Source organism: Carettochelys insculpta, chromosome 32 (assembly GCF_033958435.1).
Source record: "Carettochelys insculpta isolate YL-2023 chromosome 32, ASM3395843v1, whole genome shotgun sequence".
Lineage (NCBI taxonomy): Eukaryota > Metazoa > Chordata > Testudines > Carettochelyidae > Carettochelys > Carettochelys insculpta.
This window is the reverse complement of record NC_134168.1, coordinates 7,945,610-8,017,698: the sequence shown is the minus strand read 5'-3', so window position 1 is coordinate 8,017,698 and position 72,089 is coordinate 7,945,610. Positions and strand designations below refer to the sequence as shown.

The 72,089-nt window shown below is 46.5% G+C and overlaps 1 protein-coding gene across 1 annotated transcript; it reads left to right on the top strand.

Moving 5' to 3' along the window:
- Positions 1-47,574: 47,574 nt before the first annotated feature.
- On the top strand, positions 47,575-56,860 carry LOC142004897 (olfactory receptor 10A4-like). Its single transcript, XM_074982576.1, has 3 exons — positions 47,575-48,403; positions 56,306-56,496; positions 56,843-56,860. Exons 1-3 carry the CDS (start codon positions 47,575-47,577, stop codon positions 56,858-56,860), a joined length of 1,038 nt encoding a protein of 345 aa, XP_074838677.1.
- The last annotated feature ends 15,229 nt before the right edge of the window (positions 56,861-72,089 follow it).

The following is a 72,089-nucleotide window of genomic DNA, read 5'->3' as shown; positions in this document are numbered from 1 at the left end:
TGTTGAAAAGACTCACCAATGTCAATGTATGCTCCCCATATTAGCTCTTTAGAGAGAAAGAAAAATTCCCACCTCTTCTCCAGTTCTCCGTATTTGGATAATATCATTTTGTTTTGTTTGATATTGTTCTCTGCATGCACATTTCATGTGAAACCACCAGATTTCTCTGGGCTTGTTTGATTTAAGTTTTTTTCCCCTGTGTGATTCCTTTCGGGTGTAGTTACGCTACAGAGATGTGTTACCAAGTTAGGAGGAATAGCAACTGCTGTGGAGGATAGGGGCAAGCTTCCAAATGATCTGGACAAATTGGAGAAATGGTCTCAGGTTAGCAGGATGAATTTGAATCAAAACAAATGGAAATAATGATAAGAATTAGCGCTTGGCTATTTCGAAACACATCATTTACACGCTTACAGCCTGTTTTGAAATAGACCTGTTGGACACACTCTGGCTTAGTTCAAAATAGGCTCTATTGCTTGTCAGCACAGCCCCTATTTGGAAACGCCTATTTCAACAAATGAACCATGCATGATGGAATGAGGTTTAGCTATCTGACAATCAGCCAAAGTTGACTGCAATATTATTTTGAAAGAGCAGTTGCATTGTTTAGATTCTAGCAATTTTTTTTTAACTAACTTTGCTGTGTAGACCTAACCTGTGGGTATATATCTCCAGAAGGATGAGCTCTTGGTAAGTGCCCAATGGAAGATTGGAAGCTGGGACGATAGTGTGTGCTGCTGAAAAGACTCACGAATGTCAATGTAAGTTATCAAAATTATCTCTTAAGGGAGAGAGAAAAATTCCTCTCTCTCCTCCCATTCTCTGTATTTGGAGAATAGCATTTTTTTGGTTTGACATTGTCCTCTGCATGCACGTTTCCTAGTGAAATCACTAGATTTCTCTGGGCTTGTTGAACTTTTGTCTTTTTTTTCCTCTGCGATTCCTTTTGGCTCCAGTTATGCTACTGAAGTCTGTTCCCAAGCTAGGAGGGGTTGCAACTGCTATGCAGGAGAGGGGCAAGCTTCCAAATGATCTGGACAAATTGGAGAAATGGTCTCAGGCAAACAAGATGAAATTTAATAAAAAGAGATGCAAAGCGCTCCACTTAGGAAGGAACAATCGGTTTCACATGTACAGAATGGGGAGAGACTTTCTAGGAAGGAGTATGGCAGAAAGGGATCTAGCGGTTCTAGTGGACAAGAAGCTAAGTATGAGTCAATAGTGTGATGCTCTTGCAAAAAAAGCAGATGTGATTCTGGGATGTATGAACAGGTGTCTTGTGAGAAAGACACGAGGAGTCATTCTTCTGCTCTACTGTGCACTGGTTAGGCCTCAGTTGGAGTATTGTGCTCAGTTGCGGGCACCGCTTTTTAAGCAAGGTGTGGAGAAGTTGGAAAGGGTTCAGAAAACAGCAACAAGAATGATCGAAGGTCTAGCGAATGTGACCTATGAAGGAAGTCTGGAAGAATTGGGCTTGTTGAGTTTGGAAAAGAGAAGATTGAGGGGGGGGACATGACTGTGGTTTTCAGGTATGTAAAAGGGTTTCATAAGGAGGAGGGAGAAAACTTGTTCTTCTTGTCCTCTGAGGATAGAACAAGAAGCAATGTTGCTGTGTAGACCTAACCTGTGGGTATATATCTCCAGAAGGATGAACTCTTGGTAACTTCCCAACAGCAGATTGGAACCTAGGATACCTTGAAGCATTGTACAGGCACTTCTTGAGTCTGAGCGCAACACCACCTGTCTGTCACTTCAGGCTGTGGTTCTGACTCATCCTTTCTTGCCATAAGTGCTCTAGGTGCCACTGTATGGGATAGTGGACAACAGCTTGAGGTGCCTGGCTTACACCTCGAGTATGCAAGGGTCTCAGGTATCAGCAGATCTCCCCTTCAGGATGTGGAAGTCCTGACGCACTGGGTAAAACCAATCTCTTCTCTTGATTATTCCACTGCCTGCTAAGTAGCTATTACCTAGTTAATGCCTTGGTTCTTAGAAAAACGTATTAAAGTTTCTACAGCTCTTGCTACTCCAACACTTCACTGTCACACCAGTTCTTCTGAAGTTCCTCACCAAGAGATAAGCCTGCCCTAAAAGAGTTGTGGAAAAAGGGTTTTACATTTTAGGATCTCCCTTCCTGTAAATATCTTTGTTCCCACAATATAGAAAACAAACATGGAAATGGTGCAAAGGAGTAAAAGTACTTTTTTCCCCACTCGTGGATCTGTTAAGATTTGCAGCAGCTAAGGAAGTGACAATAGGTCTTTTGTGTTTATGTTGTGAGAAATCAAACCATGCTTGACATGGCTAGGACAAAGGCAGAATTGGAATTTGTTTGAGAATCATAGAACACTAGGACCGGAAGGGGCCTCGAGAGGCCATCGAGTCCAGTCCCCTGCCCCGACGGCAGGACCGACCACTATCTAGACCATCCCTGACAAACATCTATCTAATCTGTTCTTAAATATCTCCAGCGAGGGAGATTCCACAACCTCCCTTGGCAACTTATTCCAGTGTTTGACCACCCTGGCAGTTAGGAACATTTTCCTAATGTCCAAGCTAAACTTCCCTTGCTGCAGCTTAAGTCCATTGCCTCTTGTTCTCCTCTCAGAGGCCAAGAACCATTGTCTCCTGAGAGGCCAAGAAGAATTGTTCTCTAATACTAGGAAAGGACATTTCCAGCAAACCAGGGGTCCCGGTCTCCTATTGTTTTCCACAATCATTGTGTTTCTCATTCTCCAAAGGCTTTCAAATGTTGGTCTCAGAAGCATCAGTTGCCTTGTGTGAGCAGCCCACGCTTACGTGAGTGGTAACAGAGATAGGAATCCTTGCATCAGTGTAACTATTCTGGTGATTAAGACATGAGCGAGATGAGAATTTGCGCCACCTTGATAAAATATATCTGGTGAACACAACTGTGGATGAATTGAAATAAAGGAAAGCATGCCAATAAGAGAGAAAAGCTTTCTCCATTCTTTGATTAAGATTCATATCTGTTATATGCCTCAGATTGAATCTCTTCCTTTGTCATCACTACAGATGGGCTATTCTGGGATAGACCGTGGAAGGAACCAGACCATCTCTGATGTGTTCATCCTGGTGGGGTTTTCATCCCTTGGCAAGCTGCAAATCCTTCTGTTTGTGGTGCTTCTGGTCATTTACCTGGTGACTGTGATAGGGAACCTGTTCATTATCCTTGTTATAAAGATCAGCCCCTCCCTCCACACTCCCATGTATTTCTTCCTCGTGAACATGTCTGTCTCGGAATTGTGCTACACCAACAGTGTGGTCCCTCAGCTTCTGGTTCACCTGCTGGTGGAGGAAAAGACCATCTCTGTTACAGGCTGTGCAGTCCAGATGGTTGTAGTCGCCAGCACGAGTGTCTTAGAATTCTGCCTGCTCGTAGCCATGGCCTACGACCGCTATGCGGCCATATGTCACCCCCTCCACTACACAACCATCATGAGTAAGCAGCTGTGTGCAAGGCTGGCAGGTGCTCTGTGGTTCAGCGTTGTCTCGGTGAAAGTTGCTGAGGTCTCATGGATCATCAGCCTGCCCTTCTGTGTGTCCAACCGTATCGATAACTTTCTCTGTGATCTCCCACCAATGCTGAAGATGGCCTGCACCAACACATCCATCGAGAAGATTTTGATGTTGAGTAGATCCTTGGTATTCCTCATCAGCACTTTCTTCCTGATAGTCCTGTCCTACGTCCGCATTATCTACACCATCCTCAAGCTGCCATCGGTGGAGGGAATGCGTAAAGCCTTCTCCACCTGCTCCTCCCACCTCATCCTGGTGTGTTTCTTCTATGGAACAGTCTCATTCATCTACGTGTTGCCCAATTCTAGCTCCACCTGGGAGAGTGGTCTTATCATTTACCTCATATGCACAATTCTGATACCATTGCTGAATCCCATTCTATACACTCTGAGGAACAAAGAGGTGATGGGAGCATTTAGAAAACTAGCAAAGGGCCTCTTTTCATGCAATTGGAAACGTTAGAAAATAGAAAGCAGTTTTATTGAAAACAGAGGGAATGATGGACTTTCATGTGCGTGTGTGTGTCTATATATATATATATATATATATATCTCAAGAGATATAATTATTTCCAATGACATTGTCTTTTGCCATTTAAATTTTGCCTTTTTAAAGGGCCTGATGTATTCCAAGGACGCGTGGAAAATGGGAATAAAAGCATTCTTTCCACTTCCCCGGCAATTTTTCATTATCTTCATCTTCATGAGCGTTCATCGGAACTTCTTGCCCTTGTTCAAAATTACATCTGTCTTAAATGTCGACATTTTGCGCAAGCGTTAGCAGAAAAAGAACCGCTTGACATTCACATCAAGAGAAGAAAGTGGGTCTGCTTAGACCATACTCTGAAAAACCCATCCTCCAGGATAAGATGGATGAGATCTGCTGAGATGGAAGGACAATAACTGGGGTTCTCCCGGAGTCAGCTGCAAGCTTTGGCCCAAAACAGATGGAAGTGGAAGAAACTCGTAGATGACCCATGCTTCACCCAGAGGAAAAGGGCATCAGTCAAGTATCCTTGTTTTGGATCTTGAACCTTAGAAATGTCAAAGCAAAATATAAAAATGAGGAATGAGAAGCTTTTCCTAAACCATTCAGCTCGGCTTGTGCAAGTGTAACAATTTTCACCAACATTTCAATACATGTGAAATTCCAGCCCACTCTACAGAAAAGAAAATTTAGGGTTCTCCTTGTCCTCCACTGACAGTCCAGTGCAGCAATTTATGTTTGGGCTTTGGATGTTTTGTTTTTGTTTTTTCCTCCTGTCTCTTGAATAAATTCCTACTTGTTGCCTCTAGCTTCAGTTTCAATAACATTCTTCAACACTTACAGATACCTTGCCGTGTAAAGGGCTGACAGATCACAGAATCATAGACACCTCGGGCTGTAAGGGACCTCAGGAGGTCATCAAGTCCATGCCCCTAGCTAAAGCAGGACTAAAGCATCTAAATCATCCCAGACAGGGCTCTGTCAAGCCAGGACTTAAGAAAACTCTACAGATAAAGATTCCACCACCTCTCTCGTGAACACATTCCTGTTCTTCACCACCCTTCTGGGGAAATAGTTTTGCCTAATATCCAACCTAGACTTCCCCCACTGGAACATGAGACCATGTTAGACTTCACCCTTCTCTTTTGTCAACTAAATAAGCCCAAGCTCAGCGTCTCCTCATAGGTTACGTGCTCTAGTCCCGTAATCGTTTTTATTTCCCACTTCTGGACGCTCTTCAATGGCATATCAGGTTAAAAAAAATATTGTTCCCCCTGGAAGGAATGAATCCCTCCCAGTGTATACAGATATGCTCCTCTTGTAAACAGCCCCACAGGGACAGCAAAGAGCCATCATTACAGATGAACCAGCACATAGAGCTGCCAAGAGCAGTGACTTCTTCCCTGGTGAGGGGTCGCTTTATGTCTGCAAGCCAAGAGGAGAGCTCGTCCTGCTGAGCCACCCTGCACAGAGCATGTGTGCTAAGCAGTGATTCTGATGGAGTAGGTCCTCAATTGAGTCCCCCACCTTGTTCCTTGTGGTCTGGGGAGGCATATAGTGCACTGCTGAGGCCCATGGTCCAGCCTCAATCCAGAGAGAGCAGTGTTCCCAAGGGAGACCCCAGCCAGCTCTGTGGGGCTGCGCCAGAGTATTGGGGTAAGCACTGACCCAGCGAGGAGACGGTCCCATAATCAGACCACCCAGCATGTCTGCTGTTGGGCAATAGCCCAGGGCCCGGCTGATTTAAAAGCGCATAGATCCATCAGCCAGGATGTTACGGAGTGTGGGGTCCCCAGCTCCTGCACGTAACCACAGTCAGATGTGATTCTCACTCAGCAGGGAGAACAGGAGGATTATCAATCAACAGGACCACAAAGTAGAACAGACTTGTCAGTACAGAAACCACTCTCGCACCAAGCCCAAAGCTGGTGGTCTGCTCCATCCCATGTATAGTTCTAGAATCTTTGGTCTGGAAGGGACCTCAGGAGGTCATGGATTTCAGCCCATTGTCCACAGCAGGATCAAAACCGAAATCATCCCATCCAGGAATTGTTTCACACCGGGGCTTAAAAACCTCTCAGCATGGAGATTCCACCTTTTCTCTAGGTAACGCATTTGTCATTCTCCTGCTGAAATCGTTTTTCCTCATATCCAATCTCCACCTCTTGCTCAGTAACTTCAGACCACTGCTCCTTGTTCTGCCATTTGTCACTACAGAGAACAGCCCCTCTCCATTCTCTTTACAGCCCCCACTTCAGGAAGTTGAAGGCTGTTCTCATATTGCCCCTCACATTTCTCTTCTTCCAACTAAATAAGCCCAAATCCCTCAGCCTCTCCTCGGAGGTCATGTGCTCCAGCCCCTTAATCAAGTTGGTTCTCCTCCACTAAACCCTCTCCAATGCAGCTCCATGTTTTATCCATTGAGGGGTAAAGAACTGGCTACAATACTCCTGCAGTGGCCTCATCACAATCTTTCAACGGCTGAAGACACATTTCACAGGACAGATGTCTTGACTTCCATGACATTTTGCACGTGCACACGTATCTGTGGTAGAACACCAAAGTGCTCATCGTGGAGTCACTGGTGAAAAAGCCATAAAGGATCATTTCGATCATCCACTCTGACACTGCAGGGAAGAGAATTTCTCCTGGCGGTTCCTCTCTCAGAGAACCCCTGTACCTGTTTTACATGATATCTTTACGTACAAGCCATAGACTCATAGAATCCTAAAACAAGAACTGGAAGGGACTTTGAGATGTCATCGAGTCCGGTCCTCTGCCCTTTGGCCAGGACCAGACACCATCGAGATCATCCCCAGTAGGTGTCTGTCTATATTCTTCAATATCTCCAGTGATGGAGATTCCACAAAGTCCCTTGGCAATTTACTCCAGTGTTTCTCCATCCTGACAGTTGGGAAGTGTTTCCTGAAGTCCAGCCGAAACCTCTCTTGCTGCAGTTTAAGCCCTTTGCTTCTTGTCCTCAGTACTGATCCTTTTACACCCATGGAGTTAATACGATTTACACAATGGAAGGAACCGGCCTCTGTTCTCTTTTCTTTGTTGACACAAAGCAACATCTTTCAGAAATTGCTGTGACAGAGGCAGGAACGAATTGGATTGTTTGCTAATATTGAAGGAAGAATAACATCGTGCAGTGCAGAAAAGGCCAAAATCCCCCCTTTAATTCAACTTCCTTGGGGCTTCTCTGTCCGAAAAAGGTTTCATTCGTGTGTAGGTTCCACAGCAGCCATTGACTCGTGTGGTTTAGCTGCGGTGGAAATCCGGGCACTGGTGTAACTATTCTTGTGATTAACATACGAATGAGAGTAGAAGGTGGCCTCATTTGTGAAATTGTATTTCGGTTCTTTCCTGCTGTGACATCCGCAACCCCAGACTCTCAACTGACCTGCTCCCGGTGCCTTCAGTTTGGTACAGGTCACCCCGTATCCTGAGCTACCCCAACTCCCTGCTTTGACTTCTGCACCCCCATTCTCTGCCTGAGTCACCACACACAACGAGCCCTCCCCTTGACTTCTTCCCTCACTGCATCACCCTCTGTCTCCTGTCCTGGCCCCCTAAACCTCCCACCCACCTGCTTTCACTCCTCCATCACCCACCTCTTCCCCTCTGCCTTCCCACACCCCAATGCTCAAGTGCCCCCTACCTTCAGCCACCCACCTCCACCCCAAACTTACCTATCTTACACAGATGATGAGGAACCCCCAAGTCTGGATAAGATCATACAAGAGTATCTTGAACACACTGCCCTTACCTTCACCCTTGGACTGCCTCAAGATGACCTAGAAGAATGGGCTAAACCTACCACACCATTCCTTCTCAACACTCCTTTCAGACCAACAAGACAGAAGACACACAGAGGAGTAAATGCACTTTCTCTCTGGAGGTGACACAACCGAGACAGTGAAAAACTCACTGATAAATTGGTTTTTTGTTTTTTTTTTTTGCAAAATGCCTAATCCAAAAGGACCACTCTTAATCCAACTCCATCCCATTTTCAAAGAACGGCCCAATCAAGGGTTGTTGGAAATGCAACCCAGAGACAGCATCGACTGGCAACACAGAGAAAAGTGGCTCTTCCGTCAGATGAAAAAGTAGGAGCCAGAGAACGTCGTCCTCATAGGGAGGGAAGAAGACAATCACCAGCTCAACCCAGGGACAGTGAGAAGCCTGGAGAAACTTGACTTCGAAAGGACAGAACAAGAATGTCAACCCCTTGAATACATGGACCAAATATCCATGACCCTGCTTCAAGCCCCAAGCAATGCTAGGACCATCCTCTATTATTTCTCTCTTACATTGCAGCAACCCCACTGCTGAGCTGGGTGCTGGGATCCATCCCCCTGAGACCATCCACAGAGCCCTCCAGCCTGTCCCTGTAGCTCAGCTGCCTAGTGCCACGAGGGGGCATTGCTGCAGTACTGATGAGGAGGAAGGTGCCCCACTGAGCGCCCCACCCCACTGCCTGTAGCACAGCCCCCCATTCGCCCTGCTGGAGTGATGGGGTCAGAGCTGCCTGAGAAATGAGAGAGCCCCCAGCTGAGCCCATAAACCACCTCCCTACAGCACATGGCCCCTGGAAAGTGACCCGACTCCCTGCAGTGCATGGCCCCTGACTCCCCTCTGCTTTCCTACAGTGTTTATTGCAATGCCCCGGGGAGCTCGTCCTGAGCCTGGTCCTGCTGCAAACTGACTGGAGCCAAAGGGAACCATGCCACCGACTGCTGTGGGCTTTGGGTCTGGGCCTCCAAGAGGGAAATGAGCCCTCTGGTCTGGGCAGGGGTTCTGGGAGTGAGAACTCCTGGGATCCGTTCCCAGCTTTGGCAGGGAAGTGGGGAGTAATGGTGACAGGAGAGTGGGAGTCAGAGCTCCTGGCTTGTCATTGTGTGCCTGAGACATGAGTGGGCCCAGAGTCTGAGCATCAGGGACCTGGGGTCATGAGCTCCAGGGGTTATTCCTGCCTGGGCCACTGAGTCATTGTGTTGTGTTGTCTGGGACAGATCATTCCTCCTTCCAGACAAAACCAGTCTCTCACTATTTAGCACAGACAGTGAATCCCATTATAAGTTTCATGTAGAAACACAGGATGATGAACATAGAACTGCCCCTGAAATGATTGACCTAATGACTTGTGTTGCAGTGTGAAGCAGTGTTGTTCTTCCCCTGAGCATTTGGACAAGAAATTTCCATCAGGGACATGCTCCCAGAAGCCAGCGAATGTGATAAAAAAACCCCTCTGTTTCCTTCCACAGCATCAGCGTCTGCAGCGAGGAGATGCAAACACACGTCCTTAACAAGGTAAGTGATAGAAGAATGACTCCAGCCCCCAGCCATTCTCCCACTACAGTCCATTAGCGTTGCATCCCATTCTGCAACTGGAGCTTAATCATGTCATTGGTTTCTTCATTTTCATTTTCTATACAGGGCCCGATAATATTAGTGCGGTCGAGTATGTGGATTTTCTTCGTCTTCATATCTATCTGTCTATCTATCTATCTATCTATCTAATAATGTCAAGTCACCTTGCAATCCATCTCTTAATATATCAGTTGATCTCTTCCTGTCTAAGTCTATCATTTTGAATTCATCAACAATCCTGGGTCACATCAACAGCTTGACTTCAGGGGTGTGATGCTGATTTACACCAAGTGGTCTTGTGTATTGTGTTGCTTCATGGTGACCTCGTGAGGTCTTTTCCAGCCCTAGGATTCTATGATTCCGTAATTCTCCACTCTCTTGTCTTCACTTCCGTCTGTTCTCCAACACGCATCGCTGTCCAAGAATATGAGTCGAAATGTTGTTTCTTCAAGTTGTTTGTGTACACAGATCTGAATCTGGTCTGCCTGTTGGGCTCAGTCTGATCTCATCTCGTACAATTGTCCAATCTGGAAACACAACCACAATAAATGCGCCGCACCTGGTGCCCAAGAATTTCGTGTCTTTTAGCTAAAATTCACTCAACCCTCTCTCCACCTAATACGTGTTTCTTTATTGCTTTCATGTTCTCCTCAATATGACATTGATTCTTTAGATGTCTTGAAGAGCTCAAAAAACACCACAGAGCTGCCAGTGAGAAGAAGCTATACACACCTCAGTGCTAAAGTGAGTAAATTAGTGCAGTTATTTGACAGTGGGCCAAACATCAGCCACCACACAAACACAACCAAATCAATAAAAATCCCTTCTCTCCAAATTATTTCCACTCTCCTGACTGTTTCCTGGAGAAAACTCTGACATCGTATTTCTTATTAAGTCTTCTGAATTGGAATTGGGTCTTCAGCTATTTCTGCTTCTCACATGAAATCCTGGCCCAAAAAAGTAGAAGGGTATCAGAATTCGCCATGAGTTGGAAATTCCATTTCCCAGCCACCTCTGCATTTACTGCGCTGTTGAAAAGACTCACCAATGTCAATGTATGCTCCCCATATTAGCTCTTTAGAGACAAAGAAAAATTCCCACCTCTTCTCCAGTTCTCCGTATTTGGATAATATCATTTTGTTTTGTTTGATATTGTTCTCTGCATGCACATTTCATGTGAAACCACCAGATTTCTCTGGGCTTGTTTGATTTAAGTTTTTTTCCCCTGTGTGATTCCTTTCGGGTGTAGTTACGCTACAGAGATGTGTTACCAAGTTAGGAGGAATAGCAACTGCTGTGGAGGATAGGGGCAAGCTTCCAAATGATCTGGACAAATTGGAGAAATGGTCTCAGGTTAGCAAGATGAATTTGAATCAAAACAAATGGAAATAATGATAAGAATTAGCGCTTGGCTATTTCGAAACACATCATTTACACGCTTACAGCCTGTTTTGAAATAGACCTGTTGGACACACTCTGGCTTAGTTCAAAATAGGCTCTATTGCTTGTCAGCACAGCCCCTATTTGGAAACGCCTATTTCAACAAATGAACCATGCATGATGGAATGAGGTTTAGCTATCTGACAATCAGCCAAAGTTGACTGCAATTTTATTTTGAAAGAGCAGTTGCATTGTTTAGATTCTAGCAATTTTTTTTTAACTAACTTTGCTGTGTAGACCTAACCTGTGGGTATATATCTCCAGAAGGAGGAGCTCTTGGTAAGTGCCCAATGGAAGATTGGAAGCTGGGACGATAGTGTGTGCTGCTGAAAAGACTCACGAATGTCAATGTAAGTTATGAAAATTATCTCTTAAGGGAGAGAGAAAAATTCCTCTCTCTCCTCCCATTCTCTGTATTTGGAGAATAGCATTTTTTTGGTTTGACATTGTCCTCTGCATGCACGTTTCCTAGTGAAATCACTAGATTTCTCTGGGCTTGTTGAACTTTTGTCTTTTTTTTCCTCTGTGATTCCTTTTGGCTCCAGTTATGCTACTGAAGTCTGTTCCCAAGCTAGGAGGGGTTGCAACTGCTATGCAGGAGAGGGGCAAGCTTCCAAATGATCTGGACAAATTGGAGAAATGGTCTCAAGCAAACAAGATGAAATTTAATAAAAAGAGATGCAAAGCGCTCCACTTAGGAAGGAACAATCGGTTTCACATGTACAGAATGGGGAGAGACTTTCTAGGAAGGAGTATGGCAGAAAGGGATCTAGCGGTTCTAGTGGACAAGAAGCTAAGTATGAGTCAGTAGTGTGATGCTCTTTCAAAAAAAGCAGATGTGATTCTGGGATGTATGAACAGGTGTCTTGTGAGAAAGACACGAGGAGTCCTACTTCTGCTCTACTGTGCACTGGTTAGGCCTCAGTTGGAGTATTGTGCTCAGTTGCGGGCACCGCTTTTTAAGCAAGGTGTGGAGAAGTTGGAAAGGGTTCAGCAAACAGCAACAAGAATGATCGAAGGTCTAGCGAATGTGACCTATGAAGGAAGTCTGGAAGAATTGGGCTTGTTGAGTTTGGAAAAGAGAAGATTGAGGGGGGGGACATGACTGTGGTTTTCAGGTATGTAAAAGGGTGTCATAAGGAGGAGGGAGAAAACTTGTTCTTCTTGTCCTCTGAGGATAGAACAAGAAGCAATGTTGCTGTGTAGACCTAACCTGTGGGTATATATCTCCAGAAGGATGAACTCTTGGTAACTTCCCAACAGCAGATTGGAACCTAGGATACCTTGAAGCATTGTACAGGCACTTCTTGAGTCTGAGCGCAACACCACCTGTCTGTCACTTCAGGCTGCAGTTCTGACTCATCCTTTCTTGCCATAAGTGCTCTAGGTGCCACTGTATGGGATAGTGGACAACAGCTTGAGGTGCCTGGCTTACACCTCGAGTATGCAAGGGTCTCAGGTATCAGAAGATCTCCCCTTCAGGATGTGGAAGTCCTGACGCACTGGGTAAAACCAATCTCTTCTCTTGATTATTCCACTGCCTGCTAAGTAGCTATTACCTAGTTAATGCCTTGGTTCTTAGAAAAACGTATTAAAGTTTCTACAGCTCTTGCTACTCCAACACTTCACTGTCACACCAGTTCTTCTGAAGTTCCTCACCAAGAGATAAGCCTGCCCTAAAAGAGTTGTGGAAAAAGGGTTTTACATTTTAGGATCTCCCTTCCTGTAAAGATCTTTGTTCCCACAATATAGAAAACAAACATGGAAATGGTGCAAAGGAGTAAAAGTATTTTTTTCCCCACTCGTGGATCTGTTAAGATTTGCAGCAGCTAAGGAAGTGACAATAGGTCTTTTGTGTTTATGTTGTGAGAAATCAAACCATGCTTGACATGGCTAGGACAAAGGCAGAATTGGAATTTGGTTGAGAATCATAGAACACTAGGACCGGAAGGGGCCTCGAGAGGCCATCGAGTCCAGTCCCCTGCCCCGACGGCAGGACCGACCACTATCTAGACCATCCCTGACAAACATCTATCTAATCTGTTCTTAAATATCTCCAGCGAGGGAGATTCCACAACCTCCCTTGGCAACTTATTCCAGTGTTTGACCACCCTGGCAGTTAGGAACTTTTTCCTAATGTCCAAGCTAAACTTCCCTTGCTGCAGCTTAAGTCCATTGCCTCTTGTTCTCCTCTCAGAGGCCAAGAACCATTGTCTCCTGAGAGGCCAAGAAGAATTGTTCTCTAATACTAGGAAAGGACATTTCCAGCAAACCAGGGGTCCCAGTCTCCTATTGTTTTCCACAATCATTGTGTTTCTCATTCTCCAAAGGCTTTCAAATGTTGGTCTCAGAAGCATCAGTTGCCTTGTGTGAGCAGCCCACGCTTACGTGAGTGGTAACAGAGATAGGAATCCTTGCATCAGTGTAACTATTCTGGTGATTAAGACATGAGCGAGATGAGAATTTGCGCCACCTTGATAAAATATATCTGGTGAACACAACTGTGGATGAATTGAACTAAAGGAAAGCATGCCAATAAGAGAGAAAAGCTTTCTCCATTCTTTGATTAAGATTCATATATGTTATATGCCTCAGATTGAATCTCTTCCTTTGTCATCACTACAGATGGGCTATTCTGGGATAGACCGTGGAAGGAACCAGACCATCTCTGATGTGTTCATCCTGGTGGGGTTTTCATCCCTTGGCAAGCTGCAAATCCTTCTGTTTGTGGTGCTTCTGGTCATTTACCTGGTGACTGTGATAGGGAACCTGTTCATTATCCTTGTTATAAAGATCAGCCCCTCCCTCCACACTCCCATGTATTTCTTCCTCGTGAACATGTCTGTCTCGGAATTGTGCTACACCAACAGTGTGGTCCCTCAGCTTCTGGTTCACCTGCTGGTGGAGGAAAAGACCATCTCTGTTACAGGCTGTGCAGTCCAGATGGTTGTAGTCGCCAGCACGAGTGTCTTAGAATTCTGCCTGCTCGTAGCCATGGCCTACGACCGCTATGCGGCCATATGTCACCCCCTCCACTACACAACCATCATGAGTAAGCAGCTGTGTGCAAGGCTGGCAGGTGCTCTGTGGTTCAGCGTTGTCTCAGTGAAAGTTGCTGAGGTCTCATGGATCATCAGCCTGCCCTTCTGTGTGTCCAACCGTATCGATAACTTTCTCTGTGATCTCCCACCAATGCTGAAGATGGCCTGCACCAACACATCCATCGAGAAGATTTTGATGTTGAGTAGATCCTTGGTATTCCTCATCAGCACTTTCTTCCTGATAGTCCTGTCCTACGTCCGCATTATCTACACCATCCTCAAGCTGCCATCGGTGGAGGGAATGCGTAAAGCCTTCTCCACCTGCTCCTCCCACCTCATCCTGGTGTGTTTCTTCTACGGAACAGTCTCATTCATCTACGTGTTGCCCAATTCTAGCTCCACCTGGGAGAGTGGTCTTATCATTTACCTCATATGCACAATTCTGATACCATTGCTGAATCCCATTCTATACACTCTGAGGAACAAAGAGGTGATGGGAGCATTTAGAAAACTAGCAAAGGGCCTCTTTTCATGCAATTGGAAACGTTAGAAAATAGAAAGCAGTTTTATTGAAAACGGAGGGAATGATGGACTTTCATGTGTGTGTGTGTGTCTATATATATATATATATCTATATATCTCAAGAGATATAATTATTTCCAATGACATTGTCTTTTGCCATTTAAATTTTGCCTTTTTAAAGGGCCTGATGTATTCCAAGGACGCGTGGAAAATGGGAATAAAAGCATTCTTTCCACTTCCCCGGCAATTTTTCATTATCTTCATCTTCATGAGCGTTCATCGGAACTTCTTGCCCTTGTTCAAAATTACATCTGTCTTAAATGTCGACATTTTGCGCAAGCGTTAGCAGGAAAAGAACCGCTTGACATTCACATCAAGAGAAGAAAGTGGGGCTGCTTAGACCGTACTCTGAACAACCCATCCTCCAGGATAAGATGGATGAGATCTGCTGAGATGGAAGGACAATAACTGGGGTTCTCCCGGAGTCAGCTGCAAGCTTTGGCCCAAAACAGATGGAAGTGGAAGAAACTCGTAGATGACCCATGCTTCACCCAGAGTAAAAGGGCATCAGTCAAGTATCCTTGTTTTGGATCTTGAACCTTAGAAATGTCAAAGCAAAACATAAAAATGAGGAATGAGAAGCTTTTCCTAAACCATTCAGCTCGGCTTGAGCAAGTGTAACAATTTTCACCAACATTTCAATACATGTGAAATTCCAGCCCACTCTACAGAAAAGAAAATTTAGGGTTCTCCTTGTCCTCCACTGACAGTCCAGTGCAGCAATTTATGTTTGGGCTTTGGATGTTTTGTTTTTGTTTTTTCCTCCTGTCTCTTGAATAAATTCCTACTTGTTGCCTCTAGCTTCAGTTTCAATAACATTCTTCAACACTTACAGATACCTTGCCGTGTAAAGGGCTGACAGATCACAGAATCATAGACACCTCGGGCTGTAAGGGACCTCAGGAGGTCATCAAGTCCATGCCCCTAGCTAAAGCAGGACTAAACCATCTAAATCATCCCAGACAGGGCTCTGTCAAGCCAGGACTTAAGAAAACTCTACAGATAGAGATTCCACCACCTCTCTCGTGAACACATTCCTGTTCTTCACCACCCTTCCGGGGAAATAGTTTTGCCTAATATCCAACCTAGACTTCCCCCACTGGAACATGAGACCATGTTAGACTTCACCCTTCTCTTTTGTCAACTAAATAAGCCCAAGCTCAGCGTCTCCTCATAGGTCACGTGCTCTAGTCCCCTAATCCTTTTTATTTCCCACTTCTGGACGCTCTTCAATGGCATATCAGGTTAAAAAAAATATTGTTCCCCCTGGAAATAATGAATCCCTCCCAGTGTATACAGATATGCTCCTCTTGTAAACAGCCCCAGAGGGACAGCAAAGAGCCATCATTACAGATGAACCAGCACATAGAGCTGCCAAGAGCAGTGACTTCTTCCCTGGTGAGGGGTCGCTTTATGTCTGCAAGCCAAGAGGAGAGCTCGTCCTGCTGAGCCACCCTGCACAGAGCATGTGTGCTAAGCAGTGATTCTGATGGAGTAGGTCCTCAATTGAGTCCCCCACCTTGTTCCTTGTGGCCTGGGGAGGCATATAGTGCACTGCTGAGGCCCATGGTCCAGCCTCAATCCAGGGAGAGCAGTGTTCCCAAGGGAGACCCCAGCCAGCTCTGTGGGGCTGCGCCAGAGTATTGGGGTAAGCACTGACCCAGCGAGGAGACGGTCCCATAATCAGACCACCCAGCATGTCTGCTGTTGGGCAATAGCCCAGGGCCCGGCTGATTTAAAAGCGCATAGATCCATCAGCCAGGATGTTACGGAGTGTGGGGTCCCCAGCTCCTGCACGTAACCACAGTCAGATGTGATTCTCACTCAGCAGGGAGAACAGGAGGATTATCAATCAACAGGACCACAAAGTAGAACAGACTTGTCAGTACAGAAACCACTCTCGCACCAAGCCCAAAGCTGGTGGTCTGCTGCATCCCATGTATAGTTCTAGAATCTTTGGTCTGGAAGGGACCTCAGGAGGTCATGGATTCCAGCCCATTGTCCACAGCAGGATCAAAACCGAAATCATCCCATCCAGGAATTGTTTCACACCGGGGCTTAAAAACCTCTCAGCATGGAGATTCCACCATTTCTCTAGGTAACGCATTTGTCATTCTCCTGCTGAAATCGTTTTTCCTCATATCCAATCTCCACCTCTTGCTCAGTAACTTCAGACCACTGCTCCTTGTTCTGCCATTTGTCACTACAGAGAACAGCCCCTCTCCATTCTCTTTACAGCCCCCACTTCAGGAAGTTGAAGGCTGTTCTCATATTGCCCCTCACATTTCTCTTCTTCCAACTAAATAAGCCCAAATCCCTCAGCCTCTCCTCGGAGGTCATGTGCTCCAGCCCCGTAATCAAGTTGGTTCTCCTCCACTAAACCCTCTCCAATGCAGCTCCATGTTTTATCCATTGAGGGGTAAAGAACTGGCTACAATACTCCTGCAGTGGCCTCATCACAATCTTTCAACGGCTGAAGACACATTTCACAGGACAGATGTCTTGACTTCCATGACATTTTGCACGTGCACACGTATCTGTGGTAGAACACCAAAGTGCTCATCGTGGAGTCACTGGTGAAAAAGCCATAAAGGATCATTTGGATCATCCACTCTGACACTGCAGGGAAGAGAATTTCTCCTGGCGGTTCCTCTCTCAGAGAACCCCTGTACCTGTTTTACATGATATCTTTACGTACAAGCCATAGACTCATAGAATCCTAAAACAAGAACTGGAAGGGACTTTGAGATGTCATCGAGTCCGGTCCTCTGCCCTTTGGCCAGGACCAGACACCATCGAGATCATCCCCAGTAGGTGTCTGTCTATATTCTTCAATATCTCCAGTGATGGAGATTCCACAAAGTCCCTTGGCAATTTACTCCAGTGTTTCTCCATCCTGACAGTTGGGAAGTGTTTCCTGAAGTCCAGCCGAAACCTCTCTTGCTGCAGTTTAAGCCCTTTGCTTCTTGTCCTCAGTACTGATCCTTTTACACCCATGGAGTTAATATGATTTACACAATGGAAGGAACCGGCCTCTGTTCTCTTTTCTTTGTTGACACAAAGCAACATCTTTCAGAAATTGCTGTGACAGAGGCAGGAACGAATTGGATTGTTTGCTAATATTGAAGGAAGAATAACATCGTGCAGTGCAGAAAAGGCCAAAATCCCCCCTTTAATTCAACTTCCTTGGGGCTTCTCTGTCCGAAAAAGGTTTCATTCGTGTGTAGGTTCCACAGCAGCCATTGACTCGTGTGGTTTAGCTGCGGTGGAAATCCGGGCACTGGTGTAACTATTCTTGTGATTAACATACGAATGAGAGTAGAAGGTGGCCTCACTTGTGAAATTGTATTTTGGTTCTTTCCTGCTGTGACATCGGCAACCCCAGACTCTCAACTGACCTGCTCCCGGTGCCTTCAGTTTGGTACAGGTCACCCCGTATCCTGAGCTACCCCAACTCCCTGCTTTGACTTCTGCACCCCCATTCTCTGCCTGAGTCACCACACACAACGAGCCCTCCCCTTGACTTCTTCCCTCACTGCATCACCCTCTGTCTCCTGTCCTGGCCCCCTAAACCTCCCACCCGCCTGCTTTCACTCCTCCATCACCCACCTCTTCCCCTCTGCCTTCCCACACCCCAATGCTCAAGTGCCCCCTACCTTCAGCCACCCACCTCCACCCCAAACTTACCTATCTTACACAGATGATGAGGAACCCCCCAAGTCTGGATAAGATCATACAAGAGTATCTTGAACACACTGCCCTTACCTTCACCCTTGGACTGCCTCAAGATGACCTAGAAGAATGGGCTAAACCTACCACACCATTCCTTCTCAACACTCCTTTCAGACCAGCAAGACAGCAGACACACAGAGGAGGAAATGCACTTTCTCTCTGGAGGTGACACAACCGAGACAGTGAAAAACTCACTGATAGATTGGTTTTTTGTTTTTTTTTTTTGCAAAATGCCTAATCCAAAAGGACCACTCTTAATCCAACTCCATCCCATTTTCAAAGAACGGCCCAATCAAGGGTTGTTGGAAATGCAACCCAGAGACAGCATCGACTGGCAACACAGAGAAAAGTGGCTCTTCCGTCAGATGAAAAAGTAGGAGCCAGAGAACGTCGTCCTCATAGGGAGGGAAGAAGACAATCACCAGCTCAACCCAGGGACAGTGAGAAGCCTGGAGAAACTTGACTTCAAAAGGACAGAACAAGAATGTCAACCCCTTGAATACATGGACCAAATATCCATGACCCTGCTTCAAGCCCCAAGCAATGCTGGGACCATCCTCTATTATTTCTCTCTTACATTGCAGCAACCCCACTGCTGAGCTGGGTGCTGGGATCCATCCCCCTGAGACCATCCACAGAGCCCTCCAGCCTGTCCCTGTAGCTCAGCTGCCTAGTGCCACGAGGGGGCATTGCTGCAGTACTGATGAGGAGGAAGGTGCCCCACTGAGCGCCCCACCCCACTGCCTGTAGCACAGCCCCCCATTCGCCCTGCTGGAGTGATGGGGTCAGAGCTGCCTGAGAAATGAGAGAGCCCCCAGCTGAGCCCATAAACCACCTCCCTACAGCACATGGCCCCGGGAAAGTGACCCGACTCCCTGCAGTGCATGGCCCCTGACTCCCCTCTGCTTTCCTACAGTGTTTATTGCAATGCCCCGGGGAGCTCGTCCTGAGCCTGGTCCTGCTGCAAACTGACTGGAGCCAAAGGGAACCATGCCACCGACTGCTGTGGGCTTTGGGTCTGGGCCTCCAAGAGGGAAATGAGCCCTCTGGTCTGGGCAGGGGTTCTGGGAGTGAGAACTCCTGGGATCCGTTCCCAGCTTTGGCAGGGAAGTGGGGAGTAATGGTGACAGCAGAGTGGGAGTCAGAGCTCCTGGGTTGTCATTGTGTGCCTGAGACATGAGTGGGCCCAGAGTCTGAGCATCAGGGACCTGGGGTCATGAGCTCCAGGGGTTATTCCTGCCTGGGCCACTGAGTCATTGTGTTGTGTTGTCTGGGACAGATCATTCCTCCTTCCAGACAAAACCAGTCTCTCACTATTTAGCACAGACAGTGAATCCCATTATAAGTTTCATGTAGAAACACAGGATGATGAACATAGAACTGCCCCTGAAATGATTGACCTAATGACTTGTGTTGCAGTGTGAAGCAGTGTTGTTCTTCCCCTGAGCATTTGGACAAGAAATTTCCTTCAGGGACATGCTCCCAGAAGCCAGCGAATGTGATAAAAAAACCCCTCTGTTTCCTTCCACAGCATCAGCGTCTGCAGCGAGGAGATGCAAACACACGTCCTTAACAAGGTAAGTGATAGAAGAATGACTCCAGCCCCCAGCCATTCTCCCACTACAGTCCATTAGCGTTGCATCCCATTCTGCAACTGGAGCTTAATCATGTCATTGGTTTCTTCATTTTCATTTTCTATACAGGGCCCGATAATATTAGTGCGGTCGAGTATGTGGATTTTCTTCGTCTTCATATCTATCTATCTATCTATCTATCTATCTATCTAATAATGTCAAGTCACCTTGCAATCCATCTCTTAATATATCAGTTGATCTCTTCCTGTCTAAGTCTATCATTTTGAATTCATCAACAATCCTGGGTCACATCAACAGCTTGACTTCAGGGGTGTGATGCTGATTTACACCAAGTGGTCTTGTGTATTGTGTTGCTTCATGGTGACCTCGTGAGGTCTTTTCCAGCCCTAGGATTCTATGATTCCGTAATTCTCCACTCTCTTGTCTTCACTTCCGTCTGTTCTCCAACACGCATCGCTGTCCAAGAATATGAGTCGAAATGTTGTTTCTTCAAGTTGTTTGTGAACACAGATCTGAATCTGGTCTGCCTGTTGGGCTCAGTCTGATCTCATCTTGTACAATTGTCCAATCTGGAAACACAACCACAATAAATGCGCCGCACCTGGTGCCCAAGAATTTCGTGTCTTTTAGCTAAAATTCACTCAACCCTCTCTCCACCTAATACGTGTTTCTTTATTGCTTTCATGTTCTCCTCAATATGACATTGATTCTTTAGATGTCTTGAAGAGCTCAAAAAACACCACAGAGCTGCCAGTGAGAAGAAGCTATACACACCTCAGTGCTAAAGTGAGTAAATTAGTGCAGTTATTTGACAGTGGGCCAAACATCAGCCACCACACAAACACAACCAAATCAAGAAAAATCCCTTCTCTCCAAATTATTTCCACTCTCCTGACTGTTTCCTGGAGAAAACTCTGACATCGTATTTCTTATTAAGTCTTCTGAATTGGAATTGGGTCTTCAGCTATTTCTGCTTCTCACATGAAATCCTGGCACAAAAAAGTAGAAGGGTATCAGAATTCGCCATGAGTTGGAAATTCCATTTCCCAGCCACCTCTGCATTTACTGCGCTGTTGAAAAGACTCACCAATGTCAATGTATGCTCCCCATATTAGCTCTTTAGAGACAAAGAAAAATTCCCACCTCTTCTCCAGTTCTCCGTATTTGGATAATATCATTTTGTTTTGTTTGATATTGTTCTCTGCATGCACATTTCATGTGAAACCACCAGATTTCTCTGGGCTTGTTTGATTTAAGTTTTTTTCCCCTGTGTGATTCCTTTCGGGTGTAGTTACGCTACAGAGATGTGTTACCAAGTTAGGAGGAATAGCAACTGCTGTGGAGGATAGGGGCAAGCTTCCAAATGATCTGGACAAATTGGAGAAATGGTCTCAGGTTAGCAGGATGAATTTTAATCAAAACAAATGGAAATAATGATAAGAATTAGCGCTTGGCTATTTCGAAACACATCATTTACACGCTTACAGCCTGTTTTGAAATAGACCTGTTGGACACACTCTGGCTTAGTTCAAAATAGGCTCTATTGCTTGTCAGCACAGCCCCTATTTGGAAACGCCTATTTCAACAAATGAACCATGCATGATGGAATGAGGTTTAGCTATCTGACAATCAGCCAAAGTTGACTGCAATATTATTTTGAAAGAGCAGTTGCATTGTTTAGATTCTAGCAATTTTTTTTTAACTAACTTTGCTGTGTAGACCTAACCTGTGGGTATATATCTCCAGAAGGAGGAGCTCTTGGTAAGTGCCCAATGGAAGATTGGAAGCTGGGACGATAGTGTGTGCTGCTGAAAAGACTCATGAATGTCAATGTAAGTTATCAAAATTATCTCTTAAGGGAGAGAGAAAAATTCCTCTCTCTCCTCCCATTCTCTGTATTTGGAGAATAGCATTTTTTTGGTTTGACATTGTCCTCTGCATGCACGTTTCCTAGTGAAATCACTAGATTTCTCTGGGCTTGTTGAACTTTTGTCTTTTTTTTCCTCTGCGATTCCTTTTGGCTCCAGTTATGCTACTGAAGTCTGTTCCCAAGCTAGGAGGGGTTGCAACTGCTATGCAGGAGAGGGGCAAGCTTCCAAATGATCTGGACAAATTGGAGAAATGGTCTCAGGCAAACAAGATGAAATTTAATAAAAAGAGATGCAAAGCGCTCCACTTAGGAAGGAACAATCGGTTTCACATGTACAGAATGGGGAGAGACTTTCTAGGAAGGAGTATGGCAGAAAGGGATCTAGCGGTTCTAGTGGACAAGAAGCTAAGTATGAGTCAGTAGTGTGATGCTCTTGCAAAAAAAGCAGATGTGATTCTGGGATGTATGAACAGGTGTCTTGTGAGAAAGACACGAGGAGTCCTACTTCTGCTCTACTGTGCACTGGTTAGGCCTCAGTTGGAGTATTGTGCTCAGTTGCGGGCACCGCTTTTTTAGCAAGGTGTGGAGAAGTTGGAAAGGGTTCAGAAAACAGCAACAAGAATGATCGAAGGTCTAGCGAATGTGACCTATGAAGGAAGTCTGGAAGAATTGGGCTTGTTGAGTTTGGAAAAGAGAAGATTGAGGGGGGGGACATGACTGTGGTTTTCAGGTATGTAAAAGGGTGTCATAAGGAGGAGGGAGAAAACTTGTTCTTCTTGTCCTCTGAGGATAGAACAAGAAGCAATGTTGCTGTGTAGACCTAACCTGTGGGTATATATCTCCAGAAGGATGAACTCTTGGTAACTTCCCAACAGCAGATTGGAACCTAGGATACCTTGAAGCATTGTAGAGGCACTTCTTGAGTCTGAGCGCAACACCACCTGTCTGTCACTTCAGGCTGCAGTTCTGACTCATCCTTTCTTGCCATAAGTGCTCTAGGTGCCACTGTATGGGATAGTGGACAACAGCTTGAGGTGCCTGGCTTACACCTCGAGTATGCAAGGGTCTCAGGTATCAGAAGATCTCCCCTTCAGGATGTGGAAGTCCTGACGCACTGGGTAAAACCAATCTCTTCTCTTGATTATTCCACTGCCTGCTAAGTAGCTATTACCTAGTTAATGCCTTGGTTCTTAGAAAAATGTATTAAAGTTTCTACAGCTCTTGCTACTCCAACACTTCACTGTCACACCAGTTCTTCTGAAGTTCCTCACCAAGAGATAAGCCTGCCCTAAAAGAGTTGTGGAAAAAGGGTTTTACATTTTAGGATCTCCCTTCCTGTAAATATCTTTGTTCCCACAATATAGAAAACAAACATGGAAATGGTGCAAAGGAGTAAAAGTACTTTTTTCCCCACTCGTGGATCTGTTAAGATTTGCAGCAGCTAAGGAAGTGACAATAGGTCTTTTGTGTTTATGTTGTGAGAAATCAAACCATGCTTGACATGGCTAGGACAAAGGCAGAATTGGAATTTGTTTGAGAATCATAGAACACTAGGACCGGAAGGGGCCTCGAGAGGCCATCGAGTCCAGTCCCCTGCCCCGACGGCAGGACCGACCACTATCTAGACCATCCCTGACAAACATCTATCTAATCTGTTCTTAAATATCTCCAGCGAGGGAGATTCCACAACCTCCCTTGGCAACTTATTCCAGTGTTTGACCACCCTGGCAGTTAGGAACTTTTTCCTAATGTCCAAGCTAAACTTCCCTTGCTGCAGCTTAAGTCCATTGCCTCTTGTTCTCCTCTCAGAGGCCAAGAACCATTGTCTCCTGAGAGGCCAAGAAGAATTGTTCTCTAATACTAGGAAAGGACATTTCCAGCAAACCAGGGGTCCCAGTCTCCTATTGTTTTCCACAATCATTGTGTTTCTCATTCTCCAAAGGCTTTCAAATGTTGGTCTCAGAAGCATCAGTTGCCTTGTGTGAGCAGCCCACGCTTACGTGAGTGGTAACAGAGATAGGAATCCTTGCATCAGTGTAACTCTTCTGGTGATTAAGACATGAGCGAGATGAGAATTTGCGCCACCTTGATAAAATATATCTGGTGAACACAACTGTGGATGAATTGAACTAAAGGAAAGCATGCCAATAAGAGAGAAAAGCTTTCTCCATTCTTTGATTAAGATTCATATCTGTTATATGCCTCAGATTGAATCTCTTCCTTTGTCATCACTACAGATGGGCTATTCTGGGATAGACCGTGGAAGAAACCAGACCATCTCTGATGTGTTCATCCTGGTGGGGTTTTCATCCCTTGGCAAGCTGCAAATCCTTCTGTTTGTGGTGCTTCTGGTCATTTACCTGGTGACTGTGATAGGGAACCTGTTCATTATCCTTGTTATAAAGATCAGCCCCTCCCTCCACACTCCCATGTATTTCTTCCTCGTGAACATGTCTGTCTCGGAATTGTGCTACACCAACAGTGTGGTCCCTCAGCTTCTGGTTCACCTGCTGGTGGAGGAAAAGACCATCTCTGTTACAGGCTGTGCAGTCCAGATGGTTGTAGTCGCCAGCACGAGTGTCTTAGAATTCTGCCTGCTCGTAGCCATGGCCTACGACCGCTATGCGGCCATATGTCACCCCCTCCACTACACAACCATCATGAGTAAGCAGCTGTGTGCAAGGCTGGCAGGTGCTCTGTGGTTCAGCGTTGTCTCAGTGAAAGTTGCTGAGGTCTCATGGATCATCAGCCTGCCCTTCTGTGTGTCCAACCGTATCGATAACTTTCTGTGTGATCTCCCACCAATGCTGAAGATGGCCTGCACCAACACATCCATCGAGAAGATTTTGATGTTGAGTAGATCCTTGGTATTCCTCATCAGCACTTTCTTCCTGATAGTCCTGTCCTACGTCCGCATTATCTACACCATCCTCAAGCTGCCATCGGTGGAGGGAATGCGTAAAGCCTTCTCCACCTGCTCCTCCCACCTCATCCTGGTGTGTTTCTTCTATGGAACAGTCTCATTCATCTACGTGTTGCCCAATTCTAGCTCCACCTGGGAGAGTGGTCTTATCATTTACCTCATATGCACAATTCTGATACCATTGCTGAATCCCATTCTATACACTCTGAGGAACAAAGAGGTGATGGGAGCATTTAGAAAACTAGCAAAGGGCCTCTTTTCATGCAATTGGAAACGTTAGAAAATAGAAAGCAGTTTTATTGAAAACAGAGGGAATGATGGACTTTCATGTGCGTGTGTGTGTCTATATATATATATATATATATATATCTCAAGAGATATAATTATTTCCAATGACATTGTCTTTTGCCATTTAAATTTTGCCTTTTTAAAGGGCCTGATGTATTCCAAGGACGCGTGGAAAATGGGAATAAAAGCATTCTTTCCACTTCCCCGGCAATTTTTCATTATCTTCATCTTCATGAGCGTTCATCGGAACTTCTTGCCCTTGTTCAAAATTACATCTGCCTTAAATGTCGACATTTTGCGCAAGCGTTAGCAGGAAAAGAACCGCTTGACATTCAAATCAAGAGAAGAAAGTGGGGCTGCTTAGACCATACTCTGAAAAACCCATCCTCCAGGATAAGATGGATGAGATCTGCTGAGATGGAAGGACAATAACTGGGGTTCTCCCGGAGTCAGCTGCAAGCTTTGGCCCAAAACAGATGGAAGTGGAAGAAACTCGTAGATGACCCATGCTTCACCCAGAGTAAAAGGGCATCAGTCAAGTATCCTTGTTTTGGATCTTGAACCTTAGAAATGTCAAAGCAAAATATAAAAATGAGGAATGAGAAGCTTTTCCTAAACCATTCAGCTCGGCTTGTGCAAGTGTAACAATTTTCACCAACATTTCAATACATGTGAAATTCCAGCCCACTCTACAGAAAAGAAAATTTAGGGTTCTCCTTGTCCTCCACTGACAGTCCAGTGCAGCAATTTATGTTTGGGCTTTGGATGTTTTGTTTTTGTTTTTTCCTCCTGTCTCTTGAATAAATTCCTACTTGTTGCCTCTAGCTTCAGTTTCAATAACATTCTTCAACACTTACAGATACCTTGCCGTGTAAAGGGCTGAGAGATCACAGAATCATAGACACCTCGGGCTGTAAGGGACCTCAGGAGGTCATCAAGTCCATGCCCCTAGCTAAAGCAGGACTAAAGCATCTAAATCATCCCAGACAGGGCTCTGTCAAGCCAGGACTTAAGAAAACTCTACAGATAGAGATTCCACCACCTCTCTCGTGAACACATTCCTGTTCTTCACCACCCTTCTGGGGAAATAGTTTTGCCTAATATCCAACCTAGACTTCCCCCACTGGAACATGAGACCATGTTAGACTTCACCCTTCTCTTTTGTCAACTAAATAAGCCCAAGCTCAGCGTCTCCTCATAGGTCACGTGCTCTGGTCCCCTAATCGTTTTTATTTCCCACTTCTGGACGCTCTTCAATGGCATATTAGGTTAAAAAAAATATTGTTCCCCCTGGAAGGAATGAATCCCTCCCAGTGTATACAGATATGCTCCTCTTGTAAACAGCCCCACAGGGACAGCAAAGAGCCATCATTACAGATGAACCAGCACATAGAGCTGCCAAGAGCAGTGACTTCTTCCCTGGTGAGGGGTCGCTTTATGTCTGCAAGCCAAGAGGAGAGCTCGTCCTGCTGAGCCACCCTGCACAGAGCATGTGTGCTAAGCAGTGATTCTGATGGAGTAGGTCCTCAATTGAGTCCCCCACCTTGTTCCTTGTGGCCTGGGGGAGCATATAGTGCACTGCTGAGGCCCATGGTCCAGCCTCAATCCAGGGAGAGCAGTGTTCCCAAGGGAGACCCCAGCCAGCTCTGTGGGGCTGCGCCAGAGTATTGGGGTAAGCACTGACCCAGCGAGGAGACGGTCCCATAATCAGACCACCCAGCATGTCTGCTGTTGGGCAATAGCCCAGGGCCCGGCTGATTTAAAAGCGCATAGATCCATCAGCCAGGATGTTACGGAGTGTGGGGTCCCCAGCTCCTGCACGTAACCACAGTCAGATGTGATTCTCACTCAGCAGGGAGAACAGGAGGATTATCAATCAACAGGACCACAAAGTAGAACAGACTTGTCAGTAGAGAAACCACTCTCGCACCAAGCCCAAAGCTGGTGGTCTGCTCCATCCCATGTATAGTTCTAGAATCTTTGGTCTGGAAGGGACCTCAGGAGGTCATGGATTCCAGCCCATTGTCCACAGCAGGATCAAAACCGAAATCATCCCATCCAGGAATTGTTTCACACCGGGGCTTAAAAACCTCTCAGCATGGAGATTCCACCATTTCTCTAGGTAACGCATTTGTCATTCTCCTGCTGAAATCGTTTTTCCTCATATCCAATCTCCACCTCTTGCTCAGTAACTTCAGACCACTGCTCCTTGTTCTGCCATTTGTCACTACAGAGAACAGCCCCTCTCCATTCTCTTTACAGCCCCCACTTCAGGAAGTTGAAGGCTGTTCTCATATTGCCCCTCACATTTCTCTTCTTCCAACTAAATAAGCCCAAATCCCTCAGCCTCTCCTCGGAGGTCATGTGCTCCAGCCCCGTAATCAAGTTGGTTCTCCTCCACTAAACCCTCTCCAATGCAGCTCCATGTTTTATCCATTGAGGGGTAAAGAACTGGCTACAATACTCCTGCAGTGGCCTCATCACAGTCTTTCAACGGCTGAAGACACATTTCACAGGACAGATGTCTTGACTTCCATGACATTTTGCACGTGCACACGTATCTGTGGTAGAACACCAAAGTGCTCATCGTGGAGTCACTGGTGAAAAAGCCATAAAGGATCATTTCGATCATCCACTCTGACACTGCAGGGAAGAGAATTTCTCCTGGCGGTTCCTCTCTCAGAGAACCCCTGTACCTGTTTTACATGATATCTTTACGTACAAGCCATAGACTCATAGAATCCTAAAACAAGAACTGGAAGGGACTTTGAGATGTCATCGAGTCCGGTCCTCTGCCCTTTGGCCAGGACCAGACACCATCGAGATCATCCCCAGTAGGTGTCTGTCTATATTCTTCAATATCTCCAGTGATGGAGATTCCACAAAGTCCCTTGGCAATTTACTCCAGTGTTTCTCCATCCTGACAGTTGGGAAGTGTTTCCTGAAGTCCAGCCGAAACCTCTCTTGCTGCAGTTTAAGCCCTTTGCTTCTTGTCCTCAGTACTGATCCTTTTACACCCATGGAGTTAATATGATTTACACAATGGAAGGAACCGGCCTCTGTTCTCTTTTCTTTGTTGACACAAAGCAACATCTTTCAGAAATTGCTGTGACAGAGGCAGGAACGAATTGGATTGTTTGCTAATATTGAAGGAAGAATAACATCGTGCAGTGCAGAAAAGGCCAAAATCCCCCCTTTAATTCAACTTCCTTGGGGCTTCTCTGTCCGAAAAAGGTTTCATTCGTGTGTAGGTTCCACAGCAGCCATTGACTCGTGTGGTTTAGCTGCGGTGGAAATCCGGGCACTGGTGTAACTATTCTTGTGATTAACATACGAATGAGAGTAGAAGGTGGCCTCATTTGTGAAATTGTATTTCGGTTCTTTCCTGCTGTGACATCGGCAACCCCAGACTCTCAACTGACCTGCTCCCGGTGCCTTCAGTTTGGTACAGGTCACCCCGTATCCTGAGCTACCCCAACTCCCTGCTTTGACTTCTGCACCCCCATTCTCTGCCTGAGTCACCACACACAACGAGCCCTGCCCTTGACTTCTTCCCTCACTGCATCACCCTCTGTCTCCTGTCCTGGCCCCCTAAACCTCCCACCCACCTGCTTTCACTCCTCCATCACCCACCTCTTTCCCTCTGCCTTCCCACACCCCAATGCTCAAGTGCCCCCTACCTTCAGCCACCCACCTCCACCCCAAACTTACCTATCTTACACAGATGATGAGGAACCCCCAAGTCTGGATAAGATCATACAAGAGTATCTTGAACACACTGCCCTTACCTTCACCCTTGGACTGCCTCAAGATGACCTAGAAGAATGGGCTAAACCTACCACACCATTCCTTCTCAACACTCCTTTCAGACCAGCAAGACAGCAGACACACAGAGGAGGAAATGCACTTTCTCTCTGGAGGTGACACAACCGAGACAGTGAAAAACTCACTGATAAATTGGTTTTTTGTTTTTTTTTTTGCAAAATGCCTAATGCAAAAGGACCACTCTTAATCCAACTCCATCCCATTTTCAAAGAACGGCCCAATCAAGGGTTGTTGGAAATGCAACCCAGAGACAGCATCGACTGGCAACACAGAGAAAAGTGGCTCTTCCGTCAGATGAAAAAGTAAGAGCCAGAGAACGTCGTCCTCATAGGGAGGGAAGAAGACAATCACCAGCTCAGCCCAGACACAGTGAGAAGCCTGGAGAAACTTGACTTCGAAGGGACAGAACAAGAATGTCAACCCCTTGAATACATGGACCAAATATCCATGACCCTGCTTCAAGCCCCAAGCAATGCTGGGACCATCCTCTATTATTTCTCTCTTACATTGCAGCAACCCCACTGCTGAGCTGGGTGCTGGGATCCATCCCCCTGAGACCATCCACAGAGCCCTCCAGCCTGTCCCTGTAGCTCAGCTGCCTAGTGCCACGAGGGGGCATTGCTGCAGTACTGATGAGGAGGAAGGTGCCCCACTGAGCGCCCCACCCCACTGCCTGTAGCACAGTCCCCCATTAGCCCTGCTGGAGTGATGGGGTCAGAGCTGCCTGAGAAATGAGAGAGCCCCCAGCTGAGCCCATAAACCACCTCCCTACAGCACATGGCTCCGGGAAAGTGACCCGACTCCCTGCAGTGCATGGCCCCTGACTCCCCTCTGCTTTCCTACAGTGTTTATTGCAATGCCCCGGGGAGCTTGTCCTGAGCCTGGTCCTGCTGCAAACTGACTGGAGCCAAAGGGAACCATGCCACCGACTGCTGTGGGCTTTGGGTCTGGGCCTCCAAGAGGGAAATGAGCCCTCTGGTCTGGGCAGGGGTTCTGGGAGTGAGAACTCCTGGGATCCGTTCCCAGCTTTGGCAGATAAGTGGGGAGTAATGGTGACAGGAGAGTGGGAGTCAGAGCTCCTGGCTTGTCATTGTGTGCCTGAGACATGAGTGGGCCCAGAGTCTGAGCATCAGGGACCTGGGGTCATGAGCTCCAGGGGTTATTCCTGCCTGGGCCACTGAGTCATTGTGTTGTGTTGTCTGGGACAGATCATTCCTCCTTCCAGACAAAACCAGTCTCTCACTATTTAGCACAGACAGTGAATCCCATTATAAGTTTCATGTAGAAACACAGGATGATGAACATAGAACTGCCCCTGAAATGATTGACCTAATGACTTGTGTTGCAGTGTGAAGCAGTGTTGTTCTTCCCCTGAGCATTTGGACAAGAAATTTCCATCAGGGACATGCTCCCAGAAGCCAGCGAATGTGATAAAAAAACCCCTCTGTTTCCTTCCACAGCATCAGCGTCTGCAGCGAGGAGATGCAAACACACGTCCTTAACAAGGTAAGTGATAGAAGAATGACTCCAGCCCCCAGCCATTCTCCCACTACAGTCCATTAGCGTTGCATCCCATTCTGCAACTGGAGCTTAATCATGTCATTGGTTTCTTCATTTTCATTTTCTATACAGGGCCCGATAATATTAGTGCGGTCGAGTATGTGGATTTTCTTCGTCTTCATATCTATCTATCTATCTATCTATCTATCTATCTAATAATGTCAAGTCACCTTGCAATCCATCTCTTAATATATCAGTTGATCTCTTCCTGTCTAAGTCTATCATTTTGAATTCATCAACAATCCTGGGTCACATCAACAGCTTGACTTCAGGGGTGTGATGCTGATTTACACCAAGTGGTCTTGTGTATTGTGTTGCTTCATGGTGACCTCGTGAGGTCTTTTCCAGCCCTAGGATTCTATGATTCCGTAATTCTCCACTCTCTTGTCTTCACTTCCGTCTGTTCTCCAACACGCATCGCTGTCCAAGAATATGAGTCGAAATGTTGTTTCTTCAAGTTGTTTGTGAACACAGATCTGAATCTGGTCTGCCTGTTGGGCTCAGTCTGATCTCATCTCGTACAATTGTCCAATCTGGAAACACAACCACAATAAATGCGCCGCACCTGGTGCCCAAGAATTTCGTGTCTTTTAGCTAAAATTCACTCAACCCTCTCTCCACCTAATACGTGTTTCTTTATTGCTTTCATGTTCTCCTCAATATGACATTGATTCTTTAGATGTCTTGAAGAGCTCAAAAAACACCACAGAGCTGCCAGTGAGAAGAAGCTATACACACCTCAGTGCTAAAGTGAGTAAATTAGTGCAGTTATTTGACAGTGGGCCAAACATCAGCCACCACACAAACACAACCAAATCTATAAAAATCCCTTCTCTCCAAATTATTTCCACTCTCCTGACTGTTTCCTGGAGAAAACTCTGACATCGTATTTCTTATTAAGTCTTCTGAATTGGAATTGGGTCTTCAGCTATTTCTGCTTCTCACATGAAATCCTGGCACAAAAAAGTAGAAGGGTATCAGAATTCGCCATGAGTTGGAAATTCCATTTCCCAGCCACCTCTGCATTTACTGCGCTGTTGAAAAGACTCACCAATGTCAATGTATGCTCCCCATATTAGCTCTTTAGAGACAAAGAAAAATTCCCACCTCTTCTCCAGTTCTCCGTATTTGGATAATATCATTTTGTTTTGTTTGATATTGTTCTCTGCATGCACATTTCATGTGAAACCACCAGATTTCTCTGGGCTTGTTTGATTTAAGTTTTTTTCCCCTGTGTGATTCCTTTCGGGTGTAGTTACGCTACAGAGATGTGTTACCAAGTTAGGAGGAATAGCAACTGCTGTGGAGGATAGGGGCAAGCTTCCAAACGATCTGGACAAATTGGAGAAATGGTCTCAGGTTAGCAGGATGAATTTGAATCAAAACAAATGGAAATAATGATAAGAATTAGCGCTTGGCTATTTCGAAACACATCATTTACACGCTTACAGCCTGTTTTGAAATAGACCTGTTGGACACACTCTGGCTTACTTCAAAATAGGCTCTATTGCTTGTCAGCACAGCCCCTATTTGGAAACGCCTATTTCAACAAATGAACCATGCATGATGGAATGAGGTTTAGCTATCTGACAATCAGCCAAAGTTGACTGCAATATTATTTTGAAAGAGCAGTTGCATTGTTTAGATTCTAGCAATTTTTTTTTAACTAACTTTGCTGTGTAGACCTAACCTGTGGGTATATATCTCCAGAAGGATGAGCTCTTGGTAAGTGCCCAATGGAAGATTGGAAGCTGGGACGATAGTGTGTGCTGCTGAAAAGACTCACGAATGTCAATGTAAGTTATCAAAATTATCTCTTAAGGGAGAGAGAAAAATTCCTCTCTCTCCTCCCATTCTCTGTATTTGGAGAATAGCATTTTTTTGGTTTGACATTGTCCTCTGCATGCACGTTTCCTAGTGAAATCACTAGATTTCTCTGGGCTTGTTGAACTTTTGTCTTTTTTTTCCTCTGTGATTCCTTTTGGCTCCAGTTATGCTACTGAAGTCTGTTCCCAAGCTAGGAGGGGTTGCAACTGCTATGCAGGAGAGGGGCAAGCTTCCAAATGATCTGGACAAATTGGAGAAATGGTCTCAGGCAAACAAGATGAAATTTAATAAAAAGAGATGCAAAGCGCTCCACTTAGGAAGGAACAATCGGTTTCACATGTACAGAATGGGGAGAGACTTTCTAGGAAGGAGTATGGCAGAAAGGGATCTAGCGGTTCTAGTGGACAAGAAGCTAAGTATGAGTCAGTAGTATGATGCTCTTGCAAAAAAAGCAGATGTGATTCTGGGATGTATGAACAGGTGTCTTGTGAGAAAGACACGAGGAGTCCTACTTCTGCTCTACTGTGCACTGGTTAGGCCTCAGTTGGAGTATTGTGCTCAGTTGCGGGCACCGCTTTTTAAGCAAGGTGTGGAGAAGTTGGAAAGGGTTCAGAAAACAGCAACAAGAATGATCGAAGGTCTAGCGAATGTGACCTATGAAGGAAGTCTGGAAGAATTGGGCTTGTTGAGTTTGGAAAAGAGAAGATTGAGGGGGGGGACATGACTGTGGTTTTGAGGTATGTAAAAGGGTGTCATAAGAAGGAGGGAGAAAACTTGTTCTTCTTGTCCTCTGAGGATAGAACAAGAAGCAATGTTGCTGTGTAGACCTAACCTGTGGGTATATATCTCCAGAAGGATGAACTCTTGGTAACTTCCCAACAGCAGATTGGAACCTAGGATACTTTGAAGCATTGTAGAGGCACTTCTTGAGTCTGAGCGCAACACCACCTGTCTGTCACTTCAGGCTGCAGTTCTGACTCATCCTTTCTTGCCATAAGTGCTCTAGGTGCCACTGTATGGGATAGTGGACAACAGCTTGAGGTGCCTGGCTTACACCTCGAGTATGCAAGGGTCTCAGGTATCAGAAGATCTCCCCTTCAGGATGTGGAAGTCCTGACGCACTGGGTAAAACCAATCTCTTCTCTTGATTATTCCACTGCCTGCTAAGTAGCTATTACTTAGTTAACGCCTTGGTTCTTAGAAAAACGTATTAAAGTTTCTACAGCTCTTGCTACTCCAACACTTCACTGTCACACCAGTTCTTCTGAAGTTCCTCACCAAGAGATAAGCCTGCCCTAAAAGAGTTGTGGAAAAAGGGTTTTACATTTTAGGATCTCCCTTCCTGTAAAGATCTTTGTTCCCACAATATAGAAAACAAACATGGAAATGGTGCAAAGGAGTAAAAGTATTTTTTTCCCCACTCGTGGATCTGTTAAGATTTGCAGCAGCTAAGGAAGTGACAATAGGTCTTTTGTGTTTATGTTGTGAGAAATCAAACCATGCTTGACATGGCTAGGACAAAGGCAGAATTGGAATTTGGTTGAGAATCATAGAACACTAGGACCGGAAGGGGCCTCGAGAGGCCATCGAGTCCAGTCCCCTGCCCCGACGGCAGGACCGACCACTATCTAGACCATCCCTGACAAACATCTATCTAATCTGTTCTTAAATATCTCCAGCGAGGGAGATTCCACAACCTCCCTTGGCAACTTATTCCAGTGTTTGACCACCCTGGCAGTTAGGAACTTTTTCCTAATGTCCAAGCTAAACTTCCCTTGCTGCAGCTTAAGTCCATTGCCTCTTGTTCTCCTCTCAGAGGCCAAGAACCATTGTCTCCTGAGAGGCCAAGAAGAATTGTTCTCTAATACTAGGAAAGGACATTTCCAGCAAACCAGGGGTCCCAGTCTCCTATTGTTTTCCACAATCATTGTGTTTCTCATTCTCCAAAGGCTTTCAAATGTTGGTCTCAGAAGCATCAGTTGCCTTGTGTGAGCAGCCCACGCTTACGTGAGTGGTAACAGAGATAGGAATCCTTGCATCAGTGTAACTATTCTGGTGAGTAAGAAATGAGCGAGATGAGAATTTGCGCCACCTTGATAAAATATATCTGGTGAACACAACTGTGGATGAATTGAAATAAAGGAAAGCATGCCAATAAGAGAGAAAAGCTTTCTCCATTCTTTGATTAAGATTCATATATGTTATATGCCTCAGGTTGAATCTCTTCCTTTGTCATCACTACAGATGGGCTATTCTGGGATAGACCGTGGAAGGAACCAGACCATCTCTGATGTGTTCATCCTGGTGGGGTTTTCATCCCTTGGCAAGCTGCAAATCCTTCTGTTTGTGGTGCTTCTGGTCATTTACCTGGTGACTGTGATAGGGAACCTGTTCATTATCCTTGTTATAAAGATCAGCCCCTCCCTCCACACTCCCATGTATTTCTTCCTCGTGAACATGTCTGTCTCGGAATTGTGCTACACCAACAGTGTGGTCCCTCAGCTTCTGGTTCACCTGCTGGTGGAGGAAAAGACCATCTCTGTTACAGGCTGTGCGGTCCAGATGGTTGTAGTCGCCAGCACGAGTGTCTTAGAATTCTGCCTGCTCGTAGCCATGGCCTACGACCGCTATGCGGCCATATGTCACCCCCTCCACTACACAACCATCATGAGTAAGCAGCTGTGTGCAAGGCTGGCAGGTGCTCTGTGGTTCAGCGTTGTCTCAGTGAAAGTTGCTGAGGTCTCATGGATCATCAGCCTGCCCTTCTGTGTGTCCAACCGTATCGATAACTTTCTCTGTGATCTCCCACCAATGCTGAAGATGGCCTGCACCAACACATCCATCGAGAAGATTTTGATGTTGAGTAGATCCTTGGTATTCCTCATCAGCACTTTCTTCCTGATAGTCCTGTCCTACGTCCGCATTATCTACACCATCCTCAAGCTGCCATCGGTGGAGGGAATGCGTAAAGCCTTCTCCACCTGCTCCTCCCACCTCATCCTGGTGTGTTTCTTCTATGGAACAGTCTCATTCATCTACGTGTTGCCCAATTCTAGCTCCACCTGGGAGAGTGGTCTTATCATTTACCTCATATGCACAATTCTGATACCATTGCTGAATCCCATTCTATACACTCTGAGGAACAAAGAGGTGATGGGAGCATTTAGAAAACTAGCAAAGGGCCTCTTTTCATGCAATTGGAAACGTTAGAAAATAGAAAGCAGTTTTATTGAAAACAGAGGGAATGATGGACTTTCATGTGTGTGTGTGTGTCTATATATATCTATATATATATATATCTCAAGAGATATAATTATTTCCAATGACATTGTCTTTTGCCATTTAAATGTTGCCTTTTTAAAGGGCCTGATGTATTCCAAGGACGCGTGGAAAATGGGAATAAAAGCATTCTTTCCACTTCCCCGGCAATTTTTCATTATCTTCATCTTCATGAGCGTTCATCGGAACTTCTTGCCCTTGTTCAAAATTACATCTGTCTTAAATGTCGACATTTTGTGCAAGCGTTAGCAGGAAAAGAACCGCTTGACATTCAAATCAAGAGAAGAAAGTGGGGTTGCTTAGACCATACTCTGAAAAACCCATCCTCCAGGATAAGATGGATGAGATCTGCTGAGATGGAAGGACAATAACTGGGGTTCTCCCGGAGTCAGCTGCAAGCTTTGGCCCAAAACAGGTGGAAGTGGAAGAAACTCGTAGATGACCCATGCTTCACCCAGAGTAAAAGGGCATCAGTCAAGTATCCTTGTTTTGGATCTTGAACCTTAGAAATGTCAAAGCAAAACATAAAAATGAGGAATGAGAAGCTTCTCCTAAACCATTCAGCTCGGCTTGTGCAAGTGTAACAATTTTCACCAACATTTCAATACATGTGAAATTCCAGCCCACTCTACAGAAAAGAAAATTTAGGGTTCTCCTTGTCCTCCACTGACAGTCCAGTGCAGCAATTTATGTTTGGGCTTTGGATGTTTTGTTTTTGTTTTTTCCTCCTGTCTCTTGAATAAATTCCTACTTGTTGCCTCTAGCTTCAGTTTCAATAACATTCTTCAACACTTACAAATACCTTGCCGTGTAAAGGGCTGAGAGATCACAGAATCATAGAAACCTCGGGCTGTAAGGGACCTCAGGAGGTCATCAAGTCCATGCCCCTAGCTAAAGCAGGACTAAAGCATCTAAATCATCCCAGACAGGGCTCTGTCAAGCCAGGACTTAAGAAAACTCTACAGATAGAGATTCCACCACCTCTCTCGTGAACACATTCCTGTTCTTCACCACCCTTCTGGGGAAATAGTTTTGCCTAATATCCAACCTAGACTTCCCCCACTGGAACATGAGACCATGTTAGACTTCACCCTTCTCTTTTGTCAACTAAATAAGCCCAAGCTCAGCGTCTCCTCATAGGTCACGTGCTCTAGTCCCCTAATCCTTTTTATTTCCCACTTCTGGACGCTCTTCAATGGCATATCAGGTTAAAAAAAATATTGTTCCCCCTGGAAGGAATGAATCCCTCCCAGTGTATACAGATATGCTCCTCTTGTAAACAGCCCCAGAGGGACAGCAAAGAGCCATCATTACAGATGAACCAGCACATAGAGCTGCCAAGAGCAGTGACTTCTTCCCTGGTGAGGGGTCGCTTTATGTCTGCAAGCCAAGAGGAGAGCTCGTCCTGCTGAGCCACCCTGCACAGAGCATGTGTGCTAAGCAGTGATTCTGATGGAGTAGGTCCTCAATTGAGTCCCCCACCTTGTTCCTTGTGGCCTGGGGGAGCATATAGTGCACTGCTGAGGCCCATGGTCCAGCCTCAATCCAGGGAGAGCAGTGTTCCCAAGGGAGACCCCAGCCAGCCCTGTGGGGCTGCGCCAGAGTATTGGGGTAACCACTGACCCAGCGAGGAGACTATTGGGCAATAGCTGCTGCTGTTGGGCAATAGCCCAGGGCCCGGCTGATTTAAAAGCGCATAGATCCATCAGCCAGGATGTTACGGAGTGTGGGGTCCCCAGCTCCTGCACGTAACCACAGTCAGATGTGATTCTCACTCAGCAGGGAGAACAGGAGGATTATCAATCAACAGGACCACAAAGTAGAACAGACTTGTCAGTACAGAAACCACTCTCGCACCAAGCCCAAAGCTGGTGGTCTGCTCCATCCCATGTATAGTTCTAGAATCTTTGGTCTGGAAGGGACCTCAGGAGGTCATGGATTCCAGCCCATTGTCCACAGCAGGATCAAAACCGAAATCATCCCATCCAGGAATTGTTTCACACCGGGGCTTAAAAACCTCTCAGCATGGAGATTCCACCATTTCTCTAGGTAACGCATTTGTCATTCTCCTGCTGAAATCGTTTTTCCTCATATCCAATCTCCACCTCTTGCTCAGTAACTTCAGACCACTGCTCCTTGTTCTGCCATTTGTCACTACAGAGAACAGCCCCTCTCCATTCTCTTTACAGCCCCCACTTCAGGAAGTTGAAGGCTGTTCTCATATTGCCCCTCACATTTCTCTTCTTCCAACTAAATAAGCCCAAATCCCTCAGACTCTCCTCGGAGGTCATGTGCTCCAGCCCCTTAATCAAGTTGGTTCTCCTCCACTAAACCCTCTCCAATGCAGCTCCATGTTTTATCCATTGAGGGGTAAAGAGCTGGCTACAATACTCCTGCAGTGGCCTCATCACAATCTTTCAACGGCTGAAGACACATTTCACAGGACAGATGTCTTGACTTCCATGACATTTTGCACGTGCACACGTATCTGTGGTAGAACACCAAAGTGCTCATCGTGGAGTCACTGGTGAAAAAGCCATAAAGGATCATTTTGATCATCCACTCTGACACTGCAGGGAAGAGAATTTCTCCTGGCGGTTCCTCTCTCAGAGAACCCCTGTACCTGTTTTACATGATATCTTTACGTACAAGCCATAGACTCATAGAATCCTAAAACAAGAACTGGAAGGGACTTTGAGATGTCATCGAGTCCGTTCCTCTGCCCTTTGGCCAGGACCAGACACCATCGAGATCATCCCCAGTAGGTGTCTGTCTATATTCTTCAATATCTCCAGTGATGGAGATTCCACAAAGTCCCTTGGCAATTTACTCCAGTGTTTCTCCATCCTGACAGTTGGGAAGTGTTTCCTGAAGTCCAGCCGAAACCTCTCTTGCTGCAGTTTAAGCCCTTTGCTTCTTGTCCTCAGTACTGATCCTTTTACACCCATGGAGTTAATATGATTTACACAATGGAAGGAACCGGCCTCTGTTCTCTTTTCTTTGTTGACACAAAGCAACATCTTTCAGAAATTGCTGTGACAGAGGCAGGAACGAATTGGATTGTTTGCTAATATTGAAGGAAGAATAACATCGTGCAGTGCAGAAAAGGCCAAAATCCCCCCTTTAATTCAACTTCCTTGGGGCTTCTCTGTCTGAAAAAGGTTTCATTCGTGTGTAGCTTCCACAGCAGCCATTGACTCGTGTGGTTTAGCTGCGGTGGAAATCCGGGCACTGGTGTAACTATTCTTGTGATTAACATACGAATGAGAGTAGAAGGTGGCCTCATTTGTGAAATTGTATTTCGGTTCTTTCCTGCTGTGACATCCGCAACCCCAGACTCTCAACTGACCTGCTCCCGGTGCCTTCAGTTTGGTACAGGTCACCCCGTATCCTGAGCTACCCCAACTCCCTGCTTTGACTTCTGCACCCCCATTCTCTGCCTGAGTCACAACACACAACGAGCCCTCCCCTTGACTTCTTCCCTCACTGCATCACCCTCTGTCTCCTGTCCTGGCCCCCTAAACCTCCCATCCCCCTGCTATCACTCCACCATCACCCACCTCTTCCCCTCTGCCTTCCCACACCCCAATGCTCAAGTGCCCCCTACCTTCAGCCACCCACCTCCACCCCACACTTACTTATCTTACACAGATCATAAGAAACCCCTAAGTCTCAATAAGGCCATTCAAGAGTATCTCAAACACACTGCCCTTACCTTCACCCTTGGACTGCCTCTAGATGATCTAGAAGAATAGGCTAAACCTACCACATCATTCCTTCTCAACACTCCTTTCAGACCAGCAAAGGTAAGTCTACATGGGGATGCTACTTCAAAATAGCTTATTTCGATGTAGCAAAATCGAAATAAGCTATTTCGATGAATAGCGTCTACACGTCCTCCAGGGCTGGTGCCGTGGACGTTGGGCAGCACCACATCGAAGTACGTGCTGCAGGGGAGCGTCTACACGCCAAAGCGGCCTACATCGAAATAAGGGTGCCAGGAACAGCTGCAGACAGGGTTACAGGGCGGACTAGCACTTCTGGGACAACAGCTAGCCGCTCCCTTAAAGGGTCCCTCCCAGACACACTCAGCCTGCACAGCACGCGGTCTGCAGAGCCATAGGCACACACACCTCGAGCAACACAGTCATGGTCCCCCGGCAGCAGCAGCAGCAGCAGTAGCAGCAGCCAGAGGTCCACACACCCGCCCCTGCAGGAGGGGTGCTTGCCCTGCTCAATGCTATGCAGGAGGCTTCTGACCAGCTTTTATTCATGGAAGAGGAGCTGCCCCCAGGGGAGGAGGAAGCAACTCCAGGCCCTTCTGCCCTCTGACCCCGCCCCTGCCACACATGCCGCCGGCTGTAGAGCTACCCCACCAGCACCGACTGGTGGGAGCAGCTGGTGCTCGGCGAGTGGGACAACGACAGCTGGCTCCAGAACTTCCACATGAGCCAGCAGACATTCCTGGAGCTCTGCCAGTAGTTGACCCTCGCACTGAGGCACCAGGACACCTCCATGTGACGTGCCCTCAGCGTCGAGAAACTGGTCGGTATCACTGTCTGGAAGCTGGCCACTCCACACAGCTACCGATCTGTAGGGCAGCAGTTTGGCGTGGGCAAGGCCACTGTCGGGGCCGTCCTCATGGAGGTAAGAGGGCCTGGGGGGTGGCCCTGGGGGAGGAGCCCTGGGGGGGAGCCCTGAGGGAGCCCTGGGGTGGAGGGCCAGACACACCCTGCACACCCCTCACTGGTGCTCTCTCATGTACTTCCCCTGCAGGTCGTCTGCGCAATCAATGCCCTGCTCCTCCACAGGCTCGTGAGGCTTGGGGACCCGGGTGCTGCCATCGCGGGGTTTGCCAGCCTGGGCTTCCCAAACTGCTTTGGGCTCTGGATGGGACTCATATCCCCATCCGTGCCCTGGAGCACAGTGGAGGATGCTTCCTCAACAGAAAGGGCTACCTTTCGGTGGTCCTCCAGCCCTTGGTGGACAGCCGGGGCCGCTTCCTGGACATTTATGTTGGCTGGCCTGGCAGCACCCACGACACCTGGGTGTTTAGAAATTTGGGCCTGTGCCGCCGGCTGCAGGTGGGGACCTACATACCCCAGTGGGAGATCCCTGTGGGGGACACCACCATGCCCCTCTGTGTCGTCGCAGATGCGGCGTACCCCCTCCGGCCCTGGCTCATGCACCCTTACACGAGCCATCTCACAGCCAGCCAGCAGCGGTTCAACACACAGTTGAACCATGCATGCCAGGTGGTCAAGTGCACTTTTGGCCACTTCAAAGGGCGCTGGAGGTGTCTCCTCACCCTCCTTGATGCAAGACCCACCAACATCCCCCAGGTTGTGGGCATGCACAGCGCACTCCACAACCTGCTGGAGAGCAAGGGAGAGGCCTTCTTTCAGGGCTGGGCTGTGGCGGCTGGGAGGGCCGACGTGCAGCCACCCGCTGCTCCCCAGTTGCCAGGTGGACCCTGAGGGGATCTGGGTCTGGGAGGCCCTGTGGGCCCATTTTGACCAGGCCATGGGGTGAATGCTGGCAGGCCACCCACTGCACCCCCCCATCCTCTACGACACTCCCTGCCCCCATGCCCACACCGCAGAGCACCCAAGAGCACCCCCCCCACTTTTCTTGGAAATAAATGGACCTGTTTTTTGAAACCAAAAATAGTGAAATGTCTTATTAATACTATATATATATATATAAAAAAGGGGGGAACTATTTACATGGGGGGGCAGGTACCATAATAGAACAGGGGTCCAACACAAACTATATACAAATAATGGGGGATATGTACAAAGGGGGGGGGCACGTCCTCAGCCCCGCACCCCTACTGTCTGGCGACCGGGGTTGGAGGGCGCGACCCTCGCCTTGGCAGGAGACCTGGTCGAGGCTGGGTGGGGGCTGGGCGAACCGGCAGATACGGCCTGCGGGTGTCTGCAGGCCCCAGGTCCCCCTCGGCGGCAGGCCCCAGGGTGGCGGACGGCAGTGGGACGGCAGTCGGAGCGGTGGTCGGAGCAGCGGGTGGAGCAGCGGGTGGAGTGGCGGCCAGAGCGGCGGGCAGAGCGGCAGGCGGCGTGGCATGGGGGGGCCAGGTGTTCTGCTATGCGCTCGAATGTGTGCATGGAGGCCCCCCATGCCTCCTGGCACCAGGCCAGTGCTCTGTCTTGGAGCTCCAGCAGCCACTCCTCCACCCACAGGCGCCGCTCTGACACCTCCAGCTGACGCTGGAGGGTTGCGAGCAGCTGGGGGTCCGTGGCCGTCCTCTGGTGGCTCCACCGTCGGCCCAGTCCTGGGGCTGGTCTGTGCTCCGCCGAGGGGCTGGCCTGCTGGGATGGCCCCAGTGGGCTCTCCGGGACCACGGACACCTCGCCGGCGCTCTGCGGGCCCTCTGGTGGTGCAGCTGAGGAACACAGGGGGGAAGAAGAGTGGAGACAGCCGTTAGTGTGGGCCCTGACCTGTGTCCCTTGTCCCCCCACCCTTCTGCTGCTGGTTCCCCGTCCCCGGGAAATGCTGCTGCTGCTGATGGGTGTCCCACCCCCCCCCCCGGGGACCTAGGTTCTGCTCCCCCCATCCCCAGGGATGGGGCATGGCGCTGTCCTGCTTGGGGGCAGGGGCTGATGCACTTTTCTGAGGGACATGCCACTGCTGTCCTTGGGACCATGGTCATCTGGGCATGTGGAGGGCCCTGGTCATGCCTCTTGTCCCCTCCCCTTAACCCCGGGGGTGTGCACCGGGGGGGTACATACCTGATGGTCCACTCCCATGGTCGGGGGACACCCTCTGGGCGGACGCCCTGCTGGAGCTCTGAGACGGACGGCGATCCGGAGCCCCCCATTGCTGGAGGAGGACTCACCCTCCTCCTCCTCCGGCATCCCAAGGGTGGGCTCCTGGGGGGCCTCCTGGGGTGCAGGGCTTGCCTCCGGGGCGGACTCCGTCTCCGGGGCCTGCTGGGGCTCATCGGCCAATGCGTCAAGACTGGCCGGGGGAGGAGGAGGTGTACCGGGGCCCAGGATGGATCTGAGCTCCCTGTAAAAGGGGCAAGTGACGGGGGTGGCCCCAGATGAGCTGGCCACATCCCGGGCCTGGGCGTAACCCTGCCGCAGCTCTTTAACCTTACTCCTGATGTGGTCAGGAGTGTGGGCAGGGTGACCCCAGGCAGCCAGGCCCTTGGCCAGCTGAGCGAACGCATCCGCGTTCCACCTCTTGCTCCCCATTACCTGGAGCACCTCCTCCTCGCCCCCTCCCCCCAGCAGGTCCCGGATCTCTGCCTCCGTCCAGGAGGGGCCCCGCTGCCTCTTCTCTGTCTGTCTGGCTGGTTGTCTGGGAGCCCTGGGTCCCCTTGGGGGGTGCCCTGGGGGCGCTTGGGGGGTTGGCGAGCAGCCATTGCTGCAGGGGTGGTGGTTTGAGGCTGCTGTGGGCGTGCAGGCTGGCCGTGTGGCAGTGCTGCCACCTGCACGCGCTCTCAGCTTCCTGCACAGGACTGCAGGGGGCGGGGAGCTTTAAGGGGCTGCTGCATGCGGTGACCATAGAGCTCAGGGGCTGGAGAGAGCGTCTCTCAACCCCTCAGCTAATGACCACCATGGCGGACCCCACTCTTTTGATGTTGTGGGACGCGGATCGTCTATATGTGCCCTACTCCGACGTTCAACGTCGAAGTAGGGCGCTATTCCCATCTCCAGATAGGGATAGCGACTTCGACGTCTCTCCACCTTACATTGATTTCAACTTAGAAATAGTGCTTGCCATGTGTAGGTGTGGCGGGCGCTATTTCAAAGTTGGCACAGCTACTTCGAAATAGCTGGTACGTGTAGACGTGGCTCAAGACAGCAGACACACAGAGGAGTAAATGCACTTTCTGATTGGAAGTGACACAAGTTAGACAGTGAAAAACTCATTGATAGACTTTTTTTTTTTTGGCAAAATGCCTAAACAAAAAAAACCACTCTTGGATCCAACTCAATCCCATTCACACAGAACTACCCATTCAATAATTGTTAGAAATGCAACGCAAAGACGACATGGACTGGAAACACAGAGAAAAGTGGGTCTTTCATCAGATGGAAAAGGGGACCCAGAGAAAGTTGTCCTCATACGGACAGAAGAAGACAATCAACAGCTCAACCCAACTACACTGAGGAGCCTGGAGAAACTTGACTTTAAAGAGACAGAACAAGGACGTCAAAACCTCGAGTACATGAGCAGAAATCCATGACTCTGCTTCAAGCCCCAAGCAATGCTGGGTCCATCCTCTGTTATTTATATCTCACAACGCAGCGACCCAACTGCTGAGCTGGGCACTGGGATCCATCCACCTGAGACCATCCACAGAGCTCTCCAGCCTGTCCCTCTAACTCAGCTCCCTCGTGCCATGGGGGGCATTGCTACAGCACTGATGAGGGGGAAGGTGCCCAACTGAGCACCCCACCCCACTCCCGACATCACAGCCCCCCATGGCCTTGCTGGAGTGATGGGATCAGTGCTTGCTGAGAAATGAGAGAGCCCCTAGCTAACCTCATCACCCACCTCCCTACAACACATGGCCCCAGGCACCTCACCACCCTCCCTGCAGTATGTGGCCCCCTGACTCCCTTCTGCTCCCATATAGAGTTTATTGTAATGCACCTGGGAGCTTGTCCTGACCCTGTTCCTGGTGCAAACTGACTGGAGCCAAAGGAAACCATCCCACTGCCTGCTCTGGGCTTTGGGTGTAGGCCTCCAGGAGGGAAATGGGCCCTATGGTCTGGGAAGGGGATCTGGGAGTGAGAACTGCTGGGATCGGTTCCCAGCTTTGGAAGGGAAGTGGGGAGAAATGGTGAGAGTAGAGTGGGAATCAGAGCTGCTGGGTTCTCACTGTGTGTCTGAGACACGAGTGGGGCCCAGACTTTGAGCATCAGAGACCTGAAGTCATGAGTCCTGGGGGTTATTCCTGCCTGGGCCACTGAGTCATTGTGTAGTGTAGTCTGGAACAGATCATTCCTCCTTCCAGACAAAACCAGCCTCTCACTATTGAGCACAGACAGTGAATCCCATGATGATTTTCATGCAGAAACACAGGATGATGAATATAGAACTTCCCATGAAATGATTGACCAAATGACTTGTGTTGCAGTGTGAAGCAGTGTTGTTTTTCCTCTGAGCATTTTTACAAGAAATTTCCATCGGGGAGATGCTCCCAGAAGCCAGCAAATGGATTAAAAGAAACCCCTCTGTTTCCTTCCACAGCATCAGCGTCTGCTGCTAGGAGATGCAACCACACGTCCTTACCAAGGTAAGTGATAGAAGAATGACTCCAGCCCCCAGCCATTCTCCCACGAAAGTCCATCAGTGTCATGTCTCACTCTGCAACGGGAGCAAAATCATGTCACTTTTTTTTTCCCTCAGTGATTCCTTTTGGCTAGGGTTACGCTACAGAGATCTGTTCCCAAACTAGGAGGGGTTGCAACTGCTTTGGAGGATAGGGGCAAGCTTCAAAATGATCTGGACAAATTGGAGAAATGGTCTCAGGTAAACAGGATGAAATTTAATTTGTATTTTCTATACAGGGACCGATAATATTAGTACGGCAGTGTACGTGGATTTTCTTCGTGTTCGTATCTATCTATCTATCTATCTATCTAATGTGTCAGGTCACCTTGCAATCCATCACTTAATATATCAGTTGATCTCTTCCTCTCTAAATCTATCATTGTGAGTTCATTTGAAAACAATCCTGGGTCACATAAACAGCTTGAGTTGAGGGGTGTGATGCTAATTTATACCAAGAGTTACTGTATATTCTGTTTCTTCCTGGTGACATCTTGAGGTCTCTTCTAGCCCTAGGATTCTATGATTTCATAATTCTCCACTCTGTTGCCTCCACTCCCGTCTATTCTCCAACACTCATCATCGTCCAGGAATATGAGTAGAAATGTTGTTTCTTAAGGTTGTTTGTGAACACAGATCTGAATCTGGTCTGCCTGTTGGGCTCAGTCTGATCTCATCTCGTACAATTGTCCAATCTGGAAACACAACCACAATAAATGCTCCGCACCTGGTGCCCAAGAATTTCGTGTCTTTTAGCTAAAATTCACTCAGCCCTCACCACCTAACATGTCTTTTTTACTGCTTTCATGTTCTCTTCAATATACATTGATTCTTTAGATATCTTGAAGAGCTCGAAAAAAACCATAGAGCTGCCAGTGAGAAGAATCTTTACACACCTCAGAGCTAATGGTGAGTAAATTAGTGCAATTATTTGATAGTGGGCCAAACATCAGCCAACACACAAACACAACCAAATCAATAAAAATCCCTTCTCTTCAAATTAGTTCAACTCTCCTGATTTTTTCCTGGAGAAATCTCTAACATCATATTTCTTATTAAGTCTTCTGAACTGGAATTGGGTCTTCACCTATTTCTGCTCCTCACATGAAATCCAGGCACAAAAAAGTAGTAGGGTATCAGAATTTGCCATGGGATGGAAATTCCATTTCTCAGCCACCTCTGCATTTACTGTGTTGCTGAAAAGACACAAATGTCAATGTAGGTTCATCAGATCAGCTCTTAAGGGGCAGAGAAGAATTCCCACCTCTTCTCCAGTTCTCTGTATTTGGAGAACATTGTTTGGTTTTTTTGATATTGTTCTCGGCATACACGCTTCATTTGAAACCACCAGATTTCTCTAGGCTTGTTAGAATTAGGGTTTTTTTTCCCCTCTGCAATTCCTTTTGGCTGCAGTTACACTACAGAGATCTGTTCCCAAGCTAGGAGGGGTTGCAACTACTTTGGAGGATAGGGTCAAGCTTCAAAATGATCTGGACAAATTGAAGAAATGGCCTCAGGAAAACAGGATGATATTTAATAAAAACAAATGCAAAGTGCTCCACTTAGGAAGGAACAATCAGTTTCAAACATACAGAATGGGAAGCAGCTGTCTAGAAGGCAGAAGGGCAGAAAGGGATCTAGGGGTTATAGGCTAAGTCTACACGTGCATGCTACATCAAAATAGCTTATTTCGATGTAGCGACATTGAAATAAGCTATTTCAATGAATAACGTCTACACGTCCTCCAGGGCTGGCAATGTTGACGTTCAACTTCGACGTTGGGCAGCATCACATCGAAATAGGCGCTGCGAGGGAACGTCTTCAGGCAAAGTAGCACACATCGAAATAAGGGTGCCAGGAACAGCTGCAGACAGGGTCACAGGGCAGACTCAACAGCAAGCCGCTCCCTTAAAGGGCCCCTCCCAGACACACTTGCAGTAAACAACACAAGATCCACAGAGCCGACAACTGGTTGCAGACCCTGGGCATGCAGCATGGATCCCCAGCTGCAGCAGCAGCAGCCAGAAGCCCTGGTCTAAGGGCTGCTGCACACGGTGACCATAGAGCCCCGCAGGGGCTGGAGAGAGAGTGTCTCTCAACCCCTCAGCTGATGTCCGCCGTGGACCCTGCTATTTCGATGTTGCGGGACGCATATCGGCTGCACGTGCCCTACTTCGACGTTCAACTTCGAAGTAGGGAGCTATTCCCATCCCCTCATGGGGTTAGCGACTTCGACGTCTTGCCACCTAACGTCGATTTCAACTTCGAAATAGCGCCCAACACGTGTAGTCGTGACGGGCGCTACTTCGAAGTTGGCGCCGCTACTTCGAAGTAGCGTGCCCGTTTAGACACGGACATAGTGAACCAGAAGCTACATTGGAAAACTACTTTTATCCCCACTCATGGATCTTCCAAGATTTGCAGCAGCTAAGGAAGTGACAATTGGTCTTTTGTGTTTATATTGTGAGAAACCAACCCATTCTGGACATGGTTATGACAAAGGCAGAATCATAATTTGTTCTCTAATACTCGGAAAGAACATTTACAGCAAACCAAGGGTTACAGTCCCCTATTGTTTTCCACATTCATTGTGCTCCTCATTCTCCAAAGGCTTTCAAATGTTGGTCTCAGAGGCATCAGTTGCCTTGTGTGAGTAGCCCACGCTTACGTGAGCGAAAATAGAATTAGGAATCCTTGCATCAGTGTAACTATTCTCGTGATTGAAATATGAGCGAGGTGAGAATTTCGTCTGCTTTGATCACATATATATGTTGAACAAAACTGTAGATAACAGAAAGAAAGGAAAGCATGCCAATCAGAGAGAAAACCTTTCCACATTGTTTGATTTACATTCATATGTGTTATATGCCTCAGATTCAATCTCTTCCTCTGTCACCAATACAGATGACGTATTCTGGGACAGACCCTGGAGGGAACCAGACTACCTCTGACGTGTTCATCCTGGTGGGGTTTTCATCCCTTGGCAAGTTGCAGATGCTTCTGTTTCTGGTGCTTCTGGTCATTTACCTGGTGACCGTGTTAGGGAACATGTTCATTATCCTTGTTATAAAGTTCAGCCCTTCCCTCCACACTCCCATGTATTTCTTCTTGTTGAACCTGTCTGTCTTGGATTTCTGCTACACCAACAGTGTGGTCCCTCAGCTCCTGGTTCACCTGCTGGTGGAGGAAAAGACCATCTCTGTTACAGGCTGTGCAGTCCAGATGGTTGTAATCACCAGCACAGGTGTCATAGATTTCTGCCTGCTCGTAGCCATGGCCTACGACCGCTATGCGGCCATATGTCACCCCCTGCACTACACAACCATCATGAGTAACCAACTGTGTGCAAGGCTGGCAGGTGCTTTGTGGTTCAGCGTTGTCTCAGTGAAAGTTGCTGAGGTCTCATGGATCTTCAGCCTGCCCTTCTGTGTGTCCAATCGTATCGATAACTTTCTGTGTGATCTCCCACCAGTGCTGAAGATGGCCTGCACCAACACATCCATAGAGAAGATTTTGATGTTGAGTAAATCCTTGGTATTCCTCATAAGCACTTTCTTCCTGATAATCCTGTCCTATGTCCGCATTATCTACACCCTCCTCAAGCTGCCATCGGTGGAGGGAAGGCGTAAAGCCTTCTCCACCTGCTCATCCCACCTCATCCTGGTGAGTTTCTTCTATGGAACAGTCTTTTTCACATACCTTGTGCCCAAATCTAGCTCCACGTGGGAGAGTGGTCTAATGATTTCACTCATGAACACAATTCTGATACCATTGCTGAATCCCATTCTGTACACTCTAAGGAACAAAGAGGTGATGGGAACATTCAGAAAACTAGCAAACAACCACTTTTCATGCAATTGGAAACATTAGAAAATAAAAATATGTTATTGAAAACAAGACAAGTGATGGACATGCATATATATATATATATATATATATATATATATATATATTTCAATAGATGTAATTATTTTCAACGACATTGTCTTTTGCCATTTACATTTTGTCCTTTTAAGGGGCCTTATGTCTTCTAAGGCTCCATGGAAAATAGAAATAAAAGCATTTTTTCCACTTCCCCCGAAAAGTTCACTATCTACATTTTCATGAGAGTTCATCAGAATGTCGTGCCCCTGTGTACAATTCCATTTTAAATTTAGACATTTTGTGCAAGCAGTAGCGGGAGAAGAACCACTTGACGTTCAAATCAAGAGAAGAAAGAGGGGCTGGACAGACCACACTCTGAGAAAACCATCCTCCAAAACAGTCCATCCCACTCAACAGAAACGAAGATTTAGGGTTCTCCTTGTCCTCCGCTGACAGTCTAGTGCAGCAATTTATGTTAGGGCTTTGGATTTTTTTCCTAGTGTCTCTTGAATAAATTTCCACTTGTTCCCTCTAGCTTAAATTTTAACAACATTCTTCAGCACTTACAAATAACTTGCCATGTAAAGGGCCAACACATGACAGAATCATAGACACCTAGGTCTGGAAGGGACCTCAGGAAGTCATCGAGTCTATCCACCTACCCAAAGTAGGCCTAAACCACCTAAATCATCCCAGAGAGGGCTCTGTCAAGCCAGGACTTAAGAAACCTCTAGGGACAGAGATTCCACCACCTCTCTCATTAACACATTCCAGTGCTTCACCTCCCTCCTAGGGAAATAGGTTTGCCTTATATCCAACATAGACTTCCCCCACTGTAACATGAGACCATGTTCAACTTCACCCTTCTCTTTTGTAAACTAAATAAGCCCAACCTCAGCGTCTCCTCATAGGTCATGTGCTCCAGTCCCCTAATCATTTTTGCTGCCCACTGCTGGTCCCTCTCCAATGGCATATCAGGGTAAAAAATATTGTCTCCACCGAAGGGAATGAATACGTCTGAGCGTATACAGATGTGTTCCTCTTGTAAACAGCCCCCAGGGACAGGAAAGAGCCATAATTACAGATGATCCATGACACAGACCTGCCAACAGAAGCAGTGATTTCTTCCCTGGTGAGGGGTCACTGTATGTGTGCAACCCAACGGGACAGCTCGCCTTGCTGAGCCACCCTACACCTGTGTTAAGCAGCGATTCTGACGGAGAAGGTCCTCAATTGAGTCCCCCACCTTGTTCCTTGTGGGCTGCGGGGGTGGGGGGGTGATGGTGCACTGCTGAGACCCATGGGCCAGCCTCGACCCAGAGAGAGCTGTGTTCCCAAGGGAGACCCCACCCAGCTCTGTGGGGCTGCACCAGAGCATTGGGGTTACCACTGACCCACCGAGGAGAAGGTCCCATAATCAGACTATGTAGCATGCCTGCTGTGGGGCAATAGCCCAGTGCCTGGCTGATTTAAAAGTGCATGGATCCATCACCCAGTATGTTCCGGAGCGACTGGTGCCCGGGCCCTGCCCCTAACCACAGTCAGATGTGATTCTTACGCATCAGGGAGAACGGGAGGATTATCAATCAACAGGACCACAGAGTAGTACAGAAACTACTCTTGCACCAAGCCAAATAATGGTGGTCTGCTCCATACCATGTACAGTTGTAGAATCCTAGGTCTGGAAGGGACCTCAGGAGGTCATGGATTCCAACCCATAGCCAACAGTAGGATCAAAAACAAAATCATCCCATCCAGGAAATTTTTCACACAGGGGCTTAAAAACCTCTAAGCATGGAGATTCCACCATTTCTCTAGGTAACGCATTTGTCATTGTCCTGCTGAAATAGTTTTTCCTCATATCCAATCTCCACCTCTTGCTCAATAACTTCAGACCACTGCTCCTTGTTTTGCCATTTGTCACTACTTGGAACAGCCCCTCTCCATTCTCTTTACAGCCCCCACTTCAGGAAGTTGAAGGCTGTTCTCAAATTCCCCTCACATTTTTCTTCTTCAAACTAAATAAGCTTAAATCCCTCATCCTCTCCTCGGAGGTAAGGTACTCCAGCCCGCTAATCATGTTGGTTCTCCTTCATGAAACCTTCTCCAAGGCATCCCCGTTCTTTCTACATTGAGGGGAAAGAACTGGATGAAATACTCCTGCAGTGGCCTCATCACAATCATTCAATGGCTGAAGACAAATTTCACAGGACAGATGTCTTGACTTCCATGACATTTTGCACGTGCACAGATATCTGTGGTAGAACACCAAAGTGCTCATCGTGGAGTCACTGGTGAAAAGGCCATAAAGGATCTTTTTGATCATCCATTCTGATACCGCAGGGTAGAGAATTTCACCTGGTGGTTCCTCTGGCAGAGAACCCCTATACTTGTTTTACATTATATCTTTACGTGCAAGTCATAGACTCATAGAATCGTAAAACAAAAGAACTGGGAAGGACTTTGAGATGTCATCAATTCCAGTCCTCTGCCCTTTTGCCAGGACCAGACACCATCTAGATCATCCCCAGTTGGTGTCTATCTCACTTCTTCTTAAATATCTCCAGCGATGGAGATTCCACAAAATTCCTTGGCAATTTCCCCAGTGTTTCTCCATTCTGACAGTTGGGAAGTGTTTCCTGATGTCCAGCCTAAACCTCCCTTCCTGCAGGTAAAGCCTGTGGCTTCTTGTCCTCAGTGCAGCTCCTTTTAAGCTCATGGAGTTATGGTTTACACAATGTAAGGAACCTGCCTTGGGTCTCTTTTCTTATGTTGACACAAACCAATGTCTTTAAGAAATTGCTGTGACAGAGGCAGAAACAATTTGGATTGTTTTCTAATATTGAAGGAAGAAAAACAACTTTCAGTACAAAAAAGGCCAAAATCCCCACTTCCTTCAAAGTCCATGGGATTTCTCTGTCTTAAAAAGGTTTCAGCCGTGTTTAGGTTCCACAGCAGCCATTTACTCATGGGGTTTAGCTGCGGTGGGAATCTGGGTAGTGGTCTAACTATTCTTGTGATAAACATATAAGTGAGAGGAGAACGTGCCCTCATTTGTGAAATCCTATTTCAGTATTTTCCTCCTGTGACATCCACAACCCCAGACTTTCAACTGACCTGCACCCGGTGCCTTCAGTCTGGGACAGTTCACCCCGTATCCTGAGTTACCCCAACTACCTGCTCTGACTTCTTCACCCCCATTCCCTGCCTGAGTCACCACACACAACGAGCTCTCCCCATGACTTCTTCCCTCACTGCATCACCCTCTGTCTCCTGTCCTGGCCCCCTAAATCTCCCACATGCCATGTTTATACTCCACCATCACCCACCTCTTCCCCTCTGCCTTCCCACACCCAAACGCTCGGGTACCCCCTTCCTTCAGCCACCCGCCTCCACGTCACACTTACATTTCTTACAAACATCATGAGGAACCCCCAGGTCTTGATAAGGCCATACAAGAGTATTTCAAACACAGTATCGTTACCTTCATCTTTGGACTGCCTCAAGATGATCGACAAGAATGGGTTCGACCTACCACACCATTCCTTCTCAACATGCTGTTCGGAACAGCCAGAGAGCAGAGACTCGGAGGAATAAATGCAATTTCTCATTGTAAGTGCCACAACTCAGACAGTGAAAACCTCACTGAGAGAGGTTTTTTTTTTTTTGGCAAAATGCCTAAACCAAAATGACCACTGTTGGATCCAGCTCCATCCCATTCTCAAAGAACGTCTCAATCGAGGGTTGTTGCAAATGCAACCCAGAGACAACATTGCCCGGCAACACAGAGAAAAGTGGCTCTTCCATTAGATGAAAACGGAGGACCCAGAGAAAGTTGTCCTCATACGGAAGGAAGAAGACAATCAACATCTCAACTCAATGAAAGTGAGGAGCCTGCAGAAACTTGACTTCAAAGATATAGAACAAGAACGTCCACACCGCGAGTACATGAACCAAAAATCCATGACTCTGCTTCAAGCCCCAAGCAATGCTGGGTTCATCCTCTGTTATTATATCTCACATTGCAGCAACCCCACTGCTGAGCTGGGCACTGGAATCCATCCATCTGAGAACATCCACAGAGCCCTCCAGCCTTTCCTTGTAACTCAGCTCCATAGTACAATGTGGGGGCATTGAAACAGCACTGATGAGGGGGAAGGTGCCCAACTGAGCACCCCACCCCACTCCCCATAGCACAGCCCCCGCATGGCCTTGCTGGAGTGATGGGATCAGTGCTTGCTGAGAAATGAGAGAGCCCCCAGCTAACCCCATTACCCACCTCCCTACAACACATGGTCCCAGGCACTTCACCACCCTCCCTGCAGTACGTGGCCCCCTGACTCCCTTCTGCTTCCATATAGAGTTTATTTTCATGCCCATTGGAACTTGTCCTGACCCTGGTCCTGCTGCAAACTGACTGGAGCCAAAGGAAACCATCCCACTGCCTGCTCTGGGCTTTGGGTGTAGGCCTCCAGGAGGGAAATGGGCCCTTTGGTCTGGGCAGGGGATCTGGGAGTGAAGACTCCTGGGATCTGTTCCCAGCTTTGGCAGGGAAGTGGAGAGTAATTATGAGAGTAGAGTGGGAGTCAGAGCTCCCGGGTTCTCCTTATGTGTCTGAGACACGAGTGGGGCCCAGACTTTGAGCATCACAGGCCTGAAGTCACGAGTCCTGGGGGTTATTCCCGCCTGGGCCACTTGCTCATTGTGTTGTGTTGTCTGGGACAAATCATTACTCCTTCCATACAAAACCAGCCTCTCACAATTTAGCACAGATAGTGAATCTCATTATAATTTGGAAGATGAAGATTGAACTTCCCATGAAATGATTGGCTTAATGACCTGTGTTGCAGTGTGAAACAGTGTTGTTCTTCCCCTGAGCATTTTTACAAGAGATTTCCTTTAGGGGTATGGTCCCAGAAGCCAGTGAATGTAATAAAAAAAAACGCTTCTGTTTCCTTCCACAGCATCAGCGTCTGCAGCTAGGAGATGCAACCACACGTCCTTAACAAGGTAAGTGATAGAAGAATGACTTCAGCCCCCAGCCATTCTCCCATGAAAGTCCATCAGTGTTTTGTCCCACTCTGCAACTGGAGCAAAACCATGTCACTGATTTCTTCATTTTTATTTTCTGTACAGGGATCGATAATATTAGTGTGGTCTTGTACATGGATTTTCTTCATGTTTATATCTATCTATCTATCAAATGTTGTCAAGTCACCTTGCAATCCATCTCTAAATATATGATTTGATCTCTTCCTCTCAAAATCTATCATTGTGAATTCATTTAACAATAATCCTGGGTCACATCAACAGCTTGACTTCAGGGGTGTGATGCTAATTTACACCAACAGGAGAATTTTGTGGTTTCAACCAGAGTTGCAGATGAACGGTAAACAGACTCATCACCACACCATGGTTCTCTTCATTCATTTTCTTCTTGTTATTGTGTTGGAGTTACTGTGTATTCTGTTGCTTCATGGTGACCTCCTGAGGTCTCTTCCAGCCCTAGGATTCTATGATTCCATAGTTCTCCACTCACTTCTCTTCACTCCTGTCTGTTCTCCAACATCCATCATCGTCCAGGATAATGAGTAGGAATGTTGTTTCTTAAGGTTCTTTGTGAACATGAATCTGAATCTGACGAGACTGTTGGGCTCAGTCTGATTTCATCTCATACAATTGTCTGGTCCAGTAACAAAACCACAGTAAATGCTCCGTACCTGGTGTAGAAGAGTTTAGAGTATTTTAGCTAAAATTCACTCAATCCTCTCTCCAGATAACACGTTTCTTTATTGCTTTCATGTTCTCTTCAATATACATTCATTGCCTAGATGTCTTGAAGACCTCTGAAAACACCACACAACTGCCAGTGAGAAGAATCTATACAGACCTCAGAGCTAATGGTGAGTAAATTAGTGCAGTTATTTGAAAGTGGGCCAAACATCAGCCAACACACAAACACAAAACCAAATCAATAAAAATCCCTTCTCAGCAAATTATTTCAACTCTCCTGATCTTTTCCTGGAGAAAACTCCGACATCATATTTCTTATTAAGACTTCAGAACTGGAATTTGCTTTTCTCTTATTTTTGCTTCTCACATTAAATCCTGGCACAAAAAAGTAGTAGGGTATCAGAATTCGCCATGAGATGGAAATTCCATTTCCCAGCCACCTCTGCATTTACTGTGCTGCTGAAAAGACTCACAAATGTCAACGTAGGTTCACCAAATCAGCTCTTAAGGGACAGAGAAGAATTCCTACATCTTCTCCAATTCTCTGTACATGGAGAACATTGTTTCTTTTCGTTTGACATTGTTCTCTGCATGCACATTTCATATTGAAACCACCAGATTTCTATGGGGTGGTTTGAGTTAGTTTTTTTTTTATCCTCAGTGATTCCTTTTGGCTAGGGTTATGCTACAGAGATCTGTTCCCAAGCTAGGAGGGATTGCAACTAGTTTGGAGGATAGGGTCAAGATTCAAAATGATCTGGAAAATTGGAGAAATGGCCTCAGGAAAACAGGATGATATTTAATAAAAACAAATGCAAAGCACTCCGCTTAGAAAGGAACAATCAGTTTCACACATACAGTATGGGAAGCAGCTGTCTAGGAAGGAGTGTGGCAGAAAGAGATGTAGGGGTTATAGTGAACCAGAAGCTAAATCGGTGCAAATGAGTAACACTATTTTTTCCCCACTCATGGATCTGCCAAGATTTGCAGCAGCTAAGGAAGTGACAATTGGTCTTTTATGTTTATATTATGAGAAACCAACCCATTCTGGACATGGTTATGATAAAGGCAGAATCATAATTTGTTCTCTAATACTCGGAAACAACATTTCCAGCAAACCAAGGGTTACAGTCACCTATTGTTTTCCACATTCGTTGTGCATCTCATTCTTCAAAGGCTTTCAAATGTTGGTCTCAGAAGCATCAGTTGCCTTGTGTGAGCAGCCCACGCTTACGTGAGTGGTAACAGAAATAGGAATTTTTGCATCAGTGTAACTATTCTCGTGGTTAAGGTATGAGCGAGGTGACAATTTCCTCTGCTTCGATCAGATATATATGGTGAACTAAACTATAGGTAACAGAAAGAAAGGAAAGCATGCCAACCAGAGAGAAAACCTTTCCACATTGTTTGAATTACATTCTTGTGTGTTATATGCCTCAGATTCAATCTCTTCCTCTGTCACCACTACAGATGACGTATTCTGGGACAGACCCTGGAGGGAACCAGACTACCTCTGATGTGTTCATCCTGGTGGGGTTTTCATCCCTTGGCAAGTTGCAAATCCTTCTGTTTCTTGTGCTTCTGGTCATTTACCTGGTGACTGTGATAGGGAACCTGTACATTATCCTTGTTATAAAGTTCAGCCCTTCCCTCCACACTCCCATGTATTTCTTCTTATTGAACCTGTCTGTCTCGGAATTGTGCTACACCAACAGTGTGGTCCCTCAGCTTCTGGTTCACCTGCTGGTGGAGGAAAAGACCATCTCTGTTACAGGCTGTGCAGTCCAGATGATTGTAATCACCAGCACAGGTGTCATAGAATTCTGCCTGCTCGTAGCCATGGCCTACGACCGCTATGCAGCCATATGTCACCCCCTACACTACACAACCATCATGAGTAAACAACTGTGTGCAAGGCTGGCAGGTTCTTTGTGGTTCAGCATTGTCTCAGTGAAAGTTGCTGAGGTCTCATGGATCATCAGCCTGCCCTTCTGTGTGTCCAATCGTATCGATAACTTTCTCTGTGATCTCCCACCAGTGCTGAACATGGCCTGCACCAACACATCCATAGAGAAGATTTTGCTGTTGAGTAAATCCTTGGTATTCCTCATAAGCACTTTCTTTCTGATAATCCTGTCCTATGTCCGCATTATCTACACCATCCTCAAGATGCCATCGGTGGAGGGAAGGCGTAAAGCCTTCTCCACCTGCTCATCCCACCTCATCCTGGTGAGTTTCTTCTATGGAACAGTCTTTTTCTCATACCTGCTGCCCAAATCTAGCTCCACCTGGGAGAGTGGTCTAATGATTTCACTCATGAACACAATTCTGATACCATTGCTGAATCCCATTCTATACACTCTCAGGAACAAAGATGTGATGGGAGCATTCAGAAAACTAGCAAACAACCGCTTTTCATGCAATTGGAAACATTAGAAAATAAAAAATATGTTATTGAAAACAAGACAAGTGATGGACATGCATATATATATATATATATATATATATATATTTCAATAGATGTTATTATTTTCAACGATATTGTCTTTTGCCATTTACATTTTGCCCTTTTAAGGGGCCTGATGTCTTCTAAGGCTCCATGGAAAATAGAAATAAAAGCATTTTTTCCACTTCCCCCTAAAAGTTCATTATCTACATTTTCATGAGAGTTCATCGGAATTTCGTGCCCCTGTGTACAATTCCATTTTACATTTAGACATTTTGTGCAAGCAGTAGCGGGAGAAGAACCACTTGACGATCAAATCAAGAGAAGAAAGAGGGGCTGGATAGACCACGCTCTGAGAAAACCATCCTCCAAAGCAGTCCATCCCACTCAACAGAAAAGAAGATTTAGGTTTCTCCTTGTCCTCCACTGACAGTCCAGTGCAGCAATTTATGTTTGGGCTTTGGATTTTTTTTTCCTACCCTCTCTTGAATAAATTCCTACTTGTTCCCTCTAGCTTAAATTTTAACAACATTCTTCAGCATTTACAAATAACTTCCCGTGTTAAGGGCTGACAGATGACAGAATCATAGACACCTAGGTCTGGAAGGGACGTCAGGAAGTCATCGAGTCCTTGCCCCTACCCAAAGTCGGCCTAAACCACCTAAATCATCCCAGACAGGGCTCTGTCAAGCCAGGACTTAAGAAACCTCTAGGGACAGAGATTCCACCACCTCTCCCGTTAACACATTCCAGTGCTTCACCTCCCTCCTGGGGAAATAGGTTTGCCTTGTATCCAACATAGACTTCCCCCACTGTAACATGAGACCATGTTCAACTTCACCCTTCTCTTTTGTAAACTAAATAAGCCCAACCTCAGCGTCTCCTCATAGGTCATGTGCTCCAGTCCCCTAATCATTTTTGCTGCCCACTGCTGGTCCCTCTCCAATGGCATATCAGGGTAAAAAATATTGTTCCCCCTTGGAGGGAATGAATCCATCTGAGTGTATACAGATGTGCTCCTCTTGTAAACAGCCCCACAGGGACAGGAAAGAGCCATAATTACAGGTGACCCACGATATAGACCTGCCAACAGAAGCAGTGACTTCTTCCCCAGTGAGGGGTCACTGTATGTCTGCAACCCAATGGGTCAGCTCCTCTTGCTGAGACACCCTGCACCTGTGCTAAGCAGCGATTCTGATGGAGAAGGTCCTCAATTAAGTCCCCCACCTTGTTCCTTGTGGGCCGGTGGGGGGGGTGATGGTGCACTGCTGAGGCCCATGGGCCAGCCTCGACCCAGAGAGAGCAGTGTTCCCAAGGGAGACCCCACCCAGATCTGTGGGGCTGCACCAGAGCATTGGGTGACCACTGACCCACCGAGGAGAAGGTCCCATAATCACACCAGCCAGCACATCTGCTGTGGGGCAACAGCCCAGGGCCTGGTTGATTTAAAAGTGCATTCATCCATCACCCAGTATGTTATGGAGTGTGGGGTCCCCGGGCCCTGCCCCTAACCACAGTCAGATGTGATTCTCAATCAGCAGGGAGAACTGGAGGATTATCAATCATAAGGACATAAGAACATAAGAATGGGCATACTGGGTCAGACAAAAGTTCCATCCAGCCCAGTATCCCGTCTGCCGACAGCGGCCAATACCAGGTGCCCCAGAGAAGGAGAACAGAAGACAATGATCAAGTGATTTATCTCCTGCCATTCATTTCCTGCCCTTGTACTGCACCAATCAACAGGACCACAGAATAGAACAGTTTTGTCAGTACAGAAACCACTCTTGCACCAAGCCAAAAACTGGTGGTCTGCTCCATACCATGTATAGTTATATAATCCTAGGTCTGGAAGGGACCTCAGGAGGTCATGGATTCCAGCCCATTGCCCACAGTAGGATGAACCTCAACGAAATCACCCCATCCAGGAATTTTTTCACACCGGGGCTGAAAAACCTCTCAGCATGGAGATTCCACCATTTCTCTAGGTAATGCATTTGTCATTCTCCTGCTGAAATAGTTTTTCCTCATATCTAATCTCCACCTCTTGCTCTGTAACTTCAGACCATTGCTCCTTGTTCTTCCATTTGTCACTATTTGGAACAGCCCCTCTCCATTCTCTTTACAGCCCCCGCCTCAGGAAGTTGAAGGCTGTTCTCAAATTGCCCCTCACATTTCTCTTCTGCAAACTAAATAAGCTCAAATCCCTCAGCCTCTCCTCGGAGGTCATGTGCTCCAGCCCCCAATCATGTTGGTTGTCCTCCACTAAACCCTCTCCAAGGCATCCCCACTCTTTCTACTTTGAGGGGCTAAGAACTGGATGAAATACTCCTGCAGTGGCCTCATCACAATCTTTCAATGGCTGAAGACACATTTCACAGGACAGATGTCTTGACTTCCATGACATTTTGCACATGCACACATATCTGTGGTAGAACACTAAAGTGGTCATCATGGAGTCACTGGTGAAAAGGCCATAAAGGATCATTTTGATCATCCATTCTGACACCGCAGGGTAGAGAATTTCACCTGTTGGCTCCTCTGTCAGAGAACCCCTGTACCTGTTTTACATTATATCTTTACGTGCAAGTCATAGACTCATAGAATCATAAAACAAAAGAAACGGGAAGGACTTTGAGATGTCATCGATTCCAGTCCTCTGCCCTTTTGCCAGGACCAGACACCATCTACATCATCCCCAGTTGGTGTCTATCTCACTTCTTCTTAAATATCTCCAGCGATGGAGATTCCACAAAATTCCTTGGCAATTTCCCCAGTGTTTCTCCATTCTGACAGTTGGGAAGTGTTTCCTGATGTGCAGCCTAAACCTCCCTTCCTGCAGGGAAAGCCTGTGGCTTCTTGTCCTCAGTGCAGCTCCTTTTAAGCTCATGGAGTTATGATTTACACAATGTAAGGAACCTGCCTTGGGTCTCTTTTCTTATGTTGACACAAACCAATGTCTTTAAGAAATTGCTGTGACAGAGGCAGGAACAATTTGGATTGTTTTCTAATATTGAAGGAAGAAAAACAACTTTCAGTACAAAAAAGGCCAAAATCCCCACTTCCTTCAAAGTCCATGGGATTTCTCTGTCTTAAAAAGGTTTCAGCCGTGTTTAGGTTCCACAGCAGCCATTTACTCATGGGGTTTAGCTGCGGTGGGAATCTGGGTAGTGGTCTAACTATTCTTGTGATAAACATATAAGTGAGAGGAGAACGTGCCCTCATTTGTGAAATCCTATTTCAGTATTTTCCTCCTGTGACATCCGCAACCCCAGACTTTCAACTGACCTGCACCCGGTGCCTTCAGTCTGGGACAGTTCACCCCGTATCCTGAGTTACCCCAACTACCTGCTCTGACTTCTTCACCCCCATTCCCTGCCTGAGTCACCACACACAACGAGCTCTCCCCATGACTTCTTCCCTCACTGCATCACCCTCTGTCTCCTGTCCTGGCCCCCTAAATCTCCCACATGCCATGTTTATACTCCACCATCACCCACCTCTTCCCCTCTGCCTTCCCACACCCAAACGCTCGGGTACTCCCTTCTTCAGCCACCCGCCTCCACGTCACACTTACATTTCTTACAAACATCATGAGGAACCCCCAGGTCTTGATAAGGCCATACAAGAGTATTTCAAACACAGTATCGTTACCTTCATCTTTGGACTGCCTCAAGATGATCGACAAGAATGGGCTCGACCTACCACACCATTCCTTCTCAACATGCTGTTCGGAACAGCCAGAGAGCAGAGACTCGGAGGAATAAATGCAATTTCTCATTGTAAGTGCCACAACTCAGACAGTGAAAACCTCACTGAGAGAGTTTTTTTTTTTTTTGCCAAAATGCCTAAACAAAAATGACCACTGTTGGATCCAGCTCCATCCCATTCTCAAAGAACGTCTCAATCGAGGGTTGTTGCAAATGCAACCCAGAGACAACATTGCCCGGCAACACAGAGAAAAGTGGCTCTTCCATTAGATGAAAACGGAGGACCCAGAGAAAGTTGTCCTCATACGGAACGAAGAAGACAATCAACATCTCAACTCAATGAAAGTGAGGAGCCTGGAGAAACTTGACTTCAAAGATATAGAACAAGAACGTCCACACCGCGAGTACATGAACCAAAAATCCATGACTCTGCTTCAAGCCCCAAGCAATGCTGGGTCCATCCTCTGTTATTATATCTCACATTGCAGCAACCCCCCTGCTGAGCTGGGCACTGGAATCCATCCATCTGAGAACATCCACAGAGCCCTCCAGCCTGTCCTTGTAACTCAGCTCCATAGTACAATGTGGGGGCATTGAAACAGCACTGATGAGGGGGAAGGTGCCCAACTGAGCACCCCACCCCACTCCCCATAGCATAGCCCCCACATGGCCTTGCTGGAGTGATGGGATCTGTGCTTGCTGAGAAATGAGAGAGCCCCCAGCTAACCCCATTACCCACCTCCCTACAACACATGGTCCCAGGCACTTCACCACCCTCCCTGCAGTACGTGGCCCCCTGACTCCCTTCTGCTTCCATATAGAGTTTATTTTCATGCCCATTGGAACTTGTCCTGGCCCTGGTCCTGCTGCAAACTGACTGGAGCCAAAGGAAACCATCCCACTGCCTGCTCTGGGCTTTGGGTGTAGGCCTCCAGGAGGCAAATGGGCCCTTTGGTCTGGGCAGGGGATCTGGGAGTGAAGACTCCTGGGATCTGTTCCCAGCTTTGGCAAGGAAGTGGAGAGTAATTATGAGAGTAGAGTGGGAGTCAGAGCTCCCGGGTTCTCCTTATGTGTCTGAGACACGAGTGGGGCCCAGACTTTGAGCATCACAGGCCTGAAGTCACGAGTCCTGGGGGTTATTCCTGCCTGGGCCACTTGGTCATTGTGTTGTGTTGTCTGGGACAAATCATTACTCCTTCCATACAAAACCAGCCTCTCACAATTTAGCACAGATAGTGAATCTCATTATAATTTGGATGATGAAGATTGAACTTCCCATGAAATGATTGGCTTAATGACCTGTGTTGCAGTGTGAAACAGTGTTGTTCTTCCCCTGAGCATTTTTACAAGAGATTTCCTTTAGGGTCATGGTCCCAGAAGCCAGTGAATGTAATAAAAAAAAAACGCTTCTGTTTCCTTCCACAGCATCAGCGTCTGCAGCTAGGAGATGCAACCACACATCCTTAAAAAGGTAAGTGATAGAAGAATGACTTCAGCCCCCAGCCATTCTCCCATGAAAGTCCATCAGTGTTTTGTCCCACTCTGCAACTGGAGCAAAACCATGTCACTGATTTCTTCATTTGTATTTTCTGTACAGGGATCGATAATATTAGTGTGGTCTTGTACATGGATTTTCTTCATGTTTATATCTATCTATCTATCAAATGTTGTCAAGTCACCTTGCAATCCATCTCTTAATATATCATTTGATCTCTTCCTCTCAAAAACTATCATTGTGAATTCATTTAACAATAATCCTGGGTCACATCAACAGCTTGACTTCAGGGGTGTGATGCTAATTTACACCAACAGGAGAATTTTGTGGTTTCAACCAGAGTTGCAGATGAACGGTAAACAGACTCATCACCACACCATGGTTCTCTTCATTCATTTTCTTCTTGTTATTGTGTTGGAGTTACTGTGTATTCTGTTGCTTCATGGTGACCTCCTGAGGTCTCTTCCAGCCCTAGGATTCTATGATTCCATAGTTCTCCACTATCTTCTCTTCACTCCCGTCTGTTCTCCAACATCCATCATCGTCCAGGATAATGAGTAGAAATGTTGTTTCTTATGTTCTTTGTGAACATGAATCTGAATCTGACGAGACTGTTGGGCTCAGTCTGATTTCATCTCATACAATTGTCCGGTCCAGTAACACAACCACAGTAAATGCTCCGTACCTGGTGTACAAGAGTTTAGAGTATTTTAGCTAAAATTCACTCAACCCTCTCTCCAGATAACACGTTTCTTTATTGCTTTCATGTTCTCTTCAATATACATTGATTCTCCAGATGTCTTGAAGACCTCCGAAAACACCACATAACTGCCAGTGAGAAGAATCTATACAGACCTCAGAGCTAATGGTGAGTAAATCAGTGCAGTTATTTGAAAGTGGGCCAAACATCAGCCAACACACAAACACAAAACCAAATCAATAAAAATCCCTTCTCAGCAAATTATTTCAACTCTCCTGATCTTTTCCTGGAGAAAACTCTGACATCATATTTCTTATGAAGACTTCTGAACTGGAATTTGCTTTTCTCTTATTTTTGCTTCTCACATGAAATCCTGGCACAAAAAAGTAGTAGGGTATCAGAATTCGCCATGAGATGGAAATTCCATTTCCCAGCCACCTCTGCATTTACTGTGCTGCTGAAAAGACTCACAAATGTCAACGTAGGTTCACCAAATCAGCTCTTAAGGGACAGAGAAGAATTCCTACATCTTCTCCAATTCTCTGTACATGGAGAACATTGTTTCTTTTTGTTTGACATTGTTCTCTGCATGCACATTTCATAATGAAACCACCAGATTTCTATGGGATGGTTTGAGTTAGTTTTTTTTTTCCACAGTGATTCCTTTTGGCTAGGGTTACGCTACAGAAATCTGTTCCCAAGCTAGGAGGGATTGCAACTAGTTTGGAGGATAGGGTCAAGCTTCAAAATGATCTGGACAAATTGGAGAAATGGCCTCAGGAAAACAGGATGATATTTAATAAAAACAAATGCAAAGCGCTCCACTTAGGAAGGAACAATCAGTTTCACACATACAGTATGGGAAGCAGCTGTCTAGGAAGGAGTGCGGCACAAAGAGATGTAGGGGTTATAGTGAACCAGAAGCTAAATCGGTGCAAATGAGCAACACTATTTTTTCCCCACTCATGGATCTGCCAAGATTTGCAGCAGGTAAGGAAGTGATTATTGATCTTTTACGTTTATATTATGAGAAACCAACCCATTCTGGACATGGTTATGACAAATGCAGAATCGTAATTTGTTCTCTAATACTCGGAAACAACATTTCCAGCAAACCAAGGGTCACAGTCCCCTATTGTTTTCCACATTCATTGTGCTTCTCATTCTCCAAAGAATTTCAAATGTTGGTCTCAGAAGCATCAGTTGCCTTGTGTGAGCAGCCCACGCTTACGTGAGTGGTAACAGAAATAGGAATTCTTTCATCAGTGTAACTATTCTCGTGGTTAAGGTATGAGTGAGGTGACAATTTCCTCCGCTTTGATCAGATATATATGGTGAACTAAACTGTAGGTAGCAGAAAGAAAGGAAAGCATGCCAATAAGAGAGAAAACCTTTCCACATTGTTTGATTTACATTCTTGTGTGTTATATGCCTCAGATTCAATCTCTTCCTCTGTCACCACTACAGATGACGTATTCTGGGACAGACCCTGGGGGGAACCAGACCATCTCTGATGTGTTCATCCTGGTGGGGTTTTCATCCCTTGGCAAGTTGCAGATGCATCTGTTTCTGGTGCTTCTGGTCGTTTACCTGGTGACAGTGATAGGGAACATGTTCATTATCCTTGTTATAAAGTTCAGCCCTTCCCTCCACACTCCCATGTATTTCTTCTTATTGAACCTGTCTGTCTTGGAATTCTGCTACACCAACAGTGTGGTCCCTCAGCTCCTGGTTCACCTGCTGGTGGAGGAAAAGACCATCTCTGTTATAGGCTGTGGAGTCCAGATGTTTGTAATCACCAGCACGGGTGTCATAGAATTCTGCATGCTCGTAGCCATGGCCTACGACCGCTATGCGGCCATATGTCACCCCCTCCACTACACAACCATCATGAGTAAGCAGCTGTGTGCAAGGCTGGCAGGTGCTTTGTGGTTCAGCGTTGTCTCAGTGAAAGTTGCTGAGGTCTCATGGATCATCAGCCTGCCCTTCTGTGTGTCCAACCGTATCGAAAACTTTCTGTGTGATCTCCCACCAATGCTGAAGATGGCCTGCACCAACACATCCATCGAGAAGATTTTGATGTTGAGTAGATCCTTGGTATTCCTCATCAGCACTTTCTTCCTGATAGTCCTGTCCTACGTCCGCATTATCTACACCATCCTCAAGCTGCCATCGGTGGAGGGAAGGCGTAAAGCCTTCTCCACCTGCTCATCCCACCTCATCCTGGTGAGTTTCTTCTATGGAACAGTCTTTTTCACATACCTGGTGCCCAAATCTAGCTCCACCTGGGAGAGTGGTCTAATGATTTCACTCATGAACACAATTCTGATACCATTGCTGAATCCCATTCTGTACACTCTAAGGAACAAAGAGGTGATGGGAGCATTCAGAAAACTAGCAAACAACCACTTTTCATGCAATTGGAAACATTAGAAAATAAAAAATATGTTATTGAAAACAAGACAAGTGATGGACAAGCATATATATATATATTTCAATAGATGTAATTATTTTCAACGACATTGTCTTTTGCCATTTACATTTTTCCCTTTTAAGGGGCCTGATGTCTTCTAAGGCTCTATGGAAAGTAGAAAGAAAAGCATTTTTTCCACTTCCCCTAACAGTTCATTATATACATTTTCATGAGAGTTCATCGTAATTTCATGCCCCTGTGTACAATTCCATTTTACATTTAGACATTTTGTGCAAGCAGTAGCGGCAGAAGAACCACTTGACGTTCAAATCAAGAGAAGAAAGAGGGGCTGGATAGACCACGCTCTGAGAAAACCATCCACCAAAACAGTCCATCCCACTCAACAGAAATGAAGATTTAGGGTTCTCCTTGTCCTCCACTGACAGTCCAGTGCAGCAATTTATGTTTGGGCTTTGGATTTTTTTTTCCTACTGTGTCTTAAATAAATTCCTACGTGTTCCCTCTAGCTTAAATTTTAACAACATTCTTCAGCATTTACAAATAACTTCCCGTGTTAAGGGCTGACAGATGACAGAATCATAGACACCTAGGTCTGGAAGGGGCCTCAGGAAGTCATCGAGTCCTTGCCCCTACCCAAAGTCGGCCTAAACCACCTAAATCATCCCAGACAGGGCTCTGTCAAGCCAGGACTTAAGAAACCTCTAGGGACAGAGATTCCACCACCTCTCTCGTTAACACATTCCAATGCTTCACCACCCTCCTGGGGAAACATGTTTGCCTTATATCCAACATAGACTTCCCCCACTGTAACATTAGGCCATGTTCAACTTCACCCTTCTCTTTTGTAAACTAAATAAGCCCAACCTCAGCATCTCCTCATAGGTCATGTGCTCCAGTCCCCTAATCATTTTTGCTGCCCACTGCTGGACCCTCTCCAATGGCATATCAGGGTAAAAAATATTGTTCCCCCTTGGAAGGAATGAATCCGTCTGAGTGTATACAGATGTGCTCCTCTTGTAAACAGCCCCACAGGGACAGGAAAGAGCCATAATTACAGGTGATCCACGATATAGACCTGCCAACAGAAGCAGTGACTTCTTCCTAAGTGAGGGGTCACTGTATGTCTGCAACCCAATGGGTCAGCTCCCCTTGCTGAGCTACCCTGCACCTCTGCTAAGCAGCGATTCTGATGGAGAAGGTCCTCAATTAAGTCCCCCAGAGTGTTCCTTGTGGGCCGGTGGGGGGGTGATGGTGCACTGCTGAGGCCCATGGGCCAGCCTCGACCCAGAGAGAGAGTGTTCCTAAGGGAGACACCACCCAGCTCTGTGGGGCTGCACCAGAGCTTTGGGTTACCACTGACCCACTGAGGAGAAGGTCCCATAATCACACCAGCCAGCACATCTGCTGTGGGGCAATAGCCCAGTGCCCGGTTTGTTTAAAAGTGCATGGATCCATCACCCAGTATGTTACGGAGTGTGGGGTCCCCGGGCCCTGCCCCTAACCACAGTCAGATGTGATTCTCAATCAGCAGGGAGAACTGGAGGATTATCAATCATAAGAACATAAGAACATAAGAATGGCCATACTGGGTCAGACCAAAGGTCCATCCAGCCCAGTATCCCGTCTGCCGACAGCGGCCAATTGCAGGTGCCCCAGAGAAGGAGAACAGAAGACAATGATCAAGTGATTTATCTCCTGCCATCCATCTCCTGCCCTTGTACTGCACCAATCAACAGGACCAGAGAACAGAACAGTTTTGTCAGTACAGAAACTACTCTTGCACCAATCCAAAAACTGGTGGCCTGCTCCATACCATGTATAATTGTAGAATCCTAGGTCTGGAAGAGACCTCAGGAGGTCATGGTTTACAGCCCATTGCCTACAGTAGGATCAACCTCAACGAAATCACCCCATCCAGGAATTTTTTCACACCGGGGCTTAAAAACCTCTAAGCATGGATATTCCACCATTTCTCTAGGTAATGCATTTGTCATTCTCCTGCTGAAATAGTTTTTCCTCATATCTAATCTCCACCTCTTGCTCTGTAACTTCAGACAATAGCTCCTTGTTCTTCCATTTGTCACTATTTGGAACAGCCCCTCTCCATTTTCTTTACAGCCCCTGCTTCAGTAAGTTGAAGGCTGTTCTCAAATTGCCCCTCACATTTCTCTTCTGCAAACTAAATAAGCTCAAATCCCTCAGCCTCTCCTTGGAGGTCATGTGCTCCAGCCCCCAATCATGTTGGTTGTCCTCCACTAAACCCTCTCCAAGGCATCCCCACTCTTTCTACTTTGAGAGGCTAAGAACTGGATGAAATACTCCTGCAGTGGCCTCATCACAATCTTTCAATGGCTGAAGACACATTTCACAGGACAGATGTCTTGACTTCCATGACATTTTGCACATGCACACATCTCTGTGGTAGAACACTAAAGTGGTCATCATGGAGTCACTGGTGAAAAGGCCATAAAGGATCATTTTGATCATCCATTCTGACACCGCAGGGTAGAGAATGTCACCTGTTGGCTCCTCTGTCAGAGAACCCCTGTACCTGTTTTACATTACATCTTTACGTGCAAGTCATAGACTCATAGAATTGTAAAACAAAAGAACTGGGAAGGACTTTGAGATGTCATCGATTCCAGTCCTCTGCCCTTTTGCCAGGACCAGACACCATCTACATCATCCCCAGTTGGTGTCTATCTCACTTCTTCTTAAATATCTCCAGCGATGGAGATTCCACAAAATTCCTTGGCAATTTCCCCAGTGTTTCTCCATTCTGACAGTTGGGAAGTGTTTCCTGATGTCCAGCCTAAACCTCCCTTTCTGCAGGTAAAGCCTGTGGCTTCTTGTCCTCAGTGCAGCTCCTTTTAAGCTCATGGAGTTATGGTTTACACAATGTAAGGAACCTGCCTTGGGTCTCTTTTCTTATGTTGACACAAACCAATGTTTTTAAGAAATTGCTGTGAAAGAGGCAGGAACGATTTGGATTGTTTTCTAATATTGAAGGAAGAAAAACAACTTTCAGTACAAAAAAGGCCAAAATTCCCACTTCCTTCAAAGTCCATGGGATTTCTCTGTCTTAAAAAGGTTTCAGCCGTGTTTAGGTTCCACAGCAGCCATTTACTCATGGGGTTTAGCTGCGGTGGGAATCTGGGTAGTGGTCTAACTATTCTTGTGATAAACATATAAGTGAGAGGAGAACGTGCCCTCATTTGTGAAATCCTATTTCAGTATTTTCCTCCTGTGACATCCGCAACCCCAGACTTTCAACTGACCTGCACCCGGTGCCTTCAGTCTGGGACAGTTCACCCCGTATCCTGAGTTACCCCAACTACCTGCTCTGACTTCTTCACCCCCATTCCCTGCCTGAGTCACCACACACAACGAGCTCTCCCCATGACTTCTTCCCTCACTGCATCACCCTCTGTCTCCTGTCCTGGCCCCCTAAATCTCCCACATGCCATGTTTATACTCCACCATCACCCACCTCTTCCCCTCTGCCTTCCCACACCCAAACGCTCGGGTACCCCCTTCCTTCAGCCACCCACCTCCACGTCACACTTACTTTAATTACAAAGATCATGAGGAACCCCTAGGTCTTGATAAGGCCATACAAGAGTATTTCAAACACAGTATCGTTACCTTCATCTTTGGACTGCCTCAAGATGATCGACAAGAATGGGTTCGACCTACCACACCATTCCTTCTCAACATGCTGTTCGGAACAGCCAGAGAGCAGAGACTCAGAGGAATAAATGCAATTTCTCATTGTAAGTGCCACAACTCAGACAGTGAAACCCTCACTGAGAGAGGTTTTGTTTTTTTTTTTGGCAAAATGCCTTAACCAAAATGACCACTGTTGGATCCAGCTCCATCCCATTCTCAAAGATCGTCTCAATCGAGGGTTGTTGCAAATGCAACCCAGAGACAACATTGCCCGGCAACACAGAGAAAAGTGGCTCTTCCATTAGATGAAAACGGAGGACCCAGAGAAAGTTGTCCTCATACGGAACGAAGAAGAAAATCAACATCTCAACTCAATGAAAGTGAGGAGCCTGGAGAAACTTGACTTCAAAGATATAGAACAAGAACGTCCACACCTCGAGTACATGAACCAAAAATCCATGACTCTGCTTCAAGCCCCAAGCAATGCTGGGTCCATCCTCTGTTATTATATCTCACATTGCAGCAACCCCACTGCTGAGCTGGGCACTGGAATCCATCCATCTGAGAACATCCACAGAGCCCTCCAGCCTGTCCTTGTAACTCAGCTCCATAGTACAATGTGGGGACATTGAAACAGCACTGATGAGGGGGAAGGTGCCCAACTGAGCACCCCACCCCACTCCCGATAGCACAGCCCCCGCATGTCCTTGCTGGAGTGATGGGATCAGTGCTTGTTGAGAAATGAGAGAGCCCCCAGCTAACCCCATTACCCACCTCCCTACAACACATGGTCCCAGGCACTTCACCACCCTCCCTGCAGTACGTGGCCCCCTGACTCCCTTCTGCTTCCATATAGAGTTTATTTTCATGCCCATTGGAACTTGTCCTGACACTTGTCCTGCTGCAAACTGACTGGAGCCAAAGGAAACCATCCCACTGCCTGCTCTGGGCTTTGGGTGTAGGCCTCCAGGAGGGAAATGGGCCCTTTGGTCTGGGCAGGGGATCTGGGAGTGAAGACTCCTGGGATCTGTTCCCAGCTTTGGCAGGGAAGTGGAGAGTAATTATGAGAGCAGAGTGGGAGTCAGAGCTCCCGGGTTCTCCTTATGTGTCTGAGACATGAGTGAGGCCCAGACTTTGAGCATCACAGGCCTGAAGTCACGAGTCCTGGGCGTTATTCCTGCCTGGGCCACTTGGTCATTGTGTTGTGTTGTCTGGGACAAATCATTACTCCTTCCATACAAAACCAGCCTCTCACAATTTAGCACAGATAGTGAATCTCATTATAATTTGGATGATGAAGATTGAACTTCCCATGAAATGATTGGCTTAATGACCTGTGTTGCAGTGTGAAACAGTGTTGTTCTTCCCCTGAGCATTTTTACAAGAGATTTCCTTTAGGGTCATGGTCCCAGAAGCCAGTGAATGTAATAAAAAAAAAATGCTTCTGTTTCCTTCCACAGCATCAGCGTCTGCAGCTAGGAGATGCAACCACACATCCTTAAAAAGGTAAGTGATAGAAGAATGACTTCAGCCCCCAGCCATTCTCCCATGAAAGTCCATCAGTGTTTTGTCCCACTCTGCAACTGGAGCAAAACCATGTCACTGATTTCTTCATTTGTATTTTCTGTACAGGGATCGATAATATTAGTGTGGTCTTGTACATGGATTTTCTTCATGTTTATATCTATCTATCTATCAAATGTTGTCAAGTCACCTTGCAATCCATCTCTTAATATATCAGTTGATCTCTTCCTCTCAAAATCTATCATTGTGAATTCATTTAACAATAATCCTGGGTCACATCAACAGATTGACTTCAGGGGTGTGATGCTAATTTACACCAACAGGAGAATTTTGTGGTTTCAACTAGAGTTGCAGATGAACGGTAAATAGACTCATCACCACACCATGGTTCTCTTCATTAATTTTCTTACTGTTATTGTGTTGGAGTTACTGTGTATTCTGTTGCTTCATGGTGACCTCCTGAGGTCTCTTCCAGCCCTAGGATTCTATGATTCCATAGTTCTCCACTCTCTTCTCTGCACTCCCGTCTGTTCTCCAACATCCATCATCGTCCAGGATAATGAGTAGAAATGTTGTTTCTTAAGGTTCTTTGTGAACATGAATCTGAATCTGACGAGACTGTTGGGCTCAGTCTGATTTCATCTCATACAATTGTCCGGTCCAGTAACACAACCACAGTAAATGCTCCGTACCTGGTGTACAAGAGTTTAGAGTATTTTAGCTAAAATTCACTCAATCCTCTCTCCAGATAACACGTTTCTTTATTGCTTTCATGTTCTCTTCAATATACATTGATTCTCTAGATGTCTTGAAGTCCTCCGAAAACACCACACAACTGCCAGTGAGAAGAATCTATACAGACCTCAGAGCTAATGGTGAGTAAATTAGTGCAGTTATTTGAAAGTGGGCCAAACATCAGCCAACACACAAACACAAAACCAAATCAATAAAAATCCCTTCTCAGCAAATTATTTCAACTCTCCTGATCTTTTCCTGGAGAAAACTCTGACATCATATTTCTTATGAAGACTTCTGAACTGGAATTTGCTTTTCTCTTATTTTTGCTTCTCACATGAAATCCTGGCACAAAAAAGTAGTAGGGTATCAGAATTCGCCATGAGATGGAAATTCCATTTCCCAGCCACCTCTGCATTTACTGTACTGCTGAAAAGACTCACAAATGTCAACGTGGGTTCACCAGATCAGCTCTTAAGGGACAGAGAAGAATTCCTACATCTTCTCTAATTCTCTGTATATGGAGAACATTGTTTCTTTTTGTTTGACATTGTTCTCTGCATGCACATTTCATAGTGAAAGCACCAGATTTCTATGGGGAGGTTTGAGTTATTTTTTTTTTTCCTCAGTGATTCCTTTTGGCTAGGGATACGCTACAGAGATCTGTTCCCAAGCTAGGAGGGGTTGCAACTAGTTTGGAGGATAGGGTCAAGATTCAAAATGATCTGGAAAATTGGAGAAATGGCCTCAGGAAAACAGGATGATATTTAATAAAAACAAATACAAAGTGCTCCACTTAGGAATGAACAATCAGTTTCACACATACAGTATGGGAAGCAGCTGTCTAGGAAGGAGTGTGGCAGAAAGAGATGTAGGGGTTATAGTGAACCAGAAGCTAAATCGGTGCAAATGAGTAACACTATTTTTTCCCTACTCATGGATCTGCTAAGACTTCCAGCAGCTAAGGAAGTGACAATTGGTCTTCTACGTTTATATTAAGAGAAACCAACCCATTCTGGACATGGTTAGGACAAAGGCAGAATCATGATTTGTTCTCTAATACTAGGAAAGAACATTTACAGCAAACCAAGGGTCACAGTCCCCTATTG

Bases quoted from the DNA above. Each gene is read 5' to 3' on its own strand.
- LOC142004897 (XM_074982576.1), top strand. From the start codon at position 47,575: ATGACGTATTCTGGGACAGACCCTGGAGGGAACCAGACTACCTCTGAC. The intron at 48,404-56,305 runs GTCTAATGATTT...ATCTCCCACCAG, and splicing joins TAGCTCCACGTGGGAGAGTG to TGCTGAACATGGCCTGCACC.